The sequence below is a fragment of the Panthera tigris genome, chromosome D2, assembly GCF_018350195.1.
Source record: "Panthera tigris isolate Pti1 chromosome D2, P.tigris_Pti1_mat1.1, whole genome shotgun sequence".
Lineage (NCBI taxonomy): Eukaryota > Metazoa > Chordata > Mammalia > Carnivora > Felidae > Panthera > Panthera tigris.
This window is the reverse complement of record NC_056670.1, coordinates 74,903,822-74,974,130: the sequence shown is the minus strand read 5'-3', so window position 1 is coordinate 74,974,130 and position 70,309 is coordinate 74,903,822. Positions and strand designations below refer to the sequence as shown.

General features: G+C 46.4%; 2 protein-coding genes across 8 annotated transcripts in view; both read left to right on the top strand.

Annotated features, from left to right (window-relative positions):
* The window catches only part of TIAL1 (TIA1 cytotoxic granule associated RNA binding protein like 1), a 21,864-nt gene extending 13,153 nt beyond the window's left edge, over positions 1-8,711 (top strand). For 4 of the 6 annotated variants that reach the window (XM_042960127.1, XM_007084863.3, XM_042960129.1 and 1 more), the window contains 9 exons: positions 104-158; positions 312-399; positions 2,294-2,369; positions 3,535-3,643; positions 3,957-4,052; positions 4,153-4,237; positions 4,470-4,593; positions 4,936-5,075; positions 5,905-8,711. In XM_042960127.1, the coding sequence (XP_042816061.1) occupies positions 104-158; positions 312-399; positions 2,294-2,369; positions 3,535-3,643; positions 3,957-4,052; positions 4,153-4,237; positions 4,470-4,593; positions 4,936-5,075; positions 5,905-6,031 (900 nt within the window). In that variant the 3' untranslated portion in view covers positions 6,032-8,711. Of the gene's footprint in view, positions 1-103; positions 159-311; positions 400-1,456; positions 1,526-1,764; positions 1,833-2,293; positions 2,370-3,534; positions 3,644-3,956; positions 4,053-4,152; positions 4,238-4,469; positions 4,594-4,935; positions 5,076-5,904 lie in introns of those variants that run through there. The other 2 variants (XM_042960130.1, XM_042960131.1) reach the window with 2 other exon arrangements.
* A 19,340-nt stretch (positions 8,712-28,051) lies between these two features.
* RGS10 (regulator of G protein signaling 10) lies at positions 28,052-69,523 on the top strand. Of its 2 annotated transcripts, XM_042960126.1 has the most exons (6): positions 28,096-28,171; positions 34,039-34,229; positions 40,712-40,830; positions 42,089-42,175; positions 53,912-54,055; positions 69,176-69,523. In XM_042960126.1, the coding sequence occupies exons 2-6, from the start codon at positions 34,223-34,225 to the stop codon at positions 69,320-69,322; spliced, it is 504 nt and encodes a 167-aa protein (XP_042816060.1). In that variant the 5' UTR covers positions 28,096-28,171; positions 34,039-34,222; the 3' UTR covers positions 69,323-69,523. The 2 variants fall into 2 exon arrangements, with proteins under 2 accessions (XP_042816059.1, XP_042816060.1); XM_042960125.1 differs by lacking the exon at positions 34,039-34,229 and having other exon boundaries at positions 28,052-28,171.
* Positions 69,524-70,309: the final 786 nt, after the last annotated feature.

The following is a 70,309-nucleotide window of genomic DNA, read 5'->3' as shown; positions in this document are numbered from 1 at the left end:
CCTAGTGTTTTTACAAAAATTATCAGTGATTTAATAAGTGGTAAGTGTTAGAATTCATAATGACGTGCCTAATAATTGTATTAAATATAATCTTTATTTTTAGGAGGTCAAAGTAAACTGGGCAACAACACCAAGTAGCCAGAAAAAAGATACTTCCAGTAAGTACTTCTGCTGCATTTCACTGTGGAAGAGTTCTCAAATTATCCCGGCAGCGCTACCAGCTTAAATAGGGTTTCTCTTCCCTTAGTGTTACCTGAAAAAGGCTTAGGAGCTGACTTTAAGTATTTGATTACCAAATGCTTTGATTTCAGATCACTTCCACGTGTTTGTTGGGGATTTGAGTCCAGAAATTACAACAGAAGATATCAAATCAGCATTTGCCCCCTTTGGTAAAATATCGTAAGTATCACAATCAATACTATATTCAGTAGTGATAGGCACAATTGTATATGATTAACTTGTACCGGAACTAAGATTTTCTTTCCCTAGTTAGTGTGATTTTTTTTGTTTGTTGGTTGATTTGTTTTGTTTTTTTGATTAGTAGATGTTGTTGAAAATGTTAATGTCATTTCAGTGTTTTGGGGTCTTGTTTTCATCTAATCCTGTGTATAATATGTTAAAAATTTTTAAGTGATTCTGTTTGTTATCTTTGAAGCAGATGTTTGGGTGGTAAAGCCTATTATAAAGTCCAACTTTCTGTCAAATGTTTTTAAAGTTTGGTGGTTAACCAAAAGTGAATGTGATGTATGCTGTGTATTAAATTTTTATAGAAGGAATTATAAATTGGGAAAAGTAGGTAAATCCTTGGGTATATTGTGGTTGAATTGGAAATGTACATGTTTAATTATAATGATAAATGTGTTTTAATATTTTAACTCAAAAGTAGTACTGTTACAATATTAAAATGTTTCATTGTCTGAGCCATAAATGTGGGATTAATTAGTAGATGTTTCTTTGTTAGTGGTATTTGATTCTGCTAGTTAGGGCCCAAATGTGGTTTGATTTTTAGCAAAGTTAATGCTCAAATTTCACTATGTGTTACATGATCAAATATATTGGAAAATTAAAAGTGGTTTTATAAGTTTTATAAAATGTTTATCACAATTTATCTTTCTGATTAAAATTCGTGTAATGTTTATGTACTTCCTGTAGATTTAAATTAAACGTTGTAGTACTACTTTACAGGAATGTGTTTCAACTCAGAACAACAATACTTTTCTGTATACAATTTGTTGTTCTATAGATTTATTTGAAAGAAAGATTTAATTCTTAATTTTCTATTTTGATATTTGCTTTGCTTTTTAATCTTTAAATGTGGTAAGTAGTACTGTTTTAAAAATCAATATAAAAAATAATACAGGTTGCTGTTTTTCAATCTTTATTTATACCTGAGACCTGCAGTTTTTCTAAAGTCCAAGTCACAATTAAAAGTAATAGCATTCTGGTTATTTTGCAGAATTGCTCATAAGAATGGACAGGATCTTGAAGGCTAACTGCAAGGAACTGTGCACACTGGAACTCAGTTGTAGATTTTTTTCTCATTTCTATTTATTCTTATTATACATTATTTATATATACATATTTTAGTATTTACATTTTAACATTCTATATTCAGTGGAGTTCTATATTTCCAATCATTTTAACTTACTCACTAAAATTTCTGTGTAAATTTGTTGTTTTCGTACTGGTGTGCTTAGCATTGTTGTTAGTTTTTTATTCTCCTTTCTTAAATTTCTGAAAATGTCAATTTTTCAAAATTTACAGCTGCCCAAACTCCAAAATGATGATAGAGAATTGACCAAGAAAAATAAAGAAATCTGTTAACAGGCCATGTATGCCTTTTTAATTCCTATTTTTACCTCTTTTTCAATTTTTTAATATTTCATATATTTTGTATCACTAGGCAGAAGACATTTAACTATTTAGAGATTGCATGGTAAAGTAGTTAGCATTGTTACAGTAATTTATAGAGCCAGTAAACCTTAGAGGACACTAGCCAATAGAATATTAGAAAAGGAAACTATTGTTCCTATTAATCTTCAAATTTGAGCATTTAGTTTAGAAAGTGCAGGCTATTTGATTAGGTTGCATGTTTATTACATGTTTTTGTCTTACTGCTTTTTTCTAACAGGTAAAGAAGCGTTAGGGAGAGTTCAGGAATGGCAGTAGTTAATTAGGGCTAACTGGAATTTTATTTAAAAAAATGCTCACAATACAGTGTGTGTGGTTCCTTTTAGTTTTTATTTTGAGGATGACTCTTACTTCCCTCATTTAGCTGTGCTTCTTTTCACAGGGATGCCCGAGTAGTTAAAGACATGGCAACTGGAAAATCCAAAGGCTATGGTTTTGTATCTTTTTATAACAAACTGGTATGTTTTTCAACTTAATGTAAATTTCATAAAAAATTTAGTCGTTAATTATTCTGAATCTTGAATATTTTTAGATGTTGACTGCCATAGGTTTTTTTGGTGTAATTTTGTATGTTTTAGTAGTAGAGAATAATTTTTTCTTGGAAATAAATACTGGAAAAAGATAGACTGATTTTAAGGAAGAGTATTACTGCAGTTGCATTTATGCATTGGTAAAGGTAGGACGTGTTGGAAGTCAGGCTCAAGACTAGGACATACGAGCTCATCTCAGAATTTGGAGGGAAGTTAAATTATATTTAGTCTGAACCATGAAAATCTTCATTTTAACTTTTAAATTATTCATCCTTTTGTAGCTAGGATATTAATGACTATAGCAGATTATGGAAAAGAAAACTAAATTCTTTAAGAAAGAGTTACCAAAATATCTAAGCATTTGCACTGAGTGTAAGATCAAATAATAAAGCAGGCTTTGGTATTAACATTTTAGACGTTTCAGCAACTTAAATTACCTACGTTTTATCAAAGTGGCTGAAGCAGCAAGACAGAGAATAGGAGTTGCATTCTTTCTTTGCTTAGATTCATATTCACATTAGTTGTGATAATTAAACTCAGCTTTATTGGCAGCATTCTGAATCATAATGCAGAAATCTTCTGTTTGAAGATGAGTTTTCAGGCTTGTGTCACAGCCATAATCTGTTGCTACTAGAATGTAGATTTTTTGGGGGTAGGTAATTTAGACCATAGTATTAGAGTTTCTGTATATTCTTCGGTAAAAGTTACATTTCAGATCAACCACTAAATTAAGATATTTGTGAACAGCTCTGTGTTGTGGGAGTCCTGCTTTCTCCTGTTTTGGTAGTCCGTGCGATTATGATTTTTCCTCATGTATTTGAATTACGATGCTTCAGTTATGCTCCCTTAATGCTTAAAAAGGCTGTAATTTGAAAGCTGTGAATAAAGATAGTTTTTATGTATTCACCCAAGTTCAGATCATTGTTTTGTGATATTAGTTCAGGTTTGTATACTTAGGGTGCTTAGCGAATTCATTTACTGAAAAGATTTATTGGATCCAGCAGTGCCAGCATTTTATTTCATCTTACTGAGTCTTATATACCACAGTTTTCTGTGTCTGTAATTACTCTTTCTTTCTGTTCTTTCTCTGTAGGATGCAGAAAATGCAATTGTGCATATGGGAGGTCAGTGGTTGGGTGGTCGTCAGATCAGAACCAACTGGGCCACACGTAAACCACCTGCACCTAAAAGTACACAAGAAAGTAAGATTTGTCTACTATGTATGTTAAGATTACGGATATGTCACAAAATCATGAATTAGCGTGGTCTTAATTTCTTAAAATTTAAATTAGTACTGTAAGCCTCTTTTCATCTTGAATTTAATTTTCTGATAGTGACTGGGCTTTGGTAATTAGTATATTTGGAGCAGTGAACCAGCTGATTTTATAGATCAAATCATAGTGTCAAGAAAAAAAATTGTATTTTCTCGCCCAGTGAGGCGTATCTTAACAGTATGTCGTAATCCGTTTTATACTCCATGTACAATCAACATTTTTGTTTCCTTTCTGCATATAGATAACACTAAGCAGTTGAGATTTGAAGATGTAGTAAACCAGTCAAGTCCAAAAAATTGTACTGTGTACTGTGGGGGAATTGCCTCTGGGTTAACAGGTACAGTGTGTGCTTGTCGCCTCCCCTTCTCTGCGGGGCTGCATCGTCGTACCGGGGTCCTGAGCCTTAAGTATTTTATTTGTGTGTTTTTGTTTCTCAGATCAGCTTATGAGACAGACTTTTTCGCCATTTGGACAAATTATGGAAATAAGAGTTTTTCCAGAGAAAGGCTATTCGTTTGTCAGGTAAAATCCTACCTACAGGGTACTCCTGTTTGACCCGTTCCTTTCAGTTACATGCTTTGATCCCCTCAGGCGTCAGTGTTTGTTACTTTAGTACTTCTTTGCAATGTAGAACTTATTTCAAGTTCTGTCTACACCAAGTGTTGACAGATAGGAACTAATGACTTTCTATTATTTACTGTGTTAAATAAGTTCTTTAAAAAAAAGACAAAAACCTCATATCCTCCTCTTTTAGATTTTCAACCCATGAAAGTGCGGCCCATGCCATTGTTTCGGTGAATGGCACTACTATTGAAGGACATGTTGTTAAATGCTATTGGGGTAAAGAATCTCCTGATATGACTAAAAACTTCCAACAGGTAATTCGATTTTTCACAGCACTTTTTAAGGTTTCCGTCTTACATATCTACATAAAAGCTTTAGAAACTCTGTAAAATAAACAAACAGAAAATAAAAGCCTATAGCTGCTTTCAGTTGATTTTATTAATGCTTTTTCAAAAGTGATTATTTTGCGGTATTAACTGAATCTTAATACTTTCTTTCCACAGGTGTCACCACCCCAATAAACTTAGACAATGATAAATAACAGAGTCCTATTCACATAAGGGTGCTTACTTAGTTTTTCTCTTCCTTGTCTCCCACTTTCTTCAAATCCTGTGTTTCTTACTTAGCCCCTGAAACAGTGCTCTGCTTTTTCCTAGGTCGACTATAGCCAGTGGGGCCAGTGGAGCCAGGTTTATGGAAACCCACAGCAGTACGGACAGTATATGGCAAATGGGTGGCAAGTCCCGCCTTACGGAGTATACGGGCAACCATGGAACCAGCAAGGATTCGGAGTAGAGTGAGTAGTTGGGTTTTTCCAGTGTAGAAACAGATCCGGTTTTGACAAAAGAGATAAAAAGTGTCTTTTTCTAGGGAGAATCTATTTAAAGTAAATTCATCAGACTGTTTGACATTATAAGCCTTATAGAAACCTTACGAGTAGTGATTATGGTGCTAAACATTTGCTTTTTATTATGTAGGTGAAAGGGAAGGTTGGGGTAACATTTGGTGTGTCCTATCATCTCTATCAGCAGTTGGTAGAACTTCACTGACGTTTCTAATCTATTTTATCTCCTTGTTAATTTTTGCGTGGAAAAGGTCTTTGCCTAGATGTGTTCCGAAATTTAATGATTTATGTCTGTTGGCTTGTGTGAGAAGTCTTAAGAGGTTTATGTGATGCAAAGTAGCTTCCTTTTTGTCCCCTGTTTGTTCATAGAGTAGGTCGGTCCTTTGCACCTTTTCCCAGGCCAGCCCAGATCTTTTTTTGACTCGTTCCTTCTTCTCTTTCCAACATGAACTTGTGTTTTTTAAATTTCTTAAATTGATGTCCCATGTTTGCAATACAGGATAGGTAGATGATCTGTCAGTTTATAAATACCAGTTTTGAGATATTCTTCAGAGAAGTTACTGTGTTAAGTTGTGATTATCTTAACAAAAGTTTAAGACTAATCCTGGGATATGTATTCTATATACGTGGATGCGTATCACTTTTTCTTTGCTCTTTGTTGTAGGTGTGTTGATTTCCTGTTGTCTATTCTGTGATTAGGCTCTGCTTGACTTTTGTATAAATGTATAGATAAGTTTTTCTTTTGTTTGCTCAAGATGTTTTTGTTTTTGTTTCCCCCAAGTCAATCACCTTCTGCTGCTTGGATGGGTGGATTTGGTGCTCAGCCTCCCCAAGGACAAGCTCCTCCCCCTGTAATACCTCCTCCTAACCAAGCTGGATATGGTATGGCAAGTTACCAAACACAGTGAGCTGGGACTCTAAACAAAATTGTAATTCATGATAGCTTCAGTTTCCTGTGACACTCTGAAGACATGAAAGTAGACATCGGAAAATGAAAATATTTATTTTAAAAATTGAAATGTTTGGAACCTTTAGCACAGCTTTGCTTTGGTGAAGGACACATGTCTTCTAGTTCTGCCTTTTTAAGTTTTTGTTCATGATGGATATGAACATGATTTTTCTTTGTGTACAAAAACTAAAATAAAGTCAATAAAGACAATTCTGACTACAAATTTTGATATAATAGGAGAAATGGGTAATACGTTTTGATTCTTAGATACTATTCCATTTTTATCTTGCTGTTCAGTATTTTAACTCACTGTGTTTTTAAAAGAGCAAAAAAAGGGAGGATCGTGAAAAACTGGGAATCACACATAAGTTCATCCTGAACCTTGATACTCCCCTCCCCTCCCTTGAGGTGGACCACATTTGAAGTCAGCAGGAAAAAAGTGTGATATTGGAAGAAATTGCATGATTTTGGAGTCGCTTTGGAGGAAATACTTTATGCCTAAAGAAACCGAAGCCAGACTGATAAAGAAATTTTCAAGCTAAATAAGGAACAGCATTATCTGAGTTACTTGAGCAAATGTTGGTGGTCCACATTTAAGACATATTTTTAAAACTTTAAAAAGTGTTGATTATTAAAATTGTAGTAAATTACATTTCATTTTGGGGGGAAATTCCAAGTATGGTGTTTGTATTAAAATCAGACAGTCATACTTGTGCTTTTACATGAAGTTAAAATGATATACATTGTAAATATTTGAATAACTACAGTGTTTAAAAAGCATGCTTCAACATAGAAGTAGCAGCAATGTAATTATTTGAAGTAACACTTCACACTCTCCACTGCATTGAATGCAATGGATTGATAAGAATGTTTAAGACTGACACTTCCAAGGTTGGCTACTATGTAAAATTAAAATTATACAAATTACTATACAGAAAAGGCCTTAATTTTAATTTCATACAAATCTTTGATCTTTGATGCATTAGTACATTTTAAAATGTCATTGGAAATTAGATTTCTTTTTTTTTTTCTTTTTCTTTACATCACTTGGTATGTAAATACCTTAATTAAAACCTTGTAAACCTATTTCAAGGTTCCTATAAGTTGTATAGTACAAGTGTTTTTAAAAAATCTTGGGGTGTTTTTTAAAACTAGATATATTTTGCCCAAGAATTTTTTTAACAAGATTGCTAAAACATCTTATTTAGACAGTTTGATGTACCAATTTATAATTGGATATTCAGCTTAAGTAGTACACAGAGTTGTGACTTTTATTTTTATTTAACTTGTTTTCCTTGTGGGTCGTGTGCATGGGATGACAAGCCTGAGCAGAGGCTGAGTTGTATGTGTGCAGAGCTTGTAAACGAACCAGTTAGGTAGATATGGAAGACTGAAGTTTGCTTCTGGGGTGTTTTTCAGGCTATGTGGATAAAATCAGCCTCAAAGTTCTATCCCAAGGTAAAATCGTATGTATTTGACTTCTGACAGCTAGAGGGTGCAAATGTTTAGGCATTGTGTTTGAAATGCTGCTTTGAGGCCTGGGCACCAAGATGAGAAAACCCTTACCAGTTACGTGGTAAGATGCAATTAATACCCACAAATGACTATTTTTTAAACTTTTGAAGTCTTACAACTAGCTTTAAAATAACAATGGTTTTATAAATTGGTGACCACAATACTTTTGGTATTATTTGTCTTCTTCCCCCATTTAGGAGAACAGTCAAATGTATTGAACGTGAATATTTGCAGGGTCTGAAGCTCATCGTTGGGCCAGATTTGTTACGGCACTTTAGTGTTAACCGCAGGAGTCCTGTGACACTCTTCTGTGTAAAATCTACCCTTATTATTTGTTTATGGCTAGTGTCCTTGGGGGATGTTACGGAAAAGTTACTTTATATTTTATAAGGAGAACACTCACATTATATCAATTATGCTTCCTAGTTTAAAATTTCTTGAATATATGTGAAACTTGAACAACTGAAGACTTTTTTTTAATATACCAATATTCTCAGTTCGCCTTTTTTGGTCTGCCAGTAAATTAAATACCTTTTTTGCAATAGCAGCTCCATGTAGCTGCAGTGTTTTCCTGGTTGTATATTCTGATTGAATAAAATTACCCAGACTAGTTATGTCGCCATAGTAAACATATTACTGAAGTGTCCTTCGTCTCAATCCAAAAGAGAGAAAGATTTCATGATCAGTTCACTTAATGGAAGTTATTTCATATTAAATGGTTTTTAAAATACAAAGCTACTTATCCAAATGAAACGCACCATTTTAAAACAACTGTCAAGCTAACACAGACTCAAGTCTATTTTATAACAAAGTGAAGTCAGTGCTATCTTGATCAGTTTAAGCCTAAGAATCGTTGCCTTTTCCATGTTCGTTAAAATGCAGAGATTCTTTGGCGTGCAAGAAAATGTTTATTTCTTGATGATTCTGAGATTTATTTTGGTGATGTGTTTCTGACTGCCATCTTCTTTGCTCTAATAAGCTCTCTCCTAGCACTTCCCCCATGCCATTCCCACTTGATTTTTATGTCGCTGGCAGTGAGAGGCTAAAATGACTGGCCAACATAAGCCAAAGCTGTAAACCACAGTTGAAGTAAGTCTTTCAATAAAGACTAGACTCTATGATAAGTGGCTTTTCTTATTGTCGTTTATTACTTAATTATTCCTTCCAGGCTGCCATGAAATAAGCAATTTTGTCTTAAGTTATTAGTAAGGTGTATGGAATACACATATATTCAGGATCTATTTCTGTGTTCCGTATAAGTGTCAAAAGTCCCATTAGCTTTGTTGAATTAAAATTTAATTTCTGGATATGGAGTAATAGAAATTTGCATTTTTCTAAAAATGTGTGCTCTACTGAATATTAATAAAGTTCCATTAATTTAGAATCCCCAGACAATGGAAACCATTGTTTTACCACGAGTAAAGGTTGCACTCCACAAACAGAAAAAAATGTCTACAGACACTTTTCCAGCAAGTATGCTCAAATTAAATCTTACCTCTTAGTTAAAAATCAGCATTTGGGCTTCCACTGAATACATTTTACATCTTTTTAGTATGCATTGGAAAGATGCAAAAATGATTTAGACTTTAGCTTATATAAGCCTTCTCTTAAGTGGCCCAAACGAGCAGGTTTTGTTAAATAACGAATTCTATGTGTAGTAATGAAGCGTCCTACTTACCGTGTCCAAATAGGTTACTATGAATTAGATTGCCATCTATTCTATTTTGAAACAAGGAAATTATGTGAATAATTACGACTTCAAAGAAATGTGTTATTCCAGATTGTGGTTAATTAGTACAGGTTAGTATGAAACCCGGGCCCCAGTCTACTTAAATTGGGTCTATTTTGACAATTAATGCAGATAGGCTAGAAAATAATTCACAAGGTACTTTGTGTAAACATCTCATTTGGGGCAAGAATGAGTGGTTTTAGAATTGCCTAAATGCGAAGGAAGTTCAATTTATATCTAGGAAATGAAGGGGGCAGTATGTGTAGTTGGGTTTTTTTGGTAATCTTGGGCAAAAGAGTGGAGGCACTAATGGGAATTGGCTTTTTGATCTGGTAAGGATTTCATTCGAGGGAAGAGAGCTTAATCCACATGGCATTCACGGTTTGGTTTTTAAACAATGTCAATGAGGGTAATGGCTGACAAAAGGTATGTATGAAATGATTTCCTCAGTGTTCTCAGCTCTACTGCAGATGCTGAATTTTAACTTTTCCAAATTGTATTCTTGTAATTCACTAACCATTGTTTCTCTGAGTTGTTCCTCTGGGAAAGTGATATCCATCTAATATTTTGCAGTCAGCTTGGAAAGTCTGCCAGACAAATGTGACTGGAGTGCTCTGGGCTGGCTGTTTGAGGAAGGCAGGGTAGCTGCTTGTCGGAAAGTAATGGCATGTGGTACAGCCGTCCACTTGATCCTGCACCTGGGCTCCGCTCACCTGCACATCTCCTGTTGCGACTTTGCTTTGTGCTGGTGAACTGGCCGGTATTTGCAGAGAACCTAGTTATCAGGTGATACTGGGAAATTGCTTTTATTGTTTTTTAAATGTTTGTTTATTTTTGAGAGAGAGAGAGAGAGAGTGAATGGGGGAGGGACAGAGAGGGAGACAGAATCTGAAGCAGGTTCCAGGTTCTAAGCTGTCGGCACAGAGCCTGACATGGGGCTTGAACTCACGAACCTCAAGATCATGACCTGAGCCAGACACTTAACTGACTGAGCCACCCAAGCGCCCCGGGAAATTGCATTTTGAGGTAACTCAGGTTTTGCTATAAACAGCCAGCTGATATCATAACTTGCCCAGCTGTGAGTTTTTGTTTGGTTTTGGTTTTGGTTTTCCCTCCTCTGTGTGTTTCTCCAATCTTCCTTCCTTGGGTTTTGGTATACCAGTGAAGAAAAGTCCAAAACCATCTGGACACAATGCATGAAATAACGTAGCCATATGCAGCTGACCTTGTTCTGAAAGTTGATACTAACAGTGTGTACATTTTAGATTTTCACAGTTCATTTTACTGGTTAAAGGGTTGTGAGTTGAATTGTTTCATATGTGGCTTTATATGATTACTTTTGCTCATAGAAATAAAGCTAATTCATAAATCTTCACATAGCTAAACAAAATTGAGAATGCCTGTCTAATCTTAGTTTGCTTCTTTTTGAAACAGACTAAACTTGTAAAAACAATTAGTTTCCTTTGGCTAGGTTATATTTTTAGCATATGGTCACACATATTTTTAGCATATGGCATGGCTCATACTTGGTTATCTGTTTACTGAGGATTTGGACTGGGACTAGGATTGGAGTGGTGACTAGGATAATAAAGGGGGCAGAGGTCCTTAATTGGGAAGAGTATTGACGTGGGAACGGACAGCCCTGGGCAGGAGCAAACCATTGTGATCAGGGCTTCAGTGTTGATACTTAAATAGTTTAAGACCATATGCTCATTTTACCAGGAAGACTTAAGAGACTTACCAGGTTTTCAAAAATAAAATATTACCAACACCTTTGTCTTATTTTATGGGTCCTGATCATTTTTCAGGTCCCTAAATACATGTGTATTTATTGATGTATCTACGTGTCTATTAGAATGTTGGGCACATGCTGTGGTGTTGAAATACTGCCTTTGAGCATTTTTAGTAAAATGGGACTAAGATACCATTAAAAACCCACACGTAGTATTACAACTGGGAATCTTTTATTTTTAAAAATGGGTAACTTCCATTTCCAGATTGCCATTTTTGTATCTTTGGTTCTTGTCTGTTGTCCTCCATTAGAATGTAAGCTCCATGGGGGCAGGGATTTTCTGTTGATAACTACCCGAGCCCTGGGGCTTACGAAACAGTGTGCTTGGCACGTGGTAGATGTTAAGTCAGTGTGGAATGCCGTGAGTGCGATGGAGGAAGTGGAGGTAAACGTGTTTTAGTCTCCCTCTTAAAACCAGACACCAGCTGGTGTTCCACTGGAGTAGAACTTGATCGGAATCAACTGGAAGCTTGTCAAAATGCAGATTCTGCGGCTCCACGGTGGTGGATGAATGTAATCTGAAAGTTAATTGGCATGGGTTCCTTTTTTCCCCTTCTAACTCTTGTCTAGGAAAGAAAACCCTAATGGCCATGGTCACGTATTTTCCTGAAAAACTAGTTTTTTGGGAGTCTGTGATCTCTGTAATCACTACCCAGTATAGCTTGCCAAGCATCTTTCCAGGTGATTAGGATGTATTCCCGATGGTAATGTACTTGGGTGCACCAGGCAGGAACCATAGCTGCCCCAGCGTAACACTCTTCCAAGAATGGTAACTGGGCCGTGGTGCCAGATAATTTAGGGAGGATTACTTTTAGGAAGAGAGGCAACCAGCAGGGCAGAATTGGGTTCCTGGACAGGCAGCATCTGGGTAGAACAGACAACCTGGAAATAACCATAGGAAGTGACACAGTTGAGATTCTGAAAGTGGCAAGTATATATATAGCACATAGACTTCGAAAGTCCGGTGTGCTGCCGCAGACCGACTGATCAAACTGGTTAGAGCACGAGGCAATTTCTTAGTCGTTTAAAAACAGGATGAGAAAACAAGTTACGAAAGACTCGTGCAGGAACAGAAGCCATCTGAATAGCGTTGGCCCTTGATGGCATGGTGTCCACCGTGTGAGTGCGCGATTAAACTAGCGTTTTATTTAAAATTTGGCTTGCCCTTCTATCCTGAAGAGTAAATGTTTATCGAAGACCTTATATTCTATGTTCTTGGTTTTCGGCTGGGTCTTAAATGTGCCCTGAATGTAGCTGTGCTGTCAAAAGTTTTAAGTCCTCATACCTGGAAATTGCTTGCGTTTACCCACAGGTATTTATAACCTTACTCCAATTTATTGCCTCTTTCAAGCAAATGCTTTGTGTTGACATTGAATTTGCTGATGATTTCGTTAGACGTAACTAGATCGGTGACAAAATGCAAAAGCGGAAACAACAAAAGCCTGTCATTTATAGGTCTTCTCTTCACCCGCTCCCTGTTCTTCCCCCAGCCCAGCTGCCGTCTTCCCTCTGCTCGTCTGCAGGAGCTTTCTACCTCCTAGACATACGTATGTATCAGAACATTCCACCGGAGAGCTCCGAACTCTCACCAAGCGAACAGTCGAGCGTCACCGAAATTGGGCAACGACGTTGCCGGAGCCAAGAAGCCTGCTTGCCCTTCTGGCTAGCTCCACTCTCCCCCGCTCATAACTGGTAGCCTGGTCTGTGTGACCATAGATGACTTTGCTTATTGTCAAACTATATAAGCACGGAATTAAGCAGTATGTATCCTTTTGTATCTGATTTCGATCTTAATGCTGTGAGCTGCTGCATGCAGCCGCGTTTTTCAGTGCTGTAGTGTTTGTGCCACAATTTATCCCTTCTACTCTTCATTAAAACACTTGGCTTTCCATTTGGGATTAATGTTTAGTGCTGTAATGAATTTTTATACCTGTCTTGGGGAGACACACATACTTGTTTCCGTTGAGTAGATTCCTGGGGATGGAATTCGGCGTTCTGCCGTGTGTGTCTGGCGAGTTTCAGGAGGTGCTGCCCCACAGTTTCCCGAAATGGTTGCGTCAGTTGCAGCGTGTGAAAATTGCACTTACTCCTCACGTTGCCGACGGTAGATAGCATCAGTCTTTTTCCTTTTAACTGTTCTGGTATCTTTCCTAAGTTTTAACCCTTGTAGTCTTTTCGGCACAATAGCCAGAGTGACTTCTTTAATTTTTAATTTAATTTACTGCTCCGTAGGTAATTTTTAGGTGTGATACATAATTCAAAGATGCAAAAAGATACACAGTAAAAACCCTTCCTCCCACTCTCTCCTAGCCATCTAGTTCCCATCTCCAGAGGCGCCCGTAGTGTTCCTGGTGTCCTGTATTTTTCCAGAGATACGCACTTACATATCGTTTATTCTTCCTTTTCCCTAGAAACGATAGCATGTTGAGTACCCTGTACCACACCTTTCTTTATTTACTGCAAAAAAATCTTAGAGATTATTCTGTAACCGTTGCATTATTTTTTAAAAAGCACCTACTAACATGTAGCCTGAAAATGCCTCAATAACTTCCCATTGCACTTAGCATAAAATCCCAAGAGCTTTGCAGTCTCTTTACAGCTCTGCACAACCAGGCACCTCTCCACCCCCCTCTCTCTGTTAGCAAGCTCCAGTCACCCCTGCTACCTTTCATTTCCTTTATTCACTGAGCCTTCCCACCTCAGGGCCCTTGCATATGCCTTCTTCTTCTTCTTTTTTTTTTTTTTTTAATGTTTATTTATTTTTGAGACAGAGGGAGACAGAGCATGAACGGGGGAGGGTCAGAGAGAGGGAGACACAGAATCTGAAACAGGCTCCAGGCTCCGAGCCGTCAGCCCAGAGCCCGACGCGAGGCTCGAACTCACATACCGTGAGATCGTGACCTGAGCCGAAGTCGGCCGCTTAACCGACTGAGCCACCCAGGCGCCCCCCTGCATATGCCTTCTTGACCTAGAAGGCACTTCTGCCACTGCCTATCTGGCTGTTTACATCGGCCAGTCATTGTTCTCAGAAGTCTCTGATGGTGCCTCGCCCTACGCACCTACCTACGTGTAATTTAACTGTCCCTCAGTTGTGCTTTCATTATCTCTGTATTTTTCTTTATGATCCTTGAGACGCTAGGCATGTATTTATGTGATTATTTGCTTAATGATATTCTAGATTATAAATTCCACAGGGGTAGGGATTTTGTTTCTTGTTTAGCACTCGTGGCCTGGTGTTAGGTGCTTAATTAACAGTTGTTGGGTGAATAAATGGGTTTATGTGAGGCAAATTTGCAAACTGTTATTTAAAGGGCTTAATGGCAAGTAATAAAGCAGGACCTGGGACAGAAGGGAAGTAGATTCCTGTGTACAAATTTGGAGCAGTGGTCTAACTGTATCTGTTAGAATCAGGCAAATGTATTGATAAAGGGAGCAGTACTGGCCATTCTGTTTTCCAAGACCCAGTTCCTGCACCTCCCACCATGTCTCTGGATATGTCCCGAAGTCTAGTGTAGGCCCCTGGGAGCTTCCTCCAGCAGCCTGGGTGGTGACCACCGGGGACAGGAGCCGCAGTTCTGAGCGATTCTGGGGAACAGGCAAGTCCGCTGCTTCCTAAGAGCTCCTACTGGTGTCCCTGAAGGTGCTGTGGCAGTGGTTGGAAAGGAAATCTCCAGGAGAGGCCAGTCTGGGTACAGATTCATCTATCCCCTCCACCTCTGTCACACCGGTGCCCTCTCCTCCCCTTCTCTGTCACCGTCAGGGCCACTATTGAATGGCCCTTCTTCATCTTCCCGATGGACTAGAATGAGGCAGGGTGTTCTAAGGAAAGAATAAGTAGAAATCTAAAATTAAGAAAAAAGACCTTGAAGTTAAAATGTTTAAAAGATGTGGGAACAATGAGTTAGTCAACTACATACATTTTGAAATACTTGAAAAGTTTTAGACAGTTATTTCCAGTTTTTTTCAACATTCAGTAACTTAAATCGAAAACTTTACCATGGATGTAAAAACTGTCTATATATATTTAAAGGGGGAAAAAACCTAACAGGTGTTGGTGCGGCTGTAGAGAAATTAGAACCCTCGTGCACCGTTGGTGGGGATGTAAAATGGTACAGCCGCGGTGAAAAATAGCATGGAACTTCATCAAAAAATTAAAAATAGAATTCCCATAAGATCCAGCAATTCCACTTCTGGGTATATATCCAAAAGAATTGGAAGCAGATTTTCAAAGAGATATTTGTACACCTATGTTCACAGCAGGACTGTTCACAACAGCCAAGAGGTAAAAGCCACTTAAATGCCCATCAGTGGAGGAATGGAGAGACAAAATGGATATACAGACAGTGGAATATTATTCAGGCTTAAGTGCAAGGAAATGCTGGCACCTGCTACAACCTGGGTGAACCTGGAAGACATTAGCTAAATGAAATAAGCCAGTCACCAAAAAAACAAACAAACAAAAAAACCTGAATGATCCCACTTATATGAAGTTTCTCAGGTAGTCAAATTCATAGCAACAAAATTGAATGGTGGTTACCAGGGGCTGAAGCAAAGGGGGAAAGGAGATTGTTTCACAGGCATAGTTAACGATTTGCAGGATGAAGATGTTCTGGAGATCTGTTTCACGACAATGTGAATGTAAATAATAACTATATTGAACTGTACATTTAAAAATGGCCACGATGGTGAATTTTGTGTTGTGTATTTTCACCAGGGTAAAGTATACGATTTTTAGATTTTATAGATCACATTTAAAAGTAGGTAATAAAGTAGAAGAACCATTGATGCTTCTGTCTAGATACTGTTTACTTTTCAGGTTCGTCCACTGCTCTCCAAATCTGGATCCCCGTGCAAACTTACTCAGCTTTCCTTTTGTTAGGTGAGTGTTCTTAGATCCCTTTCCTCTTGAAAAACACTACTCTTCCACATCTTTGCCTTGTGAAGTGTCCATTTTATATGACAGAACTTAGGTATTTGACATTAGGAGAGTCAAGACCTCAGCTAGTCTCCCAACTTATGAGTGGATATCCTCTTGACTTTTAATCTACTGGTATTTTTAATCTAAATGCATAAAAACATTAGACATGAAGAAATAAGGTGGATCCAATACTACAAAGTTCTAAATGCCTGCAAAAATGTAGCAGATAATGGCCTTTATTCCTCAACTGCTCAGTCTCCATTTAGCCTATAAAGTCAAGAATGGTATGTTTGCATTTGGAGGCTTTACCACTGTTTATGCTAAGGGTGATAAAACTTTCTGGTGACCATGACTAAAAAAGGTTGAGGATAGTGGTGGCTGAGAACAGACTTGGCCTCAGCTGGAAAAGATTGTTGAAGGTTGTAAGTAGTGCCTGGCAACAAATTTTACCTGTATGTATAAATCTCTTCAAAATATGGACTGGATCCAAAATGGCACTTTATAGCCTGTTTTGTAAATGTGTGGGATTTAGTTATTAAAGAAAGTGTTTTGGTATCTGTGACTGGAAGCATATAAAACTAAGTACCATTAATGGAATCTTCTGTCTTTATCAATAGAGATCATCTAATGATACTGATAACCAGAAATTTGTGGTATTGCCTCCCTATACAGGTAACTCCTTTTTATGGAAAGATCTTTGGGCTTAAACTTTGGATCTGACGATTGCCAGATCTCTGTGTGGAATTGATGCCTACTCTTGAAAGATGTAAGGTGTATAGGTTGTCTCTAAAATGCATTTAGCTGTGGGGCGCCTGGCTGGCTCAGTCAGAAGAGCATGCAACTCTTGATCTCAGGGTTGTGAGTTTGATTCCCACTTTGGGTGGGAAAATTACTAAAAAAAAATTACTAAAAAAATAAACTTAAAAAAATGCATTTTGCTGCTGTGCCAACTTGTTTTTCAGCTTGCTTACAACCTCATTTAAGTATGTATGTGTATATATGCATATACATACATATATATACACGTATCTATATGTGTTCATTTGTGTATACACACCTATACACATATACACACATGTATTTTTCCACCCTAAGTATATTCCCAAAATCTGAGTTATAGGGGCGCCTGGGTGGCTCAGTTGGTTGAGCGTCCTACTCTTGGTTTCAAATCAGGTCATGATCTAATGGTTCTTGAGATTGAGCCCTGCATTGGGTTCTGTGCTATCAGCACAGAGCCTGCTTGGGAATCTCTCTCTCCCTGTCACTGCCCCTCTCCCACTCACACAAACTCTCTCTCAAAATAAATAAACTTAAAAAAATTTTTTTTAAATCTGAATTATGGCTTTGTATATTATTTCAGCTTTTTTTTTCTTTAGGGTGCAAAAATTCACATGTAATGTGCTTTAACACTGATAAAAATACGAAACTTGTGCACCTAAGAACATGGTCAATATTTCCAGAGAACTTGGCCACTATATTTCTAGGAAGAGGTGATTCAGGGAAGTTTCCATGTGGCTAAAATTTATGAAACAATGACATAGTTTTGCAGTCCCTGCGTTTTTGGCAGATAGTTTTCTTATGTGTTTACTACCTTCTCTGACATATTTTCTACAATCACATGTAAAGCAGGCATAAAATAGCTTTTAGGTGAAATTTGATGGCTGATCAAAAGGTACTTGGAAATCAAATGGAAACATTTTAACATCTTTTAGATTGCTTTCTAACAGTGTCTCGGGTGGGTTTTATGATTTTAAAAAGCATTTTCAAGAGTTTTAGAGATTAATTTATAAGCATAATGAATAACCAGAAGACTTAATAAAAATCATTAAAACTTTTGCATTTTTCATATCAATTAGGCTTGGATTGAAAATGATTTTTAATATGATTTTTACTGAACTCTATCTTATGGGGTTGATTAGTTCATAAAGTGTCCATTTTTTAAATTGAGTTCAATAAGGAACATTTGTGGGTGTATTACATAATGGCCATAAACTTTACTAATGTAACTTTTTGCTTTTATAAGTCATTCTCCTTTAACCATGCCTGATTTTATATATCCAAGATGTGAAATATATGGTTTTGTCTTTAAAAGGAATCAACTGGGGGCACCTGGGTGGCTCAGTTGGTTAAGCGGCCGACTTCAGCTCAGGTCATGATCTCGCGGTCCGTGAGTTCGAGCCCCGCGTCGGGCTCTGTGCTGACAGCTCAGAGCCTGGAGCCTGTTTCAGATTCTGTGTCTCCCTCTCTCTGACCCTCCCCTGTTCATGCTCTCTCTCTGTCTCAAAAATAAATAAACGTTAAAAAAATAAATTAAAAAAAAATAAAAAATAAAAGGAATCAACTGTAATTCTCTTCCCAAATGCTGATTCTTTTGAAGTCACTCTTGGGCTTGGTTTATAAGCCATACCGGTCATTTGGCCCAGCGATTCTACAGCTGTGTCTTCTGTCCCCACGCTAACACCTCGCCGCCATATCAGTCGCCGCGTTCTTCTGATTTTCATCAAATAGCATTTGGCGGTTTCCCCAAACCAGTTAGGTCCACAAGCTATTGTTCACTATATCCAGGAGAATGTGACACTGCAAAGGGGAAGTTTTTGGAAAGGTCTCAACAGTGGCAGCGACCCAGTTGCCTCCATAGATGTGTGTTGCAGTGCGATTGTTCAGGAAACCCCAGAATAGTATTATGTACGGTCATGCCTTATATGTATGTGTGAGTGTGTGTGTACCCATGCGCTTCTGGCGGGGGGGGGGGTTGTTTTGCTTTTCAGAGGATGTTTTATTTTTGTTTTTGTTTTTTAATGTTTATTTTTGAGAGAGAGAGGGTGGGTGGAGGGGCAGAGAGAGGGAGACCCAGAATCCGAAGCAGGCTCCAGGCTCCGAGCTGTCAGCACAGAGCCCGACGCGGGGCTCAACCCCACAAATCTCAAGATCATGACCGGAGCAGAAGTCGGAGGCTTAACTGACTGAGCCACCCAGGTGCCCCTCAGAGGACGTTTTTTGAATCTAGATTTGAAGGTCCAGGTTAAGAATTTTGGAAATGCCAAACTCTTTTTCCCTTTAATATTTAAAAATAACAGGAGGGCACAGTGTTACGAAGTGGACACCTGGAACAGGGATCTTTTAAAATCATTTTTTGGGGCGCCTGGGTGGCTCAGTCGGTTAAGCATCCGACTTCAGCTCAGGTCATGATCTCGCGGTCCGTGAGTTCAAGCCCTGCATCAGGCTCTGTGCTGACAGCTCAGAGTCTGGAGCCTGTTTCTGATTCTGTGTCTCCCTCTCTCTCTGACCCTCCCCCGTTCATGCGTCTCTCCCTGTCTCAAAAATAAATAAACGTTAAAATAAATAAATAAATAAATAAAAAAAATCATTTTTTGGGGGATGGGAGGCAGTCATGGAGAGTACCGGGAGCCAAGAGACATGAAGTCTAGCCCTGCTTTTTCACTTGTACCTGTGACATTGAGCAGTTCTCCAGACCTCTCAGAGATGGTTTCTACATCTATAAGCTCCCATATCACCATGTTAGTGAAGATCGAATGAAAATATGTGTTAACATTATCAAATGAAAATATGTGTGCTTTTTATCCACAAAGAGCCACACTTGTACTTGCAGTTGGTGATCTAACCACCCTTAGAGGCAGTCTAGAATTAAGACCCCTCCAAGGGGTCATTAAATGAAAGCAGTATGTCAAACAGCAAAATGGTGCTGAGCACATAGTAAGTGCTCAGTGAAATCTAGCTGTTACCATTATTAGTGATATCACCAAGTCTTTATATTTTAAGTTTATTTGTTAATTTTGAGACAGTGTGTGTGTGTGTGTTTGTGTGTGTGTGTGTGTGTGAGAGAGAGAGAGAGAGAGAGAGAGAGAATCCCAAGCAGGCTCTGCACTGTCAGTGTGAAGCCTGATGTGGGGCTCAAACTCATGAAACATGAGATCATGACCTGATCTGAAATCAAGAGTCAGATGCTTAACTGACTGAGCCACCCAGGCACCCTGATATCACCAAGCCTTACCTCTTTCCTTATGTATGAGGCAGGTGGTGATTGCTAGAACTTTTTAAAGCTGATTTTATTTTCATTAAAATGATGTATATGTATGAGTTTAAAAAGTCAAATGGTACTAACAGCCAATGAAAAATAACACTCCCCTTCATCATCCCTTCCCAGGCTTAGTCCTCAGAGGCTAGCCTTTTCTTGAATGGTTTCTTGTGATACTTTACCTCCATATACAATATGAGGTATGAACAATATACAGTGATGCTGTTTTTTAATACAAAAAGCTTAGAATTTTCTACTGACTTCCCCTTAGGGTAGATGAGGATTTAGCCATCTTACTTTTTATTCTCTTCATTTCCCTCCCCCAAATATATAAAAGTCTTCAGAGAATAGTGTTTATTGATTTTTCTCTTTTGTGCTTTTTGGTTTTTTTCTCTGGAGTTAATAATTGCCTGATGTTTCTTTGCTTAGTTTTCAGTATACTTGTCACTAATTTTAACCAAATCCAGCAGCAGGTTTACCATATGCATCTCAGTACTATTTCTAAACATTCAAACTCATCAAATGAGGCTCCTGGAGTCTTCACTGTGATGCTTCCATCTAGATTGGTTGCCTTGCTCTGCTGCATACCCAATACACCAACGGGGATTTTGCCATTCTCTCATGTTGGGTCCCTTGATCCCAGAAGCCTGTTTTCCTCTGTTTCTGCATTTACCCATTTTTGTTGCAGCACATCTTCCAGTAGCTTTCCAAGAAGGCCAGTGGTAGTTTGAGTTCTGAACCATTGTATGTGACCCTTCTTTTTGTCTTCATAAATTAAAAAAAGATTAAACATTTTATTGAAATATAATTTGTATACCACAGAGTTCACCTATTTAAACATATACTTAAGAGGCGCCTGGGTGGCTCAGTCGGTAAAGCATCCGCCTTCAGCTCAGGTCATGATCTCCTGGTTCGTGGGTTCAAGCCCCGCATCAGGCTCTGTGCTGACAGCTCAGAGCCTGGAGCCTGCTTTGGATTCTGTGTCTCCCTCTCTCTCTGCTCCTCGCCAGCTCACACTCATCATCCCCAAAAGCAAGCTTGTACTTATCAACAGTCCCCGCCTACTCTCTCCTTGCCTTGGGTTTAGGTAATCACTAATCTGCTTTCTGTCTCCACTGATTTGCCTATTTTGGACTTTATATAAATGGGATCGTACCCACTTAGGATTTATGAAATGTGTGCTATTCTTTGATGGTTCTTTCACCCAACGTAACATTCTCAAGTTTCATCCATGTTGTAGCATGCATCAGGACATCATTCCCTTTTTATTTATTTATTTTTTTAATATTTATTTTTGAGGGAGAGGGAGACAGAGTGTGAGCTGGGGAGGAGCAGAGAGAGAGAGGGAGACACAGAGTCCAAAGCAGGCTCCAGGCTCTGAGCTGTCAGCACAGAGCCCACCGCGGGGCTCGAACTCACGGACTGCGAGATTGTGACCTGAGCCGAAGTACCTTTGCTTGTGCATTTGTCAGTCGATGCACATTTGGGTTGCTTCCACTTTGGGGCTGTTATCAATAGTGTTGCTATGAACATTCATACACAAGTTTTCGTGTGGACATTTGTTTCCATTTCTCTTGGGCAGATGCTTAAGAAGTGGAATTTCTGAGTTAACAGTTTCTGCATTTCCATCTGGTATCAGATTGACCGAAATCTCTCTTCCCTTATTGCCTCCTTTCCCATGCACCTTGTCCAGGTGAGTTTATACCTTACTATAAAAATATAGCTTCCTGTTTTCAATGGCTTTTCTGTCACCTTAGTGGAATTTTGGGAGGGAGGAGATCAGGATTCTCTTTAATGATCAGGATCATTAACATGTTTCGTTGAGTGCTTATCGTGTGAAAGGCTTATTGTGTGCTGTACAGAGAAACAGACAGCAAACATAATAAGTAAAACGTAGTACACCAGGGGCACCTGGGTGGCTCAGTCGGTTGAGCGTCCGACTCGTGATTTCAGCTCAGTCCGTGATCCCAGGGTCATGGGATTGAGCCCTGTGTTGGGCTCTGTGCTGAGTGTGGACCCTGCTTCAGATTCTCTCTCTCTCTCCCCCTCCCCTTGCCCCTCCCCCCCAATACAATAGAATAAAATAAAAATAAAAAATAAAACTCTGCCTCCAAAAAAAAAAACCCGTGGTATGCTAGAAGGTGATACACACCTTGCAGAAACCCATGGCAGGGATGGAGGAAAGGGGGTGTGGAAGTACAGGGGGTGGAGTTGCCATTTTAAACACTGATGAGGCAACATCTGGACATGAGGAAACTGAGGGGGTGTGTGCCACGCACATACCCAGGGCGGTGTATTCCAGACAGAAGGAAACAGCCAATGCAAAGGTCATGCGGTGGGAGTATGCGGAGGCCTTTGAGGGATACGGAGGAGGTTAGGTGGGAGCAGAGGAGTCGGGAGGCAGCCAGGGAGACCTGGAAAGGAGGTCAGGAAGGAATGGAGGTCTTGGTCACGTGGGGCCTTGTCGGTCTTAATAAGGTCTTGGGCTTTCTCTTGGGGCAACAGGAGGGGCCCCAGTGCAGTCTGAGCAGAGGGTCAACGTGGTGAGACTTCCTTTGTTTCAGTGATCCCTCTGGTTGCTGGGTTTATAACAGACAGGGAGGCGGAGGCAGGGAGCCCTGTGGCAGCCGCTGCTCCGATCCTGCAACGGTCCTGCCCCAGACAAGGCGCTTCCATGGAGATGGAAAGGGTGAAAGCATAGACTTCCCGGTGTCTTTGGGAGATAGAATCAGACATGACTCCCACATAGTGGGTCTGAGTAACTGGAAGGATGAAGTTGCCCTGAATTGAGATGAGAAGGCTGTGGGGTGGAGCAGGTGTGGGCTGGAAGAGGAGGATCCATTCTGGACACACTCAGTTCGAGAGGTCTCACTAGGCATCCAGGGGAAGATGCCACGCAGGCAAGTCCCGGCCAGTGTGGGAGTTCTGTGGTATAAAAATGGGATTTGGGGCGCCTGGCTGGCTCAGTCAGAAGAGCATGCAACTCTTGACCTCGGGTCGTGAGTTTGAGTCCCATGTTGGATATAGAGATTAAATAAACTTTTTAGAAAATGGAATTTCCTATGGACTTGGGTGATTATGATGCGTTGCGTAGGTTCATCAGTGGTGACAGATGTATCACTCTGGTAGGGGGAGGTTGATAAAGGGGGGCCGTGCACATGGAGGGTCAAGACATATATGGGAACTCTTCTGTATGTCCTGTTCAGTTTTGCTGTCAACCTAAAACTACTCTTAAAAAAAGTCTATTTAAAACAAAAATGGTATTAAAAGCCATGAGACTCGGTGAGATAATCAAGGGAGTAAGTGTGCAAGAGAAGAGCTCCAAAGACTAAGGGTATGGTGCCCACTTGTAAGAAGGAGGGGAGGGGGCCGTGGGAGCAGCAAATGTGGCAGAAGGAAAACCAGGAGAGTGGCCCAAGAGGGGCGTAGGGGGGAACAGGCTCCAATCTCTCGGGAGACATAGCACCACATCCTTGCTGAGGCTCTCTGGGCCTCAGTTTCCTGATCTGCGGGGTAAATACCCTGACCTCCAAGGATCCCTCTGGCTGTGATATGCCATGAACGTGTGACTTGAAATGCAAGGGAGATCAAACATGGGAAAGGCCGTTGGCGTCTGCTTGCTCCTCCGTGGGGAATGCAGAGTTTAAAGACAGCAACACTGACACTGTAAAAATGTGGGTTTAAACACTGGTAGATTCAACCCCGTAGAGATTTGGACCAGTTTCCAACTGCTGATTTTTCTCCCTGATTTGAAAGCATATACACTGCAGAAATTTTGCAAAACTAGAAAATGTAACGTGAAAATTAAAACCACCACTTAGCCTATCTAGAGATAAATGCTAGTAACATTTTCAGGGTGCCTGGGTGGCTCAGTCGGTTGAGCGTCCGAGTTCGGGTCAGGTCATGATCTCGCGGTTGATGAGTTTGAGCCCCGAGTTGGGTCTGTGCTGACGGCTCAGGGCCTGGAGCCTGCTTCTGATTCTGTGTCTCCCTCTCTCTCTCTGCCCCTCCCCCGCTCATGCTCTGTCTCTCTCTGTCTCAAAAATAAATAGAACCATTAAAACAATTTTTTTTAAATGCTAGTAACATTTTGGCATAGTTTTCTGCAAGCTTTCTATCCATAACTGGACTGTATTTCCTCCTCTTCCCTGCTGAAAATTTTCTCTATATTTGTATCCTGATTTTTTTCAATGAAAAAAAAAAACCAAAAAACCCAAAAGCCAAAAAACCAGTACTTACAACTGTTAAATATCCCATCATAGGAATGTATGAATGTACTGTAACTTAGTCACTCTGTTAATGAGCATTTAGGGCACTACAAATAGCATTGATAAAAAAATAAAAAGAGTTAGGATGTTCAACTGTACACATAATCTTTGCACCTCTTAGTCTTTCTTTGGCATAAATTATCAGTTGTAGAATTATTCACTGGTCCCGTGGGCATTAACATTTTGAAAGCTTTTGTACATGTTGCCAAATATGCATCTTAACACATCTGCCTCTCTTGCCTTCCAGAGAGGTTGTAACAATTTACTTTCCTCCATTCTCTGTGCCTGTCAGTTGCATGACACTGTTACTAACCCCGCGGATTCCCCATAATTTCTTTAGAAATGCCACTTTTCACTGTGTACAGGCTAAAGTTTACTAAAGCAGCACTGTAAGGGGGAGCAAGAGTAATTCAGATTCCAGTAAATTCTTGTGCCTACATGCGCTGGGCACTTTGCCAGGTGCTTTCTTGTTTATTGCTAGCGAACGCCACACCCTTAGAATGTAGGTGGCATCCTTCCCTTGTCCAATCCCATGAAGCCGTGTTTGAAGACACACAGCTGGTTGGCAACATGCCCAGGACTGGTACCCAGGTCTCTTGACTCCAAGTGGGGTACTTATCTATTTATCATACTATGTACCTCACCTGCCTCATATGGCCTAGTGTATACTCTTTATGAGAGACTCTAAAATATAATCTGTCTAGTAAAATAGACGAGATGCTACAATACACTCACAGCTTACTACTTTAAGTTTCTGAGTAGAACAAGAAATCACATTGAACTCTGAAGTCAATGATCACTCTGACATCCTAGGCTCTTCTCCGTGCCTGGCCAAATGAGGATTCAACCAAAGGTGGGACCAGTGCGGGTAGGGAGGGGCCAAACCTCTTGTCCTCTTCTTGGCCAGATTTGAGAAGCCTTGAGATGAGCTACAGACAGTGAGTGATGCTGTCTGGATGGTGGGCCCCTTCAGCCCACATGCAGACCGCGGGCAGAACTCCATCGTGTGTGTGTGTGTGTGTGTGTGTGTTTTCTTTTGGTAAGCTTTAGGAATCATGAGGCTCTCTACTTGCATTCTTGGTCTTCTATACAGTATGTGCACCTTGAAAACTGGCTTTTGGATCTTTAGACACTTAAAACAGATATTTAAAGCAACTTCACTGAGACAGTCTTTTCATGTCCCCAAACAGAAGTTTTAAACTGTGTACATTAAACCTTGACCATGGTCTTTTTTTTTTTTTAAGTTTATTTATTTATTTTGAGACAGAGAACAAGTGAGCATGAGAGGGGGGAGGGACAGAGAGAGAGGGAGAAAGAGAGCATCCCAATAGGGCTCCGTGCTGACGCACAGTGCCACATAGGGCTCGATCTCACAAACTATGAGATCATGACCTGAGCTGAAACCAAGAGTCTGTGCCTTAACCGACTCGGCCACCCAGGCACCCCCATGGTCCCGTGGTCTTTATTTTTGTACTCATCATTTGATTTGCCAACAGGACAGGGAAAGAGATTTGAAGCTGTGCTATTTTCCCCTTATCTCAGGAAGGCCTGGCTGCCCTCGAAGCTCAGGAGGCATTCATGAGCATGTCCTACGCCACACCAGGGCATTTCAGGACACTGTGGGGCTGGGCCTGGCACCTGGCATATTTAGTTATGCTCACCCATTGTGCCCGTCTCCGTATTTCCTGTGTTACAATGACCTGTTATGTTACCTGTAATTTGGCCTCCAGAGCAGTTTTCTGGGGGACATGTGCTGCACAAATGCCCTTGTCACTGCTGTGAGAATACAGCCGCCTCATTCAGATCCAGGATTCTGCCAGAGTCCAAAAGTCCTGCTCTTACAAAGAGGGAAGTGGCTGCCTGGGCTTGAAGTATGTTTTTGGTTTTTTGGTTTTTTTAAAAATGTTTACTTATTTTTGAGACAGAGAGAGAGAGCCTGAACGGGGGAGGGGCAGAGAGAGAGAGGGAGACACAGAATCCGAAGCAGGCTCCAGGATCCCAGCGGTGAGCACAGAGCCCCACTCCGGGCTGGAACTCACAGACCATGAGATCATGATCCGGCGGAACCCACTGAGCACCCCCAAGCGTCCCTGGGCTTGAAGTATGTTACCAGGGTCTGGAAGCCTGCGGGGAGGGCAGCCCCAGAGGAGGCCAACAACAGGAGGAGGCGGGTTTTTATAATAAGCTCTTCTGCTGGTTCTGAGCTGGTTCCTGGTCACCATAATCTCCTCCATCCTCCAGCGCAGCTCAAAACCCAGGTGGTCTTCACGATCTCTCCTGGCAGCCGGGGACAGGGGGTGCTCAGAAACACTCCGAGGAAAGTGGCTTTGAGAGGCTTCAAGAGTGAGGACAGACATGAGAAAACAACCACAGGAGGCCCGGGATGGGGTAGAACTGGGACCGAACGGGTGGGTAGAAGGCGGGAGGAAAAATGAGCGCACCGGGCAGCTCAGAATAGAAGATACAAAAGAAAAGTGCCAGCTAGTGAAAACACTGCAAACGGACGGGTGGCAGGGCCCGGCGACTGGGGAGCGGTTTAGAAAAATAGCAATTAGCACAGCTAAAAATAAAGACCAATTTGGAGACAAAGCCAGATACACAAGGAGGAAAATAAGACTCGCCAGAAAGACAGTGCTTCGCAAACGGAACGCTCAAGAAAATGAGGCTAACGACACTCCCTTTGGGGCTGTTTTGCAGGGGAAGGAGACAATAGATAGAGCGGGGGGCGGGGGGGTGGGTGGTGGTGCTGAGCAGGTGATTGGTGGTGGGAGAGGAGAAATCGGAACCGGAGCGCAGCGTGGACCGGAGTGATCCCGAACGCTGAGCGAAAGGCCCTGCCGGAAGCTGCAGCACGTGTCCCCAAAGTTAGAGATGTGTCCCCGGCCGGCCGCGCTGTGGGGACAGAGGCATCACGCGGCGCTGGAACCCGGAGGGTTCCTGCAGAATTCCGCCGAGGCCCGCTCCTGGAACCTCCAGGCCACGGGCAGAAGGCGCCCAAGTTCCGGCGCCCGCGCCGCGCAGCTCGGCTGGGCTCGCTGAGCGCGCGGCCCGGCGGCCGGGACCCTGGCGACGCGCCACCGGCTTCGCGGCCGTGGGAGGGCCCGGCACCCGCGGAGTCGCGGGGCGGGCAGGCCCGGGCCCTCGGGGAACCTGGATCCCGGGGGCGAGAAGGCGAAGGCCGTGGGCCGCGCCCGGGTTTTGCAGAACCGTGAAGCCGAGGCTTCCGGGTCCGTGTAGCGAGAGGGGACCCCCGACTACCGCCCGGCCAAGGCGCGCGGAGCCGCGGAGCGCTGTGCGCCGGCGGCGCCGTGCCCGTTTCCCGCGGCTGCAGGAAGAGGGCGGGAGACCGGTTTGGACGCGGAGTCGCGAGGCGGGCGGGGCGGGGCCCGGGGCGACCTCTTCGGCGAGCTCCGCTGGGCGGCGGGGGGCCCCGGGGCGCACGGGCGCCAGGAGAGAGCTCCTAAGCCACGGGCGGCGCGGGCTCCCTCCGGGGCAGTGAGCCCCACCCCGGGCACGGGGTCGGGTCCCGGCGTTTGATCGCCCGGGGGCGGCCCTGGCCCGCCCGGGACCCCGAGGCGGGACCGCGGGGCCCCCACCGGGGCGGGCGGGCAGGGCGCACCGAGCGCGCCACGCGGCGCCTGGCTGGGAGGAGGGCGGCGGGGCGGGGGCGGGCGCGCCGGGGCGGTGCCGAGCCGGCTCCTCCTCCTCCTCGGCCTCCACCTCCCCTCCGTCCTCAGGCTCAGCCGCCGCGCCGCCCGGCCGCTCCTCCTTCCTCCCCGGGCGACCGCGGCGATGTTTAACCGCGCCGTGAGCCGGCTCAGCAGGAAGCGGCCGCCGTCAGGTAAGCGGCTCCCGGGCCGGCGGGCTGGGGTTCGGGGCCTCCGAGGAGCCGCCTCGGCCGCCGCTGCCCGCCCGGGGTCCCGGGCATCCTTCCCTCCCTCCTGTGTTCGGGCGCGGCTTGGCGATGCCACCCGACGACAGTCGCCGCGGACCGCGCCACTTCTCCTCGCTCCTTCCAGCGTCCCTGCGGCCGCCGCCGCTGCGGGAGCGCAAAGTCCCCCCCCCCCCCCCCCCCGAGAGGCGCTGCGGGGAGGAAGTTTGGACAAAAGGGGGAACAACAGCAGTTTTCTTTTTAGTGATGGTCTGCGAGGAGAAAGGAGATCCCAAACACCCGAAACTTTGGAGGGAGTGTGGGCTCTAGATCCGAAAGCAGAACGTCGCGCGGGGCCCTTCTCCCCTGGAGTTCTCTGCCTCTCTGTCCGCTGCGGGCGTCGTTGCGAATGATGCCCGCGCGGCGCCCAGAGGAGGCACGACCGGACCCCGGGGCACCGGACTGGCAGCGGGGCCTGGGCTGCCCGGCGCCTTCAGTTCTGCGCTGCGGAGCCCAAATGTGGGCGCGCCGAGGAGGGTGAACAGCAGGGTGGAGAATGCACATCTGTAGTTGGCGCCGGGGAGCGCTGACATTACCGTGCACTGGGCTTGGCTGTCCCAACGGACCAGCCTGAGCCACAATTCGGAGCAATTTGATAGGACAAAGAATCCACGGTGGAGACGGGACCATGCCTTTGATTCCAACCATCTTACCGTTTTTGTGCAGAATAATAGCTGTGCCCCTCTGAGCTCGTCATGTGGGCCCGGGTCTCTGTTCACCCAGTTCTGTGTTGTGTCTCCACCCGTAGGACGACCTCATGAGACAGGTACTGTCTCCTGGTATTGGCCACGTTCCAGAGGAGGGAACGGAAGCCAAGAGTCGTTAGGTAACTCGCCCCAAGTCACACTTAGGAGGCGATGGAGAAGCTGAAACCCAGGTTTGCCTGATTCTGGAGTTGGGAGGCTTTTCTGCAGTGTTCCACTCCCAAACTGACTTCTTCATGGTGCTAAGAGTCTGTGCTGGTTGGTCCGTGTCCTCTTCTCACTGACTATCATATTTTATGAGGGACATTGCAGTTAAGAGGATGAACTGGGACCAGACAGGCTGGGACCAAATCCCACCTCCACTGCTGTGGAAACTTTGTGTCTGTGCAGATAAGGATCTGCAAAATGGGAATAAAATAGCTATCCCTCTTTGAGCGCTTACATGGAGCTGGTTTCCCGTCCATTATGCAAATCATTGCGTTAATAGGACAATCCTTATAAAGTAGGACTTCGTAGGGTCATGGTAAAGAGCTTGTATTAGTGTTAGTGGTCACGTAAATCTTGCCGTGTTGTCTGAGGGTCAAAGGATTCCTTTGTGGGGGTTCATTTCAGCCAATCCCTGTTGTTGAGTATTCACAGGCCTGGGGAGTGGTAGTCAGAGCCTGGACTCTGGAGTTAAACTCCTGGTTCCCGCCCTGACTCTATCATTTAGTGATCTTGGGCAAGTTACTTGACCTCTGAGCCAATTGCTAAATTATCGGGAAATCTGAGAACTGGCTGCTAAGTCATGGATAGCTTGAAATTGGCTGTTGGTGGGTATTTATACCATGGAAATCGACAAATGTTAAAAATCAAGCTTCCCCTCCCCCCGCAGGAGAGCTGGTTTACTAGCACACCTCTGTGTCTGTTTTCCCACCTGTAAAGTGGGTTTCATAGAGTTGTGGGATCAAACACACTAAAACATATGAAGTCCCCAGTGCATTGCCTGGCACGTAATAAATGAATAATAATGGTTAGCTTCCCCCTTTCCTATGATAAACAGAGCTGCTCTGAACTTCTCTGCCTGAGTTATTCATTGCTTTGCTCTCATTTGGGGGCATACATGGTTTTGGGGAGAGGGTGTTGTATGTGTGTAGGTTCACTCCAGAAAGACTGGGGCGGTTTTAGGGATACCAGTGGAGTGTACCTCTTTTAGGGCGGCAACTTTTCAGCCTTATGAAATAGGGTTCGGCCACAAATACAAAGATTAGTAGCTAAGCATCATGGATGGGTATTTGATGCCTGATCTGAGAGCCCAATGTCCTTAGGATTTTTAGGTTGAAAGTATGCCCCACTGATGGGAAAGGGCAAATGAGGCCCTGCCATTTGGGCATCACCATCCAGCAGTGAGAAAAGAAGGAGTCAAGTGAGAAGGGGGGACTGTGGGCCTGGGGTGGAGGTACCGGGAAGCCAGCCGAGTGATCCACGAGACCCTGTGCAACATTTTTATTTGGTCATTTTGAATTGCTTTTTCTAAAGTGGCTCTCCAAATTGTATAAGCTTCCAGCCCCACAAGTGCTGGATCCACTCCTGCAGACCCCTAATATGGACCCGGCTACACTCCTGCCTCCCAGAACCTTCTACTGTAGACTTTTCCTGCTTTTCAGCAAAACCGCATTGGAGACAGGCTCTTCAAGCTGAGGATTTGGAGTTCCTAACCCCTAATTCCGAGGCTCAAAATGCTGTTCCTTATTCTGCTTTCTGAGATTTCTCAAAGTGTGTTCGTGAGCCACCTGGGGGTGGGGAGGGCATCGATAAAATGCAGCTTCCCAGGCCACACCCTGGGCCCACTGGTTCAGTCTTGGGGACCCAAGGTGGGAGGGAGAGGAGGCTGCATTTTCAACCAGTGCCCCCAGTGATTCTGATGCCACTGAAGTGCAAGGACCCCTTGAGGGACTCTGACCACCCTTTGCCCCTCACAACCACTTACGCTGTTGATGGTAACTGACGCTACTCACCTGAAAAGCAAAGCCAAAGCCACAGCCTTCCGTCGGCCAGCAGATTGAGGGGTGACCCGTTGAGGGAATCCCCACCCTGCCGGGCAGACCATGGCCCTCCCCAGGGCAGGGGGCCTGTTGTACATGATCCCGTTAAACCCTTGGGACCAGTTTCAGATTTATTGCTGGGCTTAAGTTTTCACTTAGAGGTGACAGCATCGCAATTTAATGTCTTTGTTTTAACAACCCAGCAGCTGGGCAGTCTTGGCCCCCCAGGGAAACTTTCCCTGCAGAACATCACTGGCCCAGGACTGTGGGTTCAGGGAGAGCAGCGCAAGGACAGAGTGGCAGGGCTGGGCCGCGGAAGGGGTGTTGATTTAAACCAGTGTGGTCAGCCACGTGGTCAGCGCCAGCTCTGAATGCCGCGAAGAGCAGCCTGTAGACGGTGGGGGTCAGGTGCTAATGATGCTCTTTTTTTTTTTTTTTTTTTTTTTTTTATGCCTTCATTGACTTTGTGTGGGACGGATGTCTCCTTTTGTCACTGTTAGGCATTTGGGGAACCTAAGCAGGTGCCTGGGGGGGCCATTTCCTGGGACTTCCTGGATGAACTGAGCCACTTCCCCCGCTGGGCTTGAGTAATGCCCTCCGCCTCAGGCGCTGGGCTCGGAAGCTTGCTGTTTAAATTGTACTAAATTTACTCTCCTTGGTATCTTCTGCTTCCCTCAGATAGCTCTCCACTGCAGCAGGCCCCAGGAGGGACGGTGGGGGTGGAGGGGGCCTGGGCAGGCGACAGCAGCAGCTCCCTGATAAGAGCTGTCAGGAGGCGTCCACTGGGAGGAAACAGCCCCACGCAGGCTCCCGGGGACTCATTTCCCTTCTAAGCCAGTTCGCATCCCTCCAGGCCTCGCCGAGTGCCCTTGGGTCAGCTGTGCTGCCCCCTCTGCGCTGTGCTCAGGGACCCCTCATCTGGCCCTCCTTCTCTCCTGGCCCCGTTTCCCCGTTCTTGCTGTGCCCTTGGGCGGCTGGGCATTCCCACTTCTGCCCCTTTGCTTCCCGAGGGTGTCCTCTGTCCTACGTCTTCTCCCAAAGCTGGGTCTCCCTGCTCCCTGCCGCTCTCTCCAGCCTCATGCCTCCCTCCCTCTGCCCCCGAAATGCAGCCTGTCCACTTTGTCTTTTCCTGGACAGCTGCAGAGGCCACCAAGGGGCAGGGACTTGACAGGAGCAGACCATTTAGGAGGGGACAGACCAGAGAACTCAGCTCCCTGACCCAAGTCCAGAGCTATCTGCATGGCCTCGCTCAGGATCCACTTGGTCATTTTGTTCAAATATATTTGGGGTGGGGCGCCTGGGTGGCTCCGTCGGTTAAGCATCCGACTCGGGCTCAGGTCATGATCTTATAGTTCATGAGTTCGAGCCCTGCATCGGGCTCTGTGCTGACAGTTTGAAGCCTGGAGCCTGCTTCGGATCCTGTGTCTCCCTCTCTCTACCCCTCCCCTGCTCACACTCTCTCTCTCTCTCTCAAAAATAAGTAAACATTAAAAAATATATATTTAGAGCTGAAATATGTATATATATATATACACGTATATATATATATACGTATACATATATATGTGTGTGTATATATATATATACGTATATATATATATATATACGTGTATATATACGTAATGGGGAGCTGCTAAATTTTCTTTCCTGTCTCCCTTCTTCCTTTCTCCAGTCAGGACATTATAAACAAAGCCATCATCAGCCATCTTTATCATCCCATGAACAAAAGGGCATTTTAACACCCTGAATAGTAAAGATATAATCTTGTGTAAAGAAATGTCCTGGGGACGCCTGGGTGACTCAGTCCGGTGAGCATCCGACTCTTGATTTCGGTTCAGGTCATGATCTCACGGTTCATAGGTTCGAGCCCTGCGTTGGGCTGTGTGCACTGATTGCATGGGGCCTGCTTGGGATTCTCCATCTCCTCTCTCTCTCTGCCCCTCCCCTGCTCACACTCTCTTTGTCTCTCTCATAATACATACATACATACATATATACATACATGCATACTTACATACATAAATAAACTTTAAAAAGAAATGTCCTGATACTCAGGAATCTTCTAGAAGTTGTTGCATCTAGGGAGAGGCCCTGGGTAGTCAAGGGACAGAGCTGAGAGGAAGCCCTGTTCTACTGTGCTCCCTCTTCGGCCTTTTGAATTTTGTACTATGTAAATAATGATCTCTTTCCTAAGAATAACCCAGGGCTGTCCTTACTGCATCAAGACAGCTCACTTGGTAAATATTTCCTTATCCTTATTCTCATTTCTTCACGAACCAGTGAAATAAACTCCGTGCCAGCCTGTGGCATTGTGGGCGGACGGCCATCTGGGAACTCCTGGTCTCACCTTCTCAATTAATTTTAAGTTCCGTGAGAAAGAGGGCCCCGTCTTTCACTTCTTGTGTCTGTCACGGCCCTTCCCTTTCTAGGCTCTGATGCCAACTTGGGGTTGAATCCTACCTCGTCTCCTTCTTCGCTTGCTCCTTGGAGCCGGTTTATTGAACCTCGTTGTGCCTCTGTTTCCTTCTCTGTAAAATGGGCCAAAGATGAGCCCGACTTCTACGGGTCACTGGGAAGTTGAGACAGGATATAGTAAGTGCTCAGTCAAGCAGCTATTTTTACAGCTGTCATCCTCACTGTCTCGCCCCCAATCTATCAGAAAACGTTCATCAATGTAAACATGACCATGAGCGCCAGGCACTGCTGACCCTGAGGACGACGCAGCTCTTACTCAAGAAATGCACAGTCTCTCTGATCCTGGAGGGGGGGATGTCATTTACTTGCCTCTCGATAGGGGCCGGGGGCAGAGGGGGCGGGGGAGGGCGGGGGGGGGGGGTAGTGAGGGCACATTTATGCATGACTGTCAGGCCCCCAGGGGAAGCACAGGGGCTTCTGGGAAGTGAAGAAAATAATGACAGGGTCTTCATTTTCACCCCCAGGATAGGGCTCCCGGGTAATTTTATTTTTTCTGGGTCTTTGCCTAGAAAGTGAAGATTCTAGGGAGTCTACAAATAACAGTCTGGCGTTCTTATTTCCTTCCCTCTGGTAGAAACTGGAAACCAGTGGCCATCTGTTGTTTAGTCCACTCAAAAGAGGATGTGGAGGCTTGTTTTTCCTCCAGACCCAAGGGTGTTCAGGAGACCCGCAGCCCCCTGGCCTGTCTCCCACGAAGCGTCTCTGAGAAGGCAGTGGGTTTTTGGGCTGTGTGAAGCTCCTCAAGTGGACCCTGGAGCATGGAATGTAAGGAGTGACCCCCACCTCCTTTGGCGATGACCTCAGCTTGTGTGTTGCCCGGGTGACAGCGGGGCAGGGCAGGGGCTGGGGGGAGCGAGGAGTGCAGGCACAGGTGCACAGGTGACCTTTGGAGGCACTGCCTGAGCAGTCAGCTTTCTCTGAGGTCTCTGGCTTCACGTGAAAAACGCCATGATGCCTTTTCTGAGCCCAGCCAACCCTCTGCAGCCCTGTCACCCTCTCTGGTCTTTGATGCTTGCTATTAGTAGGATTATTTTTAAGCTTTTTCATTTTTGTTATTATATTCTGCTAATTGCCATTCATGCAGACCTCCGCACCAAGGGAATTGCATGCTTGAAGGATAGTTATTCTCAGAAGTTAGATACTGGAGCCGAAAAACACTTAAGTAATATTTAGATAGAGTGTTTCCATGACCCAGTTTCTCTGGAGCCTTACATAGATCACCAGTTGTAACAAACTGATTCTCTGCTTCTAAGTTTGGAAAAAAGAAAAAGTCTTTTTTTTTTTTTTTAATGTAATATGTTTGATGTGGCATAGTTGATATGAAGTTTTAAATAAGCTTCTTGGGGGTGCACTTTCCTTGAATATTTATGGGAGTATGGCGTGTGAGTGTGAGTGTGTGTGTGTGTGTGTGTGTGTGTGTGTTGTACCAAACCACTTTAGAATTTTGGAGTGAACGTTTCTGCCTCTTCCTAGGCTTGAATATTTGGCTTGTTTTCTTTAATGATGCTGTAAGTTTTGGGGGGTACTTAGGAGAGACTCTTTGATGTTGGACGTTGACTCTGCTTTGAGGAAGTTGGTATTGAGATCTTATTAGAACATTATTTGACTGGGAAAACTGTCTAGGCAGGATAATTACCCAGACCTTCCTGCAGACTAATAGCAGGAATCCAGGCTGCAAGCATTCAGTTTCGATGAGTGTTACGGATGCCTTTTGAGTATGGATTTCCAAGGAGTTAATGTCTGGCGAAAGCCCCTGATAGATATGACATCATAGCATCTATAAATAATGCATTACGAAATACGCGGCAAGCAACCAGCCTCCGCCATCTGTATCTTTGAAATACTGGCTTTTACTGAAGCCAGAAACCACATAGAACCGCATAAATGTAAATGGAGAGTGTATGGACACTGTGTTTGAGTGTTAGATGATGCTGGCCCGGTCTCGTGTGGGTTTTTGTCTACGTAGAATTCCTTCTCAGTTTTCTCAGGCTTTCCCCGCGGTGCAGATGGTATCTTTCTCTTCAAGGCTGCTATGTTCTGGCCTTGGTGAGTGTGAGGACCGGCAGATGTCAAAACTAAAAATGGCACTCGAGTCTCATGGTGAAGGTCGTGCTTGGACCCTGACACCCCCACCCCCCGCCCCTTTCCTAGCTGGGTGACCCTTGTAAGTTACCACGCTTCATCTGTGTTTCCTCATCTGTGAAGTGGGGATAATATCAATCACACCACAGGGTCCTTGTGAGAAGTGGATGATTTAACTCACAGAAAAAGCTTGGAACAGTACCCAGCGCCCTATAAGCAATTTATAAGTGTTCACTGTTGTTATTAGCTGATGATGGATTAGTGTGAAGATCAATGTATTGACAAATAAGTATTATGCCTAGAAAAATTTGATTTAAAATGCTTTAACTTTTTTTTTTTTTTTTTTTTTTTTTTTTTTTAAGAGACAGAGAGCGAGCAGGGGAGGGGCAGAGAGAGAGGGAGATACAGAATCCGAAGCAGGCTCCAGGCTCTGAGCTGTCAGCAAAGAGCCTGATGCAGGGCTTGAACCCACGAACTGTGAGATCGTGACCTGAGCAGAAGCCGGATGCTCAACTGACTGAACCGCCCAGGCGCCCCGATCTGAAATGCTTTAAAGAGCCCAGGAGATTAAAAAAATTTTTTTCCAGGGGTGCCTGGGTGGCCCAGTCGGTAAAGTGTCTGACCCTTGATTTCAGCTCAGGTCATGATCTCACGGTTTGTGAGTTCAAGCCCCACACTGACGGCCTGGAGCCTACTTGGGATTCTCTCTCTCTCCCTCTCTCTGTCCCTCCCCTTCTTGCTCTCTGTCTCTCTTTCTAAAAATAAATAAGCTTAAAAAATTTAAAAAAATTTTTTTCCATTGCGAAAATGTTTTATAGGTGAACTAAAAACAATAAGAAAAGATAAACAGATCTGGACAAAATTGAAACAAACAAATGTTATCAGCGGTAATTCATTACTAGCTTGAGTGATCTTAAAGCTGCTAGAAAAATATGTTTGACTGTTTTTTCCCACCTGTGCATTCCAAGCTTGCTTTCTTGTGTAATCCACCGCAACCGGCAACTTTTGTCAATGAAAAAGCAAAGGGGAATATTACACCTTTATGGCTCCAAGTGCCGGGAGTTGAGAAGCTGGGAACTCTTGATTTTGTTTTATTCTTAAGTTCAGATGTAAACCTGCTTGCTATGGAGAGAGGTTATTTCTTTTTCTTATAATTATTGGACTGATTGTTACATTGAAGGTGAACTTGTAGTGAAAGTCTCCTGAGCAGGGGACCCTGAGTAGAAATACCCCGAGTTAAGGGGCAATCTCTAGAGTAGTACCAAATGGGGCGGGCCTCTGCTCAGTCTCGCTGGAGGTCAGGATAATGACTCGGAAAAGAGATACATCATTAAATGAATGGAGTGTGCAAATGCTGCTCTCTCCAGAGCTATCTATGCATGTTGCTACCAATCAAGAAGGATTAAGAAAAACAGGCGTAGCCAGAAGCCTTCATCAGGCTTTTGAAAGACAATCAGGAAGTCTTGGAAAAATTCAAACCAATATTTCTGGGGAAAGTGAGAAAACATGGCAGACAGAGTGTGGGTAGAAGATTCCTATGGTCAGGATGGTTGGGGCAGAAGGTGGGCAGAAAGGCAAGAAGGAACTTGTTTGTTTGTTTGTTTTTTAATGCATGTTTATTATTTTTTTCTTTTTTGTTGTTTTTTAAAAATATAATTTATTGTCAAATTGGTTTTCATAGTGTGTGTTTATTTTTGAGAGAGAGACAGAGAGACAGAGAGAGAGACAGCACGAGTTGGGGAGGGGCAGAGAGAGAGAGAGGGAGACGCACAGAATCCGAAGCAGGCTCCAGGCTCCGAGCTGTCAGCACAGAGCCCATGAGGGGCTCAAACCCACGAATCTTGAGATCATGACCTGAGCTGAAGTCTGACACTTAACTGACTGAGCTCCCCGGGTGCCCCGGATTTTGTCTCTGTCCAGGGCAGCAAACCCAGACACTAGTAACCACGGCCAAGGAGAGTAGTGAGCTATATCTTGGTGTCCTTTCTGAGCCAGCTCTGGAAATTCTGTGCCCTTCTGTAACAGTGTCGTGGGAGATGTATTCCTTTACTCTTGGTGGCACGGAAGTGGTAGCCCCACAGAGAACTGAGAGGAAGGGCCACTTATTTTGCAAAGTCCCCGGGTTCTGGAGCAGTCTGGGGTTCTGTGGAGGTGGTCCTTATAGGGACAGTCGCCTTCACACGTAAGTCCCAATACTGGTTCCATCAAGGAGTTCAGTTCATTTTACCCCCTGAACCTTTATTTCCCAGTAAGGAAAATAAGGGGACTAGACCAGACTAGTAGGCATTGAATTCTAAGACTTTTTGTTCGAGTGAAAGCTGGCACAGAAGCCTAACATGCCAAACGATTAGAGTATGAAATAAAGGGTAGGGGAGGTACAATTATCTCATGGTGGGGCCAGATATCCTATCTCTCAGTTAACCAGACAATCTGGTTAACTCTTTTGGCTACGTGACAATCCACCAAGTGTATTTATTTTCAAGACAGTGTGGCAGCGAAAGCCCAAGGGTGGTTTGGTTTATTATTGAAAAGAATGCCAGGAGTCTTGGAATCCTTTCAGACCTAGGTTGAAAACTTATGGGCAAAGTAGGTGTTCTGCGACACGGAGAGGAATTTGTGGCTGCCTAAGACTGTTCCCGGAATAGCCCACTTGTGTCTCTGCATTTATTTACTTAAGAGAAGGTCTGCTGAGGAAATGGAGTAAATTGTCAAGCTGTATTCAAGGACAGGACCGTAAATTGGTGAAATGCTTGGCACAATGAACCCTCTTGCAGAACTTTCTTATAATAATGACCTTTTAACTTGATTTATACTTTGTGGGGAAGAAACTCGGTGTTTAGATGCTTGCCATTCTAGCATTTGCAAAGAGAGCGGGGGACTAATTTAATATCCACGAACTGAAGATTCACTTTAGAGAAGCGTCGGGTCCATTTGTGATGTGTTCGAGTGAGTTTGCTTCGCGATTAGAGGAGTAGATTTGTCCCAAATAATTCTCTTATGTGCTCCGTCACCAATGCGTATTGAAACACAGCGCCCAGCTGGGGTTTCTGGCTTCTGTTTTGTTCAGCCGGAGTCAGCCAGTGAATGTCTAAAATCCAGGTGGTTGGGCGCCTGGGTGGCTTAGTCGTTAAGCATCTGACTCTTGATTTCGGCTCAGGTTATGATCTCACAGTTTGTGAGTTCAAGCCCTGCATCAGGCTCTGCACTGACAGTGAGAAGCCTGCTTGGGGTCTGTCCCCCCCCCCCACCCCCCCCCACCCCGCCTTCCCCTGTTTGCTCTCTGTCTCTTAAAATAAATAAAAATAAACTTTAAAAATAAATAAATAAAATAAATCCAGGTAGTTTTCCCAGATGCTGGGAGACGGTCTCAGTTGCTTGAGAAATTAACACGTGTGTTGATCCCCAATAGAATATGAAAGATCATGGGAGCTGAGTTACTATTAAGTGCAATGTATCATGATATGACTTCCCTCCAAAAATATTTGAGGGGCACCTGGGTGGCTCAGTTGGTTAAGCATCCAGCTTCCGTTCAGGTCATGATTTCACAGCTCCGTGAGTTCGAGCCCCGCCTCAGGCTCTGTGCTGACAACTTGGAACCTGGGGCCTGCTTCAGATGTGTCTCCCTCTCTCTCTGTCCCTCCCCTGCTTGTGCGCTCTCTGTCTCTCTCTTTCTCAAAATAAATAAATAAACATTAAAAAAAAAACAACAACAACAAAAGCAAAAACATTTTAAACTGTATGGCATCCTGGCTATTTGCAGCAATTAATATTCATAAGACTTTTTTTCATTTATCCTTTTCGAATCGTTTGCTTTGCCGATTTTTTAGTTAAAAGCTTATTTTCTCCTACGTTCAAACTTTTCTTTATAGAAACATGTTTCTACTTTGAAAACAAAAAGGCAATGGAGAAAAAAATATTAGGTATAAAAATAGTTCACTTGATAGATCATTATTTTAGGGAAGAGGAGAGAGGAACTAACGTTTGTTGAGAGTGCAGTGTGAGCTTCTAGATGGCTGGTGTGCTTCCTCTTTTAGTCCTTGGATAATGGGAGAGATAGGAGGATTATCTTTACCTTCTACACAGAATGTTGCCCCTTACCACACAGTTTGAATTGGCCGAACTGGGTTTGGAACCTGGGCCCACCCGAAGTGGCATTCCATGGTTTTTCCTTGACTCCAGGAAGGGGCCAAATTCTGGAGAACGAGGCATGTTTGTGCTGTCACTTCCTCTCAGGCGAGTAGCCACAGTGTGTTAGCTGGAGGTCCCCTGTCCCCTTTCCTTCAGTCAAGGGACTTTGCAGGTGTCTTGAGGAAGAGAATGCATCAGATGTGCAGGTGCAGACAGTCATTCATTCATTCAGTCTACACACAGAGGAACAGTGTGATGCTGAGCCATATTGGAGCCTGAGGCAAAACGAAAAATCAGTAATACCCATCCTGTCTTTATTTAAAATTTTGATATTTTGCTCATGATGGAATTCTTTCCATTAATTTTGATTTTTCAAAATCATGCATGAAAATACCATTTATGTTCATGCCTGAGGTTTTTTTTTTTTGGGGGGGGGCAACCCCCTGATATTTTGCACCTGCAGCCAGTGCTCCCTTTTCCCACTCCATCCCAGCCCTGGTACATACTTTTATTTATGTGCCAGGCAATGAGCCACATGTTGCAGATTCAAGGTAAAGATCTACAGAAGCTTTCAGACGATTGAGTCAGTCGTACAAATAATCACAACACAGCACGATAATTACAAGACTGTGCACAAAGTGTGATGGGGAAGGAGTAGCCATTGAGTCGGGGTCCCTGGGAAGATGGCTTGAATGAGACTTGAGGGCTGCCTGAGGGTTGGCCAGTGGTCATGTGGATGGAGGAAGGATGGATGGAGAGTGGTAGAAAATGGCAAGGCCCTTTTGTCATTGCTCTGAGCCTCAGTTTCCCTAACCTGTAACATGGAGAAAATGACAGTGCCTACTTCATAAGGTCATTATCAGGACTGGAATGATTTCCCTGGGTTAAGTGCCTAGAATATAATTATCGTGGCACATAATATATATTTGATGATGATGATGTTGTTGATGATGATGATTTTGATGACCATTATATGCAGATATTTTAAAATGAAAGTATCTTTGAGCCACAAACACATCCTGAACTTTGCTTTGCAGACATCCACAGCAGTGATGGGAGTCCCAGCAGCAGCCACCAGAACCCCAAGAGCACAGCCAAATGGGCAGCCTCTCTGGAGAATCTGCTTGAAGACCCAGAAGGCGTGAAAAGATTTAGGGTTTGCCTTTTTCATTGTTGACCGGGATTGATGCAACCCACGAAGAAGTTTAGATGTCTGTGGGGGAAACACAGGATGGTTTTTTTTTGTTTTTGTTTTTTTTTTTTTGTTTTTTTTTAACACTGAAAATGTTAAACACTGTTTAACACTGAGAATAAGGACTTCTCAGTTGTCATGGCCGAGATGGCTTTCCTGGATGGCCATGGACCAGAACTGAGGGGCATACACAGACTGTTTCTGGTTTTCACCTGGCTGGATGGGAGCGGGTAGGGGTGATGGGGACAAGGTACCGTGCTCGCTGGCAGAATCTACAAAGAATTTCCAGCTCTGTGACACCTGGGAGGGGGCGTTCTGGGTCTCTCTGATGTGAAGGTTTGTTCCCTTGTGCATTGGGGATTCCCAGGACTCATTATTAATAGAGTGAGAGGGGTGGACAACAGCTAGAAAAGTGAGGTTGAACCCAGAGAGGAGGGTGGATGGATGGGAAGTGTCAGTCCTGCCGACAAAGAACTGCTCTGGCTCGCAGAAACCCCAGGTGTTAGAAGACCCGCGTGTGACTTCTGAGAATGCCCGGTATCTGCCTGAGTCCCACCAACTCCTGTCTTTAAGTCTTGGGCCAGGTCAGGGCAAGCCCTGATGCTGTCGGTCCCTGTTTTGGTGCCGAGGGAGGGGTGACGGGCTGGTCTATGCCATTCCCGGACACCAGGCCATTGCGAGCCCTGTCTGGATCTCACGGAGGACGCTTTCCTGCGCACAGCGGGATAACAGGGTGTACTGCTAACTCCCCAGCGTCTGCCAAGCGAAAACTCACCTCCAACTTAAAATCGTTTTCATTGTGGTATTTTCAGACATGCTTAATAGGTTTTCTTTTCTTTTGTTTAAATAAATGGGGCTGATTTTAGAGGAATGTACTTTGTTTAAACACTGTCTGGAAGGAACTAATATATCTCCCACTTTAATTTACTCTTTGGTAATTTATTGCCAGCTTAGCCTTAGTGAGTAGATTCTTGCTTCATTTTTACTCTTCCTCACAATGTCAAAGTCATTAAGTTCAAATGCGTATGAAATTCTAGCTTTAACATTAAACATGCACTTTGTTTTTCAGGATGGAGTTTTTCGCAGGGTGACTGCACCATACTCATTTGTTGAATTTTGCCAAACCAGTCCTTGGAGAGAAACACATTGTTTGTTTGTTTGTTTGTTTGTTTGTTGTTAAAGTGGAATACTGCTTGATGTTGTTTCTTCTTTTTATCCACAGGAATTTTTAAAAAAGGAATTCAGTGAAGAAAATGTTTTATTTTGGCTAGCGTGTGAAGATTTTAAGAAAACACAGGATAAGAAGCAGGTATTTCTTCCAGTCTGTAATCACATTCTTGATAATTTTTTCTCTCCTTATAAAGTTCAGCTGCCTTGGGGTGCCTGGGTGGCTCAGTCAGTTAAGCGTCTGACTTTGGCTCAGGTCATGATCTCACGGTTCGTGGGTTCAAACCGTGCGTCGGGCTCTGTGCTGATAGTTCAGAGCCTGGAGTCTGCTTCAGATTCTGTGTCTCACTCTCTCTCTGCCCCTCCCCTGCCTGCGCTCTGTTTCCCTCTGTCTCTCAAAAATGAATAAACGTTAAAAAAGAATTAAAAAAAATAGTTCAGCTGCCTTTCCAATAGACTTTGAAATTGCCTAAAGAGGGGTGCCTGCCTGGGTGGCTCAGTCGGTTAAGTGTCCGACTTCAGCTCAGGTCATGATCTTAATGGTTCGTGAGTTCCAGCCCCGTGTTGGGCTCTGTGCTGACAGCTCAGAGCTCGGAGCCTGGAGTCTGCTTCGGATTCTGCCTCTCTCTCTGCCCCTCCCCCACTCGAGCACACACATGCGCGCACAACATGCTCTCTCTCTCAAAAATAATAAACATTAAAAAATTGTTTAAGAAGAAAAGAAATTGCCTAAAGAAATCAGATCCATACTGGATTTGGGGAAAGACTGAAGCTTCAGATTAGGTCTCTTGGGTGGATCAAATATTAATAGTTTTAAAAAGTGTGTTAATTTTTGAATGGAGCAGTTCAGACGGACAAATATTTAAAGCAAAAATGACAATTTATGTCGTTTCAAGTTCATCATCGCACACGGTTTTTTTCTTCATGAATAAGTTACGAGGATGCTTCCCCAGAGTTGGACGTGTTGGCATTTTGTACGGATGTAGTAAAACGCTAAGCAGATGTGTGGCAATAAAAGTGGTACTCGAATCAGATAGATTGTCAATTATTCAACGTATCTTTACAAAACATCCTGCCGTTGGCAGGGGTCCCGCAGAGAGAGTTTCTGACTGTTCTCCTGGGTATATGTGTGCTCTCTGCAGGAGGTCGCCTTTAATTCTGACGTCAGTGGATTTCCTGTCCTTGAAGGTTGAGTGCGAGGGGAGGTGGAGGAGATTATGGGGAAGGAGGCCTGTGGATCGGGTGTGTTTGTGAAGCCTGTGCCTGTGTATGTCTCAGAGGCTCCCAGCTAAATGCCTACAGGGGCTGGTGAGGAACATGAATCCGCAAGGCTTTTGGTGTGAGGCTATAGGGAGTAGTGGGGACTGGGGCCACTGTGGGCAGCCAGCATTGCCTCCAGCAGCTGCGGCTGAGTGTAGCTGACTTTGGCAGTGAGCGCTTGGGGGTCTGTGGCTCTCTGGGCTTCCCCATGCTTCGAGTTCTGCCCACCTACGTCTTCACTTGCCCACCCTTGCCCCCAGAACCCTGAGGAGCGGGCCTTTCTTCCTGAGGCCCCTTCTACCTTCGTCGGCCTGGTACTGCCTGGTTTTCCAGAGAAATCGGGCGTTCGGATTCTTATGAAACCACTCGATTCTATAAATGTTGGAACTGATTTTCAAAAGATGGAAAACCTTGCCTGCCAAACGAAACACATCCCTGGGCAGATGCAGCCTGTGGGCTGCCGGTCTTGAGCCTCTGTCTCCAAAAGCCGGACTCCACGAGGCCGGCAGCCATTATGTGTTTGTAGACGACAACTTGGAAAGTGTTCATCACTGGTTTATTCAAAGCCTTTTCCTGACTCAGACACACTTCTCCCAAGATGGAGCAAAGGGGCCTTCTTTCCGCTGCTTTCCTCTCAGTGGGGGCAAGGACGGATGCTAAGATTTGTTCTCTTTAGCTCACATTTCTTAGGTCAGCCTAGAAAGCCTTCCCAGGCAGGACTCTTGGCATTTGCTTCTTTCAGGCTTCTTCTCCTCCTTGGATGACTTTGTCTGAGCCTCCTGGGTGGTGAATGGCCTCTGGGGAAAAGGGAGCAGATGGCCTGGCCTGCCTTGGAAAGCTAGGATGCCACCCTGGAGGCAGAAGCACTCAGTTTCCCTTTGGCCCCATATCCAGGACAGGGCCCAGGGACCACTGTTCATAAATGCTGCACCGTGTAATTGATTTGCCCAGCCTCAGTCTAAAACCCGGGCTGACAGTCAAGCAGGCAAACAGATGATGTTCATTTTTCTGCCGTATTCTTTGTGTGTTGAGGGTGAGGGGGGCCTACAGATCAGCCAGCCCTCTCCCCTGGCCCCCCCTGCCACGTTGTCCTCATCGGGAGGCTGAGATCCCCCTGCGGCTGAGCTGGGACTTGGACCAGCATTCTGAGGTCCCCCAAGCTGCTCTCCCTGCACACCGGGCTGGTCTGTCCTTTGGTTCAGCCGAGTTGACCTGATCTTTGTGGAATGCCCGCTCAGGGCCAGGCCTTGTGAAGAGACAGCCAGGGACAAGACAGATGAGCTACTTTAGGGAACAGGCATCGATTGGCGAAGCAACTTGTTAAATAAGCCTTGCCAAGTGTGCTGAGCAGAGAAATGGGAAGTGTGGGTTCTGTGGGAGCACAGGTGGGGGTCGGTGGGGAAGGTAACACCAAAGTGGACTTTGGGGGTGGGGGTAGTGTTCCTGGAAGAGGGGCCAGCATGTGAGGAGGAAGGCCTGGCGAGAAGGGCGAAGGAAGAATGGGTGGCGGGACAGTGGTGCTTGAGGGGCAGGGTGGTTCTGCTGTGTGTGAGGCTGGGGAGGGAGGGGAGCCCACACCTGGAGAGCCTGGGGCCAAGGTGGACACTGGAAAGCCCCCAGTGTCGGGTTGCACATCCACATCCTACAGACAGAGCTTCCAGAATCTGGGAGCCCCTCGCCGCACTCCCTCTCCCGGTGCCCAGCCTAAAACCCCTTGGAGGTTTAGTGTCCTTAAGCCTGGAACGTGCCTGGCGATTGGTCTGGGGCAGTGAATGCAGATGGTGTTGGGAAGGAAGGGAGGAAGGAAGGAAGGGAGGGAGGGAGGGAGGGAGGGAGAGGAAGCATCAGTGAGGCCCGTGTGGCTCAGTCGTCAGTCTGGGTTATCACACTGAGCCTCATGACTGGCCCCATCCTTCCAGATGTGTGGGCTGTGGTTTGGGAGGTTACACAGAAGTCGCCGAGGCTGCCCAGCTTGGTGCAGACCCAGGTCTCTGACTGCAGGGCTTGGGTATTCTCTAGTGCGTCTGGCTACAGGGGAAGTAAAACCAGGAGTAAACTCTAAATCACTAATTTTAAAAAGTGGAGGGTGGGAAGTGGGCCCAAGCGAATTTCACAAGACTTGTCACATCTGGTCCAGCGGGGAGTCTGTGGAGGGGGTGACTCTACAGTGAGCCAAGGTGGTGGCAGGATGGATGCGAATCTTACTTTGCCTCTTTTTATGTATTTTTTTTAATGTGTATTTATTTTGAAAGAGAGAGCACAAGTTGGGGTGAGGGGCAGGAGGAGAGAGAAAGAGAGGAAGGGAGAATCCCAAGCAGGCTCCACGTTCAGCCCAATGTGGGGCTTGATCTCATGCCCCTAGGATCGTGACCTGAGCCGAAATCAAGAATCGGACGTTCAAGTGACTGAGCCGCCCAGGTGCCCCTGCCCCATTATTTTAAATAGGACCCGTGCTGGCTTGTTTTTTCATGCTTTTACTAGGATTATCCAGCTGGAACTCTCCAGAGCACTTACCAACTTTTTTGGCATCTTGTGTGTATAATTTCTTTATTTCCTTTCGATACTGTCTTCTCGTCCCTCTATCATGCAGGCTCTGTGGGTCTGAGATGGTTGTCTGTTTTCTCCCCACTGTCTCCAAGTACCCAGAGCAGCCTGGTGCAGCGTGGACTTCTGGTTCTCCCCACTCAGGTCAGCTGGCACCTGAGGACCCACCAGGGATGGGAGCCCACCCCCCTCCCCTCCCCTCACACTGCAGTTACAGCCTTAGGGACGGACATGTATTCTCAGAACTCCAAACAGTGGAACAGTGCTGTGCTCCCGCTGTCTTCCCTGGCCTGTGCTTCGCCTCCTGGCAGGCCCCTTAGATCGGGACGGTCTTGACACTGTGCATGTGTGGCAGGGATGCTGGGCTTTAGGAAGTTGGGAGGGTGACGCCCCACACCTCTGCCCTCCTTGGGATTCCTGGGGTGGTTGTACCTTTTGGGGTGTTCATACTCGGGCAGCGTTTAAAGCACTTCTCTCCCTTCCCAATGTCTTTATGGCTTGAAATTTTTCTATCAAGTGCCTCTTCCCCATGAATTATCATGAGAGATGGGTCTGTCTTCTAAAACCAAGCAGCACTGGGGCGCCTGGGTGGCTCAGTCCGTTAAGCGTCCGATTTTGGCTCGGGTCATGATCTTGCAGTTCGTGAGTTCGAGCCCCGCGTCGGGCTCTGTGCTGACAGCTCAGAGCCTGGAGCCTGCTTCAAGTTCTGTGTCTCCCTCTTTCTGCCCCTCCCCTGCTCACACTCTGTGTCTTTCTCTCTCTCTCAAAAATAAATGAACATTAAAAAGAAATTAAAAAAAAAAACAGGGAGCATTTATGAGTTATAAAACTTCAGGAAAAGCTGCAACCAAGTGTTCATTCTTTGGGTATCCCTGAATTCCTTCCTTCCTTCCTTCATTCCTTCACTCATTCATTCATCTGGCAGCATGTGCACACCGGGCTTGTTCACTGTGTGACAGAGATTGAGATGGATATGGCGGTTTGCACAGATTTGCAAAAGCCATTGCTCCAAGAGGAACTTGCACTGGCAATTAAGTATAATGATACCTTGCATTTTTTTTTTTTAATTTTCTTTTTTTTTTTTTTTAACGTTTATTTATTTTTGAGACAGAGAGAGACAGAGCATGAACGGGGGAGGGTCAGAGAGAGAGGGAGACACAGAATCTGAAGCAGGCTCCAGGCTCTGAGCTGTCAGCACAGAGCCCGACGCGGGGCTCGAACTCACGGACTGTGAGATCATGACCTGAGCCGAAGTCAGACACTTAACCGACTGAGCCACCAGGGTGCCCCGATACCTTGCATTTTTACAGTGTTTTAGAATTACAGGGTTATGGGGAAAGGGGTCTATGGTATTCATGATTTTTATCGTATATTATTTAACACTAAAATTTGATCCAGGATTCAGAGTGTTTGAGCTTCTTATTTAAAGTACCAGTGAAGGTTTTTCTAAAAGGCTAAATGCCATATTCTTTATTAAAAAAGAAATTATTGGGGGCGCCTGGGTGGCTCCGTCGGTTGGGCGTCCGACTTTGGCTCAGGGCATGATCTCACGGCTCGTGAGCTTGAGCCCCGCATCGGGCTCTGTGCTGACAGCTCAGAGCCCGGAGCCTGCTTCAGATTCTGTATCTCCCTCTCTCTCTGCCCCTCCCCTGTTCATGCTCTGTCTCTCTCTTTCTCTCAAAAATAAATAAACATTAAAAAAATTAAAAAAAAATATTTAAAAATCCAAAAGTGGGGACGCCTGGCTGGCTCGGGCGGTTGAGCATCCAGCTCTTGGTTTCAGCTCAGGTCATGGTCTCATGATTGATGGGATCAAGCCCCAAGTTGGGCTCCGAGCTGACAGCACGGAGCCTGCTTGGGATTCTCTTTCTCCCTCTCTCTCTCTCCCCTCCCCTGCTCTTGCTTGCTCTCTCTCTCTCAAAATAAATAAACAGACTTAAAAAAAAAAAAACTAAATAAAAATTCAAAAGTGACCCATGTTCCTTCAGGAGTAAGATGGGCTGATTCCCTTTACCCCACAGCATCCCCCCAGATTTCATTCTCCCTGTGGTTCGGGCTGTGCCTTTCAGCATGAACTTGGCTGGGTCCGGGCCGGTCTGACCGGAGCTCAGCTGCTCCCGGTGTGGTTGAGGTCTGGCGTTGGCCTGCCCTGTGCCCCTGTTCCTTCTGAGCTAACTCAGCACTTTTGGATGCTATCTACCAGCTTCCTCTTGCTATAGCTAAGCTTTCACTCACATCGCTGTTGACTGTATTTTCACGGTTAAGACTATTCTTTCTTGTCTGCTGCTGAGCCGAAGGGCTCAGGTCATGATCTCACGGTTCGTGGGTTTGAGCCCTGCGTGGGGCTCTGTGCTGACAACTCAGAGCCTAGAGCCTGGAGCCTGCTTCCGGTTCTGTCCCTCCCCTCTCTGCCCCTCCCCTGTTCATGCTCTCTCTCTCTCTCTCTCAAAAATAAATAAACGTGAAAAACATCATAATCTCCAGTAGCCCTCTGAAACGCTTCTCAACAGTGTTGCATGGGCTCGGGCCTCTTGGTTTATCTCTGCAGCTGGAGGTCACCCAGGGCCATCCTCTTCTGACCACAGCTCCCACCCAGGCATCCCCGGGTCTTCCTCAGCCGCCACCAGCATCCCCTGGCCCCTCGGCTGCTTCGGGGACCCAGACCCTCCTCCATCCTGAGTCACTCCCTCATTCTGGTGCAGCACGGCCAGCAGTAGCTTCTTGAGACAGGGGACGTGACAGGTGGACATTTATAGATCCGGTTGAGTGAATTTTTTTCTACTTTCCCCATTCACTGATAATGTGATAGAACACAGCATTGAATTCTAGGTTGAAAGTCCCTCAGAACTTCGAAAACACTGTCCCTTTGTCTTCCGTTTTTGTCAGGAGTTAGAATTTTATATGTAACCTGTTTGGTTTCTTTTGCTTTTCTCTCCTCGGGAATAGTATAGGTTCTTTTCATCACTGATATTCTTTTTTTTTTTTTTTTTTAAGATTTTATTGTTAAGTAATCTCCACAACCAACATGGGGCTCAAACTCAGAACCCTGAAATCAAGAGTCACGTGCTCCACCAACTGAGCCAGTCAGGCACTCCCGTCACCAATATTCTAAAACTGTACAGTCAGAGGCTTGGGGGTGGGGTGGGGTTCCTTTACCGTGTGGGTGCTTGGTGGAGCCTTTCAATCTGGCAGTGTGCAGTTCTGGGGAATGCTGTGTTATTATGTTTATCGTTACCTTTTTGACTCCTTTCCCTCCACTTTCTCTGGCCTCTTTCCCAATGATGGTTCTCCCCAGCCTGGACTGAGCCCTTCATTTTATCTTTTTTCCCCCTCCTATTTTTTTTTTTTTTTTTTAATCTCTTTGGCTGTTAGTTCCTACTTCTCTTTTGGAGATTTCAACTTCATTTCCACATCCTTCTGTAGAATTTTTTTCTGCTTTTATTTTCTCTAGACTGGGGCCCCCCGTAGTATCTTCCTGGTGGCCACAAGCCTGATATGCTTACAAACCATACGTATCTCCAATGCATTGGGTTCGGACGATTTTGCTGGTAGGCCTATGGTAGAATTCCATTTAACTGTTTGGTGTCTCATCTTTGTCCTCTTCATGCCTCTGTTCTGCAGCTTTCCTGAGTCAATATTTTTCTTTCTTCCTTTCTTCCTTCCTCCTTCTCTTCCTTCCTTTCTTCTTTCCTTCCTTCCTTTCTTCTTTCCTTCCTTCCTTCCTTCCTTCCTTCCTTCCTTCCTTCCTTCCTTCCTTCCTTCTTTTCAGTAGGTTCCATGCTGGATGTGGAGCCCAGTGGGGGGGGCTTGAACTCACAACCCTGAGATCAAGACCTGAGCTGATATCAAGAGTCAGACACTCAACTGACTGAGCCACCCAGGCAACCCCCCTCCCCAACCCCCACCCACCCTGAGTCAATTTCTGTAGAGGAGAAAAGTCTAGCCTCCCATGGAGAAGGGACGGGGATAACAGCTCAGGGTTGGGGGCTCAGAGACTTGGGAGTCTAGCGGCTTCTTTCTGCTGTCCTCCTCATCCCTCCCGTCTGGGTTACCTGATGCCCCGAGTTCCTGCCATTTTCAGACCTTCCTTGCTGGCACTCCCTCCCCACGCCTGCAGGTAAAGGTTTGTTCTTGTTGCTTTCTGCAGAGTCATCTGCTGTCCCTCCAACTGCTTTCCATTTCCTGAGCCAGTTCTCGGAAATATTATCGAATCATCTGCTTGATATTTTCTTTGCCTCATTCTTTGTCTGAAGCTGATATGACTGAAGGTAGTGGCTCGACCCTTTATTTCTCTCGTGTGGCCTCTCCCGTTGTCTGCATCTCTGGCAGAGCAGCGGGAGTGGAGAACGGGCCAGGTGGATATGTGCATGAGGCAGAGTGAATAGATCTTGGTGACAGGTGTTGGGGACCGTGGGTCCCAGCTTCTGGGAATAGAGACTACAGGACCCGCTGGCCAGGATGGGCCACTTCATTCCTTGCTGTTAAGCTGGAGGTGTCTGCGGGACATCCAGTCCCACGTTTCTAGAGATCAGTTGGCTCTATATGGTCAGTAGGTTGAGGGGAGAGGGTGGGCTGAAATCTTGGGAGAGCATGTGGTTAGGAAAGCAGTCTTCCTAGGGCAGAAGTCCGGGAACCCTGGAATTTATGGGGGAACAGAGAGACAGGAGCCTACAAAGGAGACAGATAGAAACAGGAAGGTGTTAGAGGATCCCGAGAGGGTGGCCAGCGGCCAGAGAGTGAACCAGAAGAAGGTCTGAGGGGCTTAGGCACCGGTGCCCATCAGTGAGCTGCTGGGAGGCCCAGCTGGCAGGTGGGAGGAAGCCAGGCTGAGTGGGTTGAGGAGGGAGGGGCGGCACAGAGAAAATGGAGACACAAAATGCACGCTCTTCCTTGGAGATGTTTCAACCAGAAGTCATGAGTGGGGAAGTCATCGACTCCAGGGGCACGTGGAGTAGAAGGAGGTTTTGTTTTATTTTCCCAATGGAAAAAGTTTCAGCTCACTTAATGGATGAGGACGAGGAGCCAGACCATACGAAGCAACAATCTTCTGAGCTTCACAGTGCTGCTGCCTTGTCCTTCTTCTGGGTAGATTTCTGGGGCTGACGTTAAAGCGAACTTGCTTCTCCTAACCATGCATTTGTGGGGAGTGGCGTTTGACTGCTGACTTCTGCCCGAGCACTGTTATGGCTGACGCATTGCCAGGCAAGAAGAAGGGCCCCAGACTCTCGGAGTGGCTGGGAGAAGCTCCTGTGAGTGTAGACGTGCCCACAGGCAGTCCTCAGGTTGATGTCAGGAGTCATCAGAGGGGCCCAGGTGGGGCAGGGCCAGATGCTGGGCAGGGGTGCTGTCTGCAGGGCAGGTGCTGTGGCGGAGGCCGTAAAGGCTGGAGAAGAGAAGCTGGCCATCACAACCAGAGCCGTAGGCCCTGGCAGCTCCCCAGGGGTGGATGTTCTGTTCCTGTTCCAACAGGAGCTAGGATAGGGTTAACAAAACTATGGAACATCTACCAGAATAACTCGAGAGACCTGGTTCTTCTTTTTTGTTAAGATTCTCAGCATGGACACCAGGCCTTCCCGTGACTGGCTTGTGGTCTGCAGTCTGAGGGTTTCCCTTTTCAGTCACGCTTCCTATCCTGGCCCAGATAAGCTCTGCTACTGCAGCCGGTCCCCTATATGTGTTCAGTCGGAGGTGGGGGCAGCCATGGGCCAGGTCAGCCCTGGGCTGGGTGCCTCGGGGACCCCACACCGTTCCCAGACAGACTCAGGAGCGGTGGCTGGGGACCTCTGGGTGGTGCTGAGCCACCCAGAGGCTTGGATACCTACAGGCCCCCCAACCCGCCTCCTCTCCCAATTCCACCACCTCTCCCGCCCCCCGTCCCTCCAAGTCTCAGGCTACTCATTGCACTTCTCCTTTGCAGAAGACCCAGGATAGCCTGGACTCATCTGGAAAACGTGTGTGTGTATGTGTGTGAATGTTCAAGGGGGAGGGGAGACCCAAAGAGATTTCTATTTCCAGAGCTCTGCATGGAGTTCACCAGACTAGCTGAAATTTCGTGTACTTTCGCAAAGTATTGTTCAAGCAGGAAGTGGTTTTCCAAGAATGTTCCTCCCTGACGGAGTGTGGGGTGGGAGTGAGGCTCACGACTTTGTGGAGTGGGGGTCTTTGAAAGGCAAGCAACTCCAAAGTTCTGCCCTATCTGGGTCTCTGATCATCTCCAGGCCTGTCCCTCGGAATAGCCATGGTTAACTTAAGCTGCGTCATTGAGTTTGGCATCAATTAATTGTTCACAGTAATAGTTGATCGAGAAATGACACCATGGCCTTGGGCATTGGCCCCCACATGGGTAGTCTTCCTGCATATACAGCCCAGACTTTCTGGAGGACAGGATGGTCAGGCCTCGGCCCCATGGCGTCTTTTGTCAACAAGTGCCTGGAACCAAAATAGGTTACAGAACTGCCTTCTCCCTCCTTTCAAGCACCAGGCAGTGAAGCCTTCTGGTGGTTTCTATAAGGCCAAAGGTTTCCAGAGCCTGGGCTTTCTGAGCCAAGCTCTGCAGCCTATGTGGGATCCCAGATGGGCTCTCTGGAGAGAATGGCAGTTTTTTAGGCCCCACGAAGCCCCCGTGGCCCCTCCTCCCCCGCCCCCATCATGGCTCCGTGGCTGCATGTCCGAAGCATTTGTTTCCAGCTCTGGGGGGTGAAGTACTAGTCAGGCTGTAATGTTCAGAGAACCAACCCCCATCTTTGCTGCCAGCGAGGTGCCTCCTTTCTTTGGGAGAAAATAGAACCCTCCGGGGACGCCCTGCTGTTTTCAAGACAGAGCACTTACCGTGAGTGTTTTTGTTTGCTCCAGCCACGTAGGTTTTCATTGCAACGTGAGTGCCGATGGGTGCCCCTCGTCCAGCTGTGCTCACAAGCCTTTTAAGGGCCTGCATCTACTTAGGACTGATGCTTTCCAGCGGGACTGCTCTCAGTGTGAGCAGCGAACATTCTCCCCTTTGCTTATGCCCACATCCCAGTACCAAAGAATCCGTGTCCTGGAATGTGACAGACTGTATACCTGGAGGGGGTGATGTATCTCACCAGGCGTGGAATTGGGGGGATGCAAGGCTTTGGAGCCAAATAGCCCCCAGTCTCCCTGCAGGCTCCTCAAATAAGCCACATAACCTCTCCTCTGTGTCCTCATCACGGAAGTGGCTCCAACAGGAAGTGACACTCTGCTGGATGCTCAGGGCTGTAAAACCCCTAGCATGTGTCTGGGGCATAGTAGGTGCTAGATAACCGATTGGGAATCTGTGTGCATGGTTTAACTTGCTTTTAAATTGTGGTAAAATACACACAGCATAAATCGTACCACTTAATCGCTTTTTAGGGCTCTCGTTTTTGCTGTTTTAATCATCTTAAAGTACACCATTCAGCAGCATTAAGTACATTCTCAATGTGGTAGAGCCATCACCACCATCCAGTTCCAGAACTTTTTTATCACCCTAAAGAGAAACCTCTTGCCCATTTGCAGTCACTTCCCATCTCCCCCTTCCCCCAGCCCTGGACAACCACTCCTCTTTCTGTCCCTATGGATTTGCCTGTTCTGGCTATTTAATACACATGGAACCGTGTAGTATATGGCCTTTAGTCACTGGCTTCTTTCGCTCGGCATAATGTTTCCAAGGTTATTCCGTGCTGTATCCTGTATCAGAACTTCATTTCTTTTTATGATTGAACACTATATGAATGATTGAGTCCTTAATCTGGAGACTTCACAGGACGGTCCTGAATGGTGTAGAATTGTCATTCACTCTGGGCCAGGATTCTTTCTGTCTTCATTTCCGAATGGATAGTGTAGCAGTTTCCAGACAGGAGGTGTGGGTGCAGATGCACGGAAGGAGGGAGGGAAGGGGCTAGGCCAAGCATGAGCCCTCCCAGGTAGAGCTTAGCTCCGAGGCAGCAGCCAGAGCCCCCAGGGGCTACGGAGATGCTTCTCTTGCAGCAACGGCAAGTTCTGGGCCAGAGTAGAGAACCCGGCTCGGTGGGAAGGGCTGGGCTCTCAGATAACAGGCTCCCTGTGTCTCCTCCAGATGCAGGAAAAGGCAAAAGAGATCTACATGACCTTTCTGTCCAGTAAGGCCTCTTCGCAAGTCAACGTGGAGGGGCAGTCCCGGCTCAATGAGAAGATACTGGAAGAACCACACCCACTGATGTTCCAGAAACTCCAGGACCAGGTAACCTAACTTTCCTACCTGCATCTTGATTTGACATTTATTCCCAGGCTGGAAGAGTTCAGTTAAAACTAAATGTTAGACACCCCAGAAGCTGCCCCCTCCAGCTGGGTAAACTGAGGCACGCTGAAGGGCCATGGTCAGTGAACAAGAGGAGACTAGAATGCCAGGCTCAGAATCCGATCCATAGGAACCTCCCTCAGGCCTGCTTACTTTTGGTCTACACACAGTTTGAACCAACAGGGTTATCTGCCTTCTCAACCCAGATTAAAAGGGAGGTGGAGCTATCTGAGGAGCCCACACTGAGGAAGCAGCATGTAACTGCTGAAGGTAGGAACAGACGGAAAAATCTAGAAAGCAACACTCAAAGCGGTAGGGGACCTGAGGCTGTTTTTATGCAAATATCTACACATTGCCGCCTATTTCTGGTGGCCCAAGACCATAAGCTAGTTCATAATGAGGCTCCTGAGTTACAATGAAAAGGTGAATGTTTGGCACGTTATTCCATTTAAAGCAGGAAAAATTGAGTTTAAAAAATGGACCTCTGAGGGCTAAATTAGTTTTCTGGCAAGCTTTTTTTATGAGATATGCCAGTGGTAATAGGAAAAGGGATGAAAATACACTCCAGAGATTTCTTAGACGGGAATTTGCAGATGTGACTATTCAGAGGGTGCTCTGTTCTTATAAAATGTTATCTGCACACTTGTAGGTGATGGAACGCAGACGAACATCCAACTTCTGCTGACCCTAGCCTTACTGAGGGGGGCGAAGGCCTTCCTTGGCACACAGTTGGAAATTAGCTTTTAGCTTAATTCAGCAGCCCTCAAAGGTGAGCAAGCCCATCTGGAGGGCTTGCTAAAACAGACCTGGGCCCCACCCCCAGAGGTAATCTTCAACTTTCGTGGTTCCCAGGTGGCCTGAGACTTTGCCTTCCTAACAAGGTCTCTGATGCTCCAGGTCCTGGGACTGCAACCTAAGAACCGTGCAATGCATCGGTTGGCCCTTTTTTGATCACCTGGAGTGTGCACAAGCCCAGAGCATGTCCCAGCACCCAGACGCCCCATCTTTCCTCAGCATCAGATTAGGAAACAAGTATACAGGTAGAAAATACAAATATGACAAGTGGTTTGGCAATGTTTTCCAACCGACACAGTGGCAGGTGCAAATTCCGCGTGAATCCTGAATGAAATTTTGGCATTGAAGGAATTCCAGTGAGTGTGGGAGCCGTGCTGAGGGCTTCCTGGAGGTGGTGGTTTGGAACCAATGGGAAGGATGCCACGGACATGGATTTATGGAGGGAAAGGAAGCAGAGTATATAGTGAAAAGGCAATTTGTGGCTGTAGCCGTCTAAGGATATCTATCCTACCTGGACCTCAGAGTCTTTTAAAGCTCCCTAGGGTACTTTAAAGTACAGCTAAAGGGGCGCCTGGGTGGCTCAGTCAGTTGAGCACCCGACTCTTGCTTTTGGCTCGGGTCATGATCTCACGGTTGATGAGTTCAAGTCTCGAATTGGGCTCCGTGCTTACAGAGCCTGCTTGGTATTCACTCTCTCACCCTCTCTCTCTCTGCCCTGCCCCTGCCCGCACTTTCTTTCTCTCTCTCTCAAAATAAATAAATAAACCTTAAAGCACAGCCAGGGTTGAGAACCTGTGCTGAACGCCCCATGTTCTAGGTATTGTCAGTACTAACAGTATCTGCTGTTCAGAGGTGCCTGTCAGTGCCTGATGCCCACTTGGCATGTATTCTCTCGTTAATCTCCAGTGAGTATTATTATTATTCCCATTTTGATGATGCGAAACGCGAGGTTCAGGGAGACTGAGTGGTTTGTTATTCCAAAGTCATGCAGGTAGCAGGAAGTGCTGGAGGCCAGATTCATTCTGGTCCACCTGCCTTCAAAGACCGCACTCTCTGTGGCAGGCTCACAGCCTGGAGGGCTCTCCCAGCTCCTCAAAGCCCCAACAGACCAACTGATGCAGACAGATTGGAGGCTGTGTGAATAGACAGTCCCATTTCCTGGGACTGCAGGAGCCAAGGTAGCAGTGAGGAATGCACCAGGCTGACGTCCCTCCACACGGTGGGACCTCGGGCTCCCAAGGACCCAGACCTGCTACAGTTAGGTCTGCAGCACGTCTCAAAATGGGGCTGGGCCTCATTTTGCCGGGCATATGTTGGGAGGAACCACAAGGGACAGAGGCAGATTTTTTTTTTTTTTAAGTGACAAAAATATGTTTTAAGGTTACTTTTATTTACTTAACTGTAAAAGGCATACATGCTTAACCAAAGAAGCTTGGGAAATCAAAATATAAAGATGAAAAAAATTCATAATTCCATACCTGGAAAAAACCCCACAAATAATATCTGATCTCTAGATTTTTCCCTCCTTTTCTTTCCTATAAGTACACACATGCACGTGCATGTAACTGTTGTGCCACAATGCAGTTCAGAGTTCTTAATGTAAAGAAAGTATTTTTGTACGCTGTTGTTAAAATTCATTTATTTGAGGGGCGTCTGGATGGCTCAGTTGGTTAAGCGTCCCACTTCGGCTCAGGTCATGATCTCTCAGTCTGTGAGTTCGAGCCCCGCGTCGGGCTCCGTGCTGACGGCTCAGAGCCTGAATCCTGCTTTGGATTCTGTGTCTCCCTCTCTCTCTGCCCCTCCCCCACTCATGCTCACTCGCTCTCTCTCTCTCTCTCTCTCTCTCTCAAAAATAAACATTAAAAAATTTTATTTATTTGAGAGGGAGAAAGAGGCATTAACTATCTTCCAAAGGTACAACAGGGTGAAAACAAAGTTTTTGGACTCTGAGCTGATTCCACAGTGAGTCCCTGGGAAGGGCTTTGGGTTCTGTTTCACTTCAGAAAACTGCCTCTCAGGGGCCTTGCTGGTAACCATCAACATGTGTGCTCAGCATGGCCTGTGGTTCTCTGCTCCTAGAAGGCCCCCAGGAAGGCCCTGTTTTTCCGAGTGAAGGCGTTGGAAGCTGGGAGGAGCGCATTCGGAACCACAAGATTTCACCTAACTCAAGCCCCCCCTCCCCTCAGCGGCTCTGGCTTCCTTCCATGCTGTTGGCTTCATTGCAATGCCGTCTGAGCAGCCTGCCTCGTGCCCCCGGACACCCCGTTCACCAGGAAGACTCCAGGGAACCTCAGCCCCTTGTCATGGCAGCAGCACTCCAGCCCTGGAGGTGCTGATAGGGCAGCGTGGGCTTTAGGGTGCAGCTGGAACCTGGAAGCGGGGCAAATCCTCCCTGAGCAGACCTGACATCCGTGCATCTTCTCGGGTCTTCATTCAAGTCCTATTTACTCTTGGTTTACACACAGTTCTAGCGGGCTCTGGTCCTCAGGTCACGGCGGATTGGACAGCAAGAGGCGACAGCTGACGGGCAGGGAGGAGACAGAAAAGCGAAAGTCAGCATAAAACCGCAGCACAGCGATATCTGGAGCCACCAAGCGCGGGGGCCCTCAGCCCCACGCACCGCCCCGGGGGCATCCCTGTGCTACGGGATGGTGACACCATGAGTGATCCTGATACCCCAGAGCGTCAGGCAAAACTTAAATTGCGGTCAGCGTATTCTGTGAAGAACGGGTTAGACATTTTAATGTCTTAAGTTTGAGATCTTAAGAGAAGTTTGGGGCATAAAACTCTGTTACTCTGAGGGGCGTCTGGGTGGCTCAAGCAGTTGAATGTCCAGCTTCGGCTTAGGTCATGATCTCGAGATTTGTGGTTTCGAGCCCCACATCGTGCTCTGCGCTGGCACTGCAGAGCCTGCTTGGGATTCTCTCCCTCTGTCTTTTTCTCTACCCTCCCCCACTTGCTCGCGAACGTGCTCTCTCTCTCTCTCTTTCTCAAATAATTAAACTTTAAACAATTACTTTGAAAACCTATGGAAGTGGAGAGATCCTTCTCTGATTTATTTTATTTATTTTCAATGTTTATTAATTTAGTTTTTGAGAGAGAGAGCAAACCAGGGAGGGGCAGAGGGAGAGAGAAATCCCAAGCAGACTCCATGCCGTCAGCGAGGAGCCTGACATGGGGCTCGAACTCACAGACTGTGAGATCATGACCTGAGGCAGAACCAGGAGTCGGACATTAAACCTACTGAGCCACCCAGGTGCCCCTCCTTCTCTGATCTAACTCGGTTCTGCAAACATGGCCCAGTCGTGTACTCAGCACATGCTGGTAAGGCCAGGAGAGATGGGGGTAGTTCTGTGGCTGTTTCCTTGGAGCCTCAGCCTAGAATCAAAGGCTGCTGTTGGACAAATTTAAGTTGTGGGAAGCAGGAAGGAGGAGGCGACCTTACAAAGAGTTGGTTTTTTTCAATGAAGTGCTATTTCCTGCAGTGTCTTTTTTTTTTTTTTTTTCTCTTAAAAATGCACTTACTAGCAGGTTTATTTCAGTTGTGGTTGCTTTGCTGGTTATTTCTTCTTTCCTTCACTCCCTTATGCTGCAATATTGAGGGAGAGCCCCGCTATGTGCCGGGCACCGTGTTAGGAACTGTGTGCGCAGCAAGGAAATCGGCATCCGTCTGACCGTGAAGACAGAGGAGAACAGGTGCTATGAAGGAAAGACTACAGGTGATGGGCTAAGAGAGACTGGGAGGGGCCTACTTTGGAGCTAGTGGTCAGGGAGGGCTCCCTGAAGAGGTGACTGAGACCTGAGTGGTCAGGGGAAGACAGATGAAAAGGCGGCAGGACCTTCCAAGGAGAGGCAACAGCAAGTACAAAGGCCCTGGGGTGGGGATCCACTAGGTGTGTTGGAGGAGGTCAGTGTGGCTGGAAGTAAGTCAGGAGCGACTGGCAGGGGTTAGGCCCCGAGGCTGCGGTAACCAGTTTACTCCCAAGGATTTTGAATGGTAACTATTTATTTATTTATTTATTTATTTATTTAAAAAAATTATTTACAAAATTTTTTAAGTTTAATCATTTTTGGAGAGAGAGAGAGAGACAGAGTATGAGCAGGGGAGGGGCAGAGAGGGAGAGGGAGACAGAATGTGAAGCAGGCTCCAGGCTCCGAGCTGTTAGCACAGAGCCCGATGCAGGACTCGAACCCACAAACTGTGAGATCATGACCTGAGCTGATCGGATGCTTAACTGACTGAGCCACCCAGGCACCCCTCAAAAAAATTTTTTTTATGTTTATTTATTTTTGAGAGAGAGAGACAGACAGACAGACAGACAGAGCATAAGCCCAGGGAGGGGAAGAGGGAAAGGGAGACACAGAGTCCGAAGCAGGCTCCAGGCTCTTAGCCGTCAGTACAGAGCCTGACATGGGGCTCGAACCCACAAACCGTGAGATCATGAACTGAACCGAAGTTGAAGGCTTAACCGACTGAGCCAACCATTCAAGCTGCCTCTTGAACGGTCACTATTTATAGAATGTGCCAGTTAGGCTAATAAGATTTGGGCCTCTTAAAAGCTGGGCACCTTGGCTGTGATCCCCGGCTCCAGCTGTACCCGTCCCTCACCAGCCCGTGCAAGAGAGGGATGGTACCTCGGTGCAGGGCCATCTCTACCAGCTGTGAACCTGCAGCCTCCTCACCGAGGCTCATCATCTGTACCCCGATGGCCTGACACCTGCCGTCTTCCCCTCCCCCACTGCCCATCGCTTCCTGGGTGCTGAGCTCAGATTTACTGTCATTGTCACTGTATGTTGGGTTAGCCAGGATGGGGAAGGGGGAGCTCATGTTCCAGTCTGGCCTCCCTCTGGCCCCCGGTGAGTCCCTTTCTTAGTGTGGCCTCTGTGTCCTCATCTGTAACATGGGGTTTTGGCAAGCTCTGTTCCCTCTCGGAGCTGCACAGCGAAGCAGTCTACAAACCTTCAACGTCCATAAACCTTTTTAACCTGACGTTAAAAAGTGGCTGCCTGCTAGCCACCACCTGATTTCCTTAGACCTGATTTTGTCCGCCTTTTCTTCGACTTTAGAATTTAGTAGCTGTGAAACACTGGGCAAGATGCAATCCCTCTGTATGCCTCAGTGTCCTCATTTGTTTTGAAACAGAGGTTACGATAAGGCAGTTGTGAGGGTGAAGCGCAGTCGTATCCGTGAAGTGCTTAGTTAGTGCTTACTTACTCCGTAAGTATTAACTGTGTGTGTCCTTCGGAACGTCACGTGAAGATAACTTTCATTTCAGGCAGTAGTTCTTTTTCTTTTTTTTTAAGTTTATTTATTTATTTAGAGAGAGAGAGAGTGCGCGCGCATGGGAGCAACAGAGAGAGGGAGGGAGAATCCCAAGCAGGCTCCACACAGCACGGAGCCCGACGTGGGGCTCAAACTCACAAACCGTGAGATCGTGACCTGGGCCGAAAGCAAGAGCTGGACACTTACCCGACTGAGCCACCCAGGCGCCTCTGATTTCGTGCAGTCGTTCTTAACTGGGGATGATTTTGCCCCCTAGGGATACTGGGTAGTGTGTGGAGACCTTTCTGGCTGTCACAGCTGGGGTGGGGGCTCCATTGGCACCTAGCGGGTAGAGGCCAGGATGCTGCTGAATATGGTGACAGGACAGCCCCACACGGGACACAGAGTTCTCTGGCCCAAGGTATCAGTGGTGCTGAGGTGGAGAAATCCTGATATAATGTGACTTCCAGAACCATAGCAGAGTTCACGCAACCTTCCCCTCACGTGCCTCGGGTCCCCAACTAAAAAGCAGCAAAGAATGTATATGTCTGGTTTCCACACTGGAATTCTGGGAAAACATTAAGTTTACACAGTTTACACAGTGCTTTCGTGGGTACTTCTCATTTGACTCTGGAGGAGTCTTGGGGAAGGTGGCACCCGGCACCTCAGTTTACCAGTGAGAGAGTTTGCTCCCTGGGAAGGTGATGTGACTAGCCTGAGGTCACAGTGCTGGGAGAGGGGGAAACAGCTTGGGCTCAGGGCTTCTGGCGCAGCCGGATTCTTCCCACCTCCCCATCACCCCATCACCCCACGGGAACGCGCCTCGTGCAAAGCAGTGGTATTTGTTCTTAGCTCCTCCTGGTCTGGGCCGCCATTTTCCTTTCACACTTGCTTTACAGCGACACTGCCTTTGGCATTGAAAGACCTGCTGGGGCTCTCACCTTCTCCATTCCCACTTTGTCTCCCTGGCTCAGTTGTGCTCTTTTGCACCTCCAGCCTGGCTGATTCTAGAAACTCCCTGTCAGTTACTCAGGTACCGAGAGCCAGTTACAACATGAAGGGATCAAACCGGTCACAGCAGCCTAGCAAGCGTATCTCTGTACAAGAAATGACAACGTCCGTCTGTGCTGGTCTTGTCAGCTCAGTGGGCTGGACCCATGTGTCCTGCTCGCCCACAGGGCTAGGAACTCCAGGGAACAAGGCCGGCCCAGGGGCCCAGTGAGCCAGCACTATCCGTGAGCATACCCTGTTACCGTGTCACTCACGATGCTGAGCAGGTTAATTTTAAAAATTATTTTTAACTGTTAAATAACTGCATGTTCATTGCTGAGAAGAAAAGAAAATTCACATAACCCAGAGGGTCTGAAGTAAGAAGCTAAAACCCCCCAGGGCGTGCCTTCCCTCTCACTCCCTGGTGGGAACTCTCGTATGTTTCGGATCCTTCCAGACCCTTCCCCGAACGTGTAAGAATGGAACGCTTTGAAATCTGCTCAGTGACTTGAGATTGTGCCATGTCAGTGATTTTTTTTTTTTAATTTTTTTTTTAACATTTATTTATTTTTGAGACAGAGAGAGACAGAGCATGAACAGGGGAGGGGCAGAGAGAGAGGGAGACACAGAATCCGAAACAGGCTCCAGGCTCTGAGCTGTCAGCACAGAGCCCGACGTGGGGCTCGAACCCACGGACCGTGAGATCATGACCCGAGCCGAAGTCGGCCGCTTAACCGACTGAGCCACCCAGGCGCCCGGACCATGTTGGTGATTTAAAATAAAACTCTGCTCCTGTAAGTTTCTCAGCACCATCTTGTTTATATACCTGTCTTGCTCTGAAGCCTCTTGTTTGAATTCCACAGAAGAGCATGACTGGAGACGATGGAAGGGCCAAGGTCATTGCACATGGCAACTTGAGACCATGGCTTTCTTGGACCATGAAGGAGGTTGGTGGGGGGGGGGGGCGGGTGGAGCAAGGCTGCTCATTCTTCTTCCTTAAATCTCGCCCAGGCTTGGTGCTAAGTCTGTCTGGGGAAGGCACAGTGGAGGCAGCCTCCTCCACGGAAAAGGAAGCCCTCAGCCTCTGATGTTTAAAAACAATGTAGAAAAGACTTCATCGAGATGTCAGTGCTCCCAGCCACATCCTTGACAGAGAAAGGAACCGTGTGCGTCTGGCGCCTTTTTAGCAGTGTCGTTTCTTTGAGTTTCCCCAGAACCCAAGTAGAGAGAAACACCTCCTTTTTAGACATCAAGAAGAAGGGGTGGACCGGCTGGTGGGGACCCATGCCTCCGGGGTCATAGGGGGTCCGCTCCCTCCCCCACCCCCCTGCGCCTCCAAGTCTGCGGTGGTGGCTGGAGCGGGGATTCTGGGCGCCTCCGTCTTGTGGGTGCCAGCTGACCTCTGCCCCCAAAGATTCAGATTTGTCCACTCCCGAAGTCGGCATTTTCCAGTGTGCAAAGCCAGAGAGGGCAGGTCGTGGGTTTTCATTCAAATGGAAGAAAAGTTGGCTCCCTGCGTCCACCACAGCCGTTTGCCTTATGAGGGGCGGGGCAGGGGCAGGAAGGGTAGTATTTAAATACTTTGAGGTTTAAAAAAAAATTTTTTTTTTAGTAACTCTAAAAAGGTATTTAGGGGAAGAAGGTGGGTGGGTGCTAGAATAGCTTTTAACTCTCTATGGCAAAAGGCAAAAGTGAAATACTTTCACCTCATGTGGAAAGCATGTCATTTGGGCCTGGGATTTGAGCATTTGACCAATTGTCCCCTGCTCAGTGAGACAGCACAGCCCCGTGGGCCTGTGAGGGCAGGCCTCCCTCCTTTTCCGTCCATGTCCACCCTCTTTCTGGAGTTCTGATCCCACCCAGCATGGCATCCGTCTTTGGCAGCCTGTCCAGGAAGCACTGTCCAGGGTGACAAGAAACTCCCATGGCCCAGCCGGGCACGTTGGGACGAGGGCTGGCCTGAGCTGCTGTGTGCAGGCTGCCCTCAGACCTTCTCTTGATTTCACCCCATTCCCACTCAGAAGATGGGGAGATGGTCTTGAACTTGGGGGGTGGGACATCCCTGTGTGTGCCCTGCCCGACAGCATCTGCAACGCGCAGCTGATTCTGCATCGTTTCGTGGCTTGAGGGCTGGAGGGAGGGGGCTTGCTTTTTTCACACTTTGTACGTGTAGGTATGAAGGCATGTCTGGGGTCTGGGTGTGGGGGGAGACAGCACATTCTAGAAGTGCTGCTCAGAGACCATAGCACTGGCCACCTTCTTGAACCCAGCTCCTGAAGCAAACATGAAAACTCATTACTAAAACTCTGCTGCATTGAAGGACCCAGTTGAAATAACACAGCAGAGAGGTTTGAAAAGCAGGGAGGATGCTTGTTTTGGTCTTTTAATGTTCCTATCGTCTGAGAAGCGTTAAAAGATTAGGCTTGAAACCCACTTAATCGACACAGGGACGTAATGTAATCTTCACCGAGAAGCCTTCAAGCCTAGTTAAGCGTCCCATTTTCTGCACAGATGAGGGTGCCTCGGGGATCATGTCCTTTCCTGGAGCCGCAGATTCGGCACAACCTCCAGTTGGAGCACCGCGTGGATATTTTCCCTTGCAGAAAGGCAAATCCTAATCAATCATCGCCCTGGGATCTGGGGGGGGGGGGTGTGCCGTGGCTGTGTAATGGGACCTTGTGCAAGGATGCCCACGGGTGGGAAGGCTCCCTTGCCTTTATCACCTAGAGTTCCACCTCCAGTCGCCTGCAGGAATGGATCCCAAGACGACGACGCTAAATAGTTTACAGTCCAGGCATGCCACTTACAGATGTGGGGCAGCCAGAACCTGAAACCTGCTGAGCCACAGCTGCCTTGGCCAAAAAAAAAAAAAGTACGGAATGCAGTTTAGCTGCCAACTCAAGTTTTCTGCTTCATCGGCCGCCTGTCTCTGAGAAGGACCGTCTGTCTGCTGTCCAGCTCTGCTCTGATGCCGTCTGCCTACCTGGAGCCCTCCTCACCCCCCCTGCTCGATTTGTCTCCACCTTCTTCCTTTCTCTTCCCTGCAGACAAGTTGAGGTGTGCTGTCAGTTCAGGCCCGGTGAGGCCGGTTCTCCCCATCTGAGAGTCCTTGTTTTGTAGAACCTTCTGGAACACCTAGGGCCATCTCCTTTTCCGTGCTCAAGTAGGAGTGAGCTGAAATCAGTAAGCCAACTGTTAGTTTCCAAGGGCCATCCTAACAAGCTATCTCGAACTGAGTCACTTAAAACAACAGAAATCTATTTTCTAAGTTCAGGAGGACAGAAATCCAAAATCAAGGTGTCGGCAAGGCTGTGCCCCTCTGGAAGGTTCTACGGAGGAATCTTTTCCTGCCTCCTCCTGGCGGGGGCTAGCATTCCTTGGTGTTCCTGGCTTATAGCAGCATCACTCAGATCTATGCTTCTGTCTTCAGACCTATGGTCTCTTCCCTCTGTGTCCCTCCGTGGTGTCCTTCCTTCTCATGAAGATACCACTCCTTGAATGATGATGTCATCTCGAGATCCTCAACTAACCTTATTCCAAATAAGGTCACATTCTGAGGTTCCAGGTGGATGTACACTTTGGGGGTACACCATTCAACCCACCGCACTGACTTTTAGGGATATTTGTTTTCCATTTATATACATAAATACATGTCTTTTTTTTAAACATTTTTAATTTTTTAAAAGTAATCTCTACACCCAGCATAGGGCTTGGGCTCATAACCCTGAGATTAAGAGTCACATGCTCTTCTGACTGAGCCAGTCAGGTGCCCCCACAAATACTCTTTTTTAAAAAATGTTTATTTATTTTTTGACAGAGACAGAGAGAGAGGGAGCACGAGCTGGGGATAGGCAGAGAGAGAGGGAGACAGAGGATCTGAAGTGGGCTTTGTGCTGAGGACGGAGAGCCTGACGTGGGGTTTGAACTCACGTGCCGTGAGACTGTGACCTGAGCCAAAGTTGGATGCTTAACTGACAGAGCCACCCATGTACCCCCCACTCCCCCACAAATTCACTCTTGAAGAACATATTTGGGGTCATTGTGTTTTGTTTTGTTGAATTTTTAAAATTCAGTGTTCAGTCACATAACATTCACATATTATTACATTTTTTTCATGTTTAACTCTTTACAGACTTCATTTTCAGTGACTGTCCTATTGGTCTGCCAGGTGAGTGGCGGGACAGTCTAGTGGTTAGGAGTGCGGGCTGGAGATCGAGGTGGCCAGCGTTTGCATCCCCCACGTCTGTCTTGGGCTGTGAAGGGCTACGGCCCCCTCCAGAATCCGACGTTGGAGTCCTAAGCCCCAGTGCCTCAGAATGTGACTGTGTTTAACGATGGGGAGGCAATTAATGTGAAATGAGGTCATTGGGGTGGGCCCTAATCCAATATGACTGGTGTCCTTCTAAGAAGAGGTGACGAGGACACAGCCACACATAGAGAGAAGGCTGTGTGGGGACACAGGGGAGAGACGGCCATGTACAGATCTTCCTCGACTCGATATGGAGGTACCTCTTGACAGTAAGTTGAAAATATTGCAAGTTGAAGATGGCATTTAGCACATCTAACGTGCCGAACCTCGTAGCTTGGCCCAGCCTCCCTTGAACGTGCTCTGAACACTTACAGGAGCCGACAGCTGGGCAAAATCATGGAACACAAAGCCTGTTTTACAATGCGGCGTTAGATTATCACATGTTGTGCATCGAAGACTGTGCCGAAAGTGAAAACAGGACAGCTGCACGGCTGTAGGACCGTTGTCGGCATAGGAGCTGTCGGCTCTCGTGGTCCCGGGCATGACTGCAAGCTGTGATGGCCACTGCCCAGCGTGTGAAGTCAAAAAATCATTAAGTTGAGGCCATCTAGAGAAGTCGTCTAAACTCCTGGCCTCCAGAACCGTGAGGAGAGAAAGTTCTGTTGTTTCAGCCCCGCAGTCTGCGTCACAGCCCCGGCAGATGGGTACCCTGACCGCTGGGGCAAAGCCCCGAACCTCTGAGGCCTCTTTCCTTCTCTCTACAGTCAGGTCCTCTTAGGGGCTCGTGAGGAGTAAATGAGAGAATACTCTGCGTGCTCCCTGGGGCTTGTTGGAAGGTGCTCCAGGCAGAGTTGGTACCGCCCTGGTCGAATTTGCCCGCCCTCTATGGTTGCACGTTGGGTGCTTTCTGTCCATGCACGGGGCGAATATTTACTGGACCCCGGTCGTGGCCATTTGCCCTGTGATAAATGAGGCTGTGGCCTGTGGTCAGCAGCTGAGCACACTGTTTTTGGCTACTTTCTTGGGAAGGATTTTTTTTTTAACGTTTATTTATTTTGAGAGAGACAGAGAGAGTGTGAGCAGGGGAGGGGCAGAGGGAGAGACAGAGAGAGTCCCAAGCAGGCTCTGTGTGCCACGCGGAGCCTGACGTGGGGCTCGATCTCAAAGACCTTGAGATCATGACCTGAGATGAAACCAAGAGACGCTCCACTGACTGAGCCACCCAGGTGCCCCTGGAAGGGATTTTTAGGTGCTTGCTCTATCCTCCAAGCTATTTTCACTGAGCACCTCCCATGGGGGGCCCTGTGATGGGAGCAGCCTGTTGCCATGCGCTCCTAGGCCAGTGCCCAGGGGACCCATTTGCCGGTGGCAGTGATGAACCATTAGGCAGCTCACATGCCCGGAAAATGTTGTCATTGGGAGCGACGTCCCTTTCCTTTTTTAAACCTGTCCAGGGTCTGATGGCTGCAGCTGCCACCTGGTGACTTTATGGCACCAGGGGCTGCACCAGGAGGCAGGCGGAGGCTCTTGGCAGAGGAAGCCCTCACCTGAAAGCCTTCAGGGGCATTTCACACCTGCCCATGTCAGGGAGTGGCCATTATGCTCCTGTTAAATAGTTTGTGGCCTCCCCTCCCCTCGAGCTTGTGGGCACTGGTGGAGTGCCAGGAGCCCGAGGCCTCTCCTGGAGGCTGAGTCCTGCCAGCCCCTGAGCACTCCCCTCAGCTGCAGCGACCTCCTGCCCTCTGCCCCCGCCTCCTCCATCCCTGGGTGCCTCCAGCCTTGGCCTTTTTTCTTCTCTTCTTTGAAGTGTGAGCCTCAGAGGCACGACAGGCAAACAGGATGCTCCCCTCCCACACGCAGAGACTTCAGACGAGACACTTGGGTCGAACCGCATCCTGCTGGCAGTGGTGGGTCCCATCTGCCGCGGACCTGGTGTGGGAGGGGGTGCAGGGCTGGGTGCCAGGAGGGGTACTCACGAAGGGGTTCTCGCTAGTCACTCTGAGCCTCATTCCAGAATTCCAGCAAGGTGGGCATGACAGGGTTCCCTCTGGGAGCTCCGTGCCTGGAAAAGCTGAATAATGCAGGTGGTGAGGGATGGTAACACCTGCTTGGCGCCTTTGTGAGAGGCCACGAATAGATAGCGGCATTCCTCATCCCCTGCCTTGCCCTTGGCTATGATTTTTATGTTGTTTTCTGGGAGCTATTTTGTTGTCGTTGTTGTTTTAAAACGAGTAATGTCTCCAAACCTTGGCAAAATCAGTCCAGGGTTGCAAGATTGCTCTAAAATAGGTGACGGCTACGGAGAGGCACCAGGTGGGGACCTACGGGAGGCGTGCTCTTCCTCAACAGCTGCAGATCTGAGGCAAGACCAGAGGGGACACCCAGGGAAGGGCAGGCAATAGTGTAAGAGTTTCGGGAAAACACAAAGCCCTAAATCTTGCCCGAGTCGTGGCCTCTGAGGATAGCAAAAATGATTTAGGCGCTTCTCCTGTGAGCGAAGCCATCTTGGGAAAATGAACGTGTAAAGGTGGAAGGGTCCAGTTCTCCCATCCCCAAGCAGATGTTCTGAGTCCTGAGACTCCATCAGACATTTAGTTTTCAAAATAGTTCGTGTGTGTGTGTGCGTGTGTGTGTGTGTGCGTGAGTGTGTGTGTGTGTTGGGGGAGGTCGAATTTAAAAGATGTCAGGGTTTTACCACCCACTTTATAACCCCGCCTGGCAGTGAGCGACATTCTAGATGCCTCTGGAACTTTCCACTTGTTGAGCCCATGGTAGTGCAGTCAGTGAAGACACCAGGGTACGTGGTGTGGATTTTTCATCGGCAGAATGTCCTGAAAATTCGGTTGAAAGGTTTGAGAGAGAGATGATGAGGGAGATTTCTGAAGAGACTGTACTCCTCGACAGCCAGAAAATGCTTTTGTGTTTGCTTCTCTCTTCCCCACCGTTTTTTGTAGTACAAGGGTGGAGGATGGGGAAAGATCAGGTGGGAGGATAGGAGAGGGGATACCAGGAGTAGGGGCCGTGGCTAAGAAGAGGGGGCAACTTTCTGCCCTGTGGTGCAGGAGGCAGCACTCTAATCCGAGGACTTAGGCTCTATCAGGGGTCCTGAGAGTTGTTTCTTTCCCAGAGACAGGCTCCTGGGCCTATGTGAGTGTGCAGGTGGCCGCAGGCTGCAGCCAGCTGTTGCTTTTTTAAATTAGAGCCTGTTCCCAGAGCCTCTCCTTGCTAGGGCTGTGGTTTCGCTCCCCTGCTTGCATTAAACAAGCCCCATTTTGCTTCTTGGCACAATAATAGGTTTGTTTGAGATCCTGGATTCCAGACTTCTGGGGGTCTTGCCATATTGGCATCATCTGACAATGACCAAAAGCGGCCTTTACAATATGACCATCTCTACAGAAACGGTTTGTGCTCTGCCATCTCAGGTTTCTGGAAAAAGGCATCCCTGTGTTACCTATCCAAATAAAGTGGAAGTTCTTAACGGACCTCCTGCTACAAGGGTGTGAGTCAATGCTGTGTGCATTTACACTTCCGTGGAAAATAAGGGTAGATTTGTTCGTGTGGTTATTTAAATGTCCATTGAGACTATTTGAAAATGACCGAAACCACCCCGGAAATCCTCCTGGTCTAGGACACGACTTACTTGCTTTGTGCGTCTTGTACGAATGTGTCTTCTTTGGCACCCGATAGGTACGAAATAAACACTTGATAGGATGATTCGCGGCCCGATTAGCCTCCTCCTTTAGACTCTTTTTCATTTTCCCCTTAGATCTTCAACCTCATGAAGTATGACAGCTACAGCCGCTTCTTGAAGTCTGACTTGTTTTTAAAACACAAGCGAACCGAGGAAGAGGAAGAAGATCCGCCCGATGCCCAAACTGCAGCTAAAAGGGCTTCGAGAATTTATAACACATGAGTCCCCAAAGAGCTGGCAGGACTGGCTTTCAGAAGCGAAGGAACTTGCTCTCAGGACCATGCAGGGTTTATAATTGCTTTGTTATCTGTAAGGACTGAAATGTGCAAAACCCCTCCGTGGGATATGTGTATTTTATTAACTGCTTGACCAGTAAGTTTTGCATGATGGCTAATCTTACATAAAAAAACAAATAGCTTTGAAGTTTTAGTTCACATACACACACACACACACACGCAGAAGAATCCTTAAACACTGGACACCTTGAGCATCTTGATTAAACGTCCTGCGAGGCCACCAGGTGAACTTAGAGCCACCTCTTACATTTTAAGTCATTGCCCGGCCTCTGTGGGAAGGGTCATGCAAGTCCACAGATTCACTTGGGCAAATCAGCTCAAGAAGGAATTGATCTGACAAACTCAGGCCCCCGGGGGTGCTGGTGGTCAAGTACCTTTGTGGTTAAATACTTCTCGGGAATGAGTTCAGTGCTGGGAAAAGAGAATTTATCACTGACAGCCTGTACAGATTTGGGGAGCTGTATGTGAGCATCCACAGAGGGTTCTTGCTCCTTGTGTGGGGATTTGTCCCGGTTTTGCCTATAATCCGTGACATTTCATGCCACACAGATAAATAGTTCATCTTGACAGAAACAAGATCTCGACCAGGAAGAAAGACAAATGGGAAATTGTTCAGGGTCCCCGTGACACCACAAGGTGGTGTTGAATGGGCTCGTGGCCCGTGGCCCGTGCCGATGTTGGAGTTGGTGGGATACGGGTATTCTGATCCCCCATAGCCCATCTGAGGGCACATTGGAACCCTTGCTTCTCTGTGCCTACCCTTTTGCTGGACTTGTTGACTCTGGGCTTGACACTTCAACGAGAGGAAAGAAGTCCTCTTTGAAAGTTTCTTCTTGGGTAGAGAAGCTTGAGTGAAATCTTGCTTGGCTGGGGCTGTCCCAGTGAGCCCAGGTTCCCCTCCCACCCCCCACCC

Bases quoted from the DNA above. Each gene is read 5' to 3' on its own strand.
- RGS10 (XM_042960125.1), top strand. From the start codon at position 28,123: ATGTTTAACCGCGCCGTGAGCCGGCTCAGCAGGAAGCGGCCGCCGTCA. The intron at 28,172-40,711 runs GTAAGCGGCTCC...TTTGCTTTGCAG, and splicing joins CAGGAAGCGGCCGCCGTCAG to ACATCCACAGCAGTGATGGG. The intron at 42,176-53,911 runs GTATTTCTTCCA...TGTCTCCTCCAG, and splicing joins AAACACAGGATAAGAAGCAG to ATGCAGGAAAAGGCAAAAGA.